The 72,089-nt window shown below is 38.5% G+C and overlaps 3 protein-coding genes across 3 annotated transcripts; all 3 read left to right on the top strand.

Moving 5' to 3' along the window:
- The first annotated feature begins 683 nt into the window (after positions 1-683).
- LOC141338934 (uncharacterized) lies at positions 684-16,602 on the top strand. The gene is made up of 8 exons (XM_073844548.1): positions 684-963; positions 2,911-2,987; positions 3,153-3,255; positions 3,947-4,015; positions 15,046-15,390; positions 15,586-15,882; positions 16,089-16,367; positions 16,460-16,602. The coding sequence occupies exons 1-8, from the start codon at positions 684-686 to the stop codon at positions 16,600-16,602; spliced, it is 1,593 nt and encodes a 530-aa protein (XP_073700649.1).
- Positions 16,603-24,750: 8,148 nt separating this feature from the next.
- On the top strand, positions 24,751-31,359 carry LOC141338935 (uncharacterized). Its single transcript, XM_073844549.1, has 7 exons — positions 24,751-25,036; positions 25,173-25,481; positions 25,552-25,695; positions 28,537-28,851; positions 30,319-30,618; positions 30,837-31,115; positions 31,208-31,359. The coding sequence occupies exons 1-7, from the start codon at positions 24,751-24,753 to the stop codon at positions 31,357-31,359; spliced, it is 1,785 nt and encodes a 594-aa protein (XP_073700650.1).
- A 2,740-nt stretch (positions 31,360-34,099) lies between these two features.
- On the top strand, positions 34,100-36,258 carry LOC141338936 (SLAM family member 9-like). Its single transcript, XM_073844550.1, has 6 exons — positions 34,100-34,108; positions 34,631-34,771; positions 35,125-35,296; positions 35,529-35,819; positions 35,912-36,055; positions 36,254-36,258. The coding sequence occupies exons 1-6, from the start codon at positions 34,100-34,102 to the stop codon at positions 36,256-36,258; spliced, it is 762 nt and encodes a 253-aa protein (XP_073700651.1).
- Positions 36,259-72,089: the final 35,831 nt, after the last annotated feature.

The raw sequence follows: 72,089 nt of genomic DNA on the forward strand, positions 1-72,089 counted from the left end.
ATTTTAATAGAGAACAAATAAACTGAAGACAGTTACAGGAGAGACCATAGCCAATGTCTTTTAGGATCTCATGACCAAATTTGAATGCTGGTGTAGTGGCAGACCACAACATATGCACATATTTACAGAATTGTTTTTTCTAAAACATTACACATCTATAACTACTAAATTTTGTCATTTTGGCACCTCTTACATTTGAATTCTGTTCATAGTTGGGAGTGATTAAACTGATTCACCTCTCATTTAAAGGTCCCATATTGTCAAAACTGAAATTTCCTGTCTTTTTCATGATAACTGAGGTGTATAGGAGCTATTAAGTTTGTCAATCCACAGGAAAATGCACACAGCCTTTTCACAAGCCGCTGTGACTTCCGTAAAAATGTAACATCAGATCAACTCACCGCCTTCAGTCACCACCCCGAGCACCAAACACCTTTGTTTGCCAAACCCCCAGACAACATCGTGTCCATGCTATTGCTGAGCAACAACAACATGAAAACAAGTAGGCATTCTGGAAAACAGTCAAGGTAATGGAAAATAAAGTTATTTCACCTCATTTACCAGTTTCTATGTTATTTAATGACATCATTATTACTGAGAAGTCTCGGATGGCCTCACTTTTAAACCATCACTTTACTAATGCAACCCATACAGTTTCAATGTCCAACTCTAATCCAGTCTCAATGGACACTTCAGTTACAACCTCAGCAGATGCCCAACTCTCTCCATCAAGCAACAATGGCTTCTCTTTTATGCCTCTTTCCACCTCTGAAGTCCAGGATGAACTCACCAAGCTGAACACAAACAAATCTGCTGGCCTTGATGGTCTTGATCCCATGTTCTTAAAAGCAGCATCCCGCATTATTGCCGCCCCCATCACAAGACTATTTAACATGTCCCTACAGCTCTCTGAGTTCCCTATTGATCGGAAATCAGCCATAATTTTTCCCCTCTTCAAAGGAGGTTCTGAATCTGATCCAAATTGTTATTGCCCAATTTCCATCCTACCATGCCTTGCCAAAGTTCTGGAGAAGCTTGTCCAAAAACAGTTAAATGATTTCCTGGATTAAAAAATCATATATTATTTGACATGCAATCTGGTTTTCGGACAGGTCCTTGATGAGGTAATTACAGCATTAGACAACAAACAGGTCTGTATTGCCACCTTTATAGACCTCGCCAAGGCCTTTGACTCTGTCGATCATAGGATCCTCTTACATAAGCTTTCCAGTATTGGTCTGTCCTCCTCTAGCTGTGCTTGGTTTGCCAATTATCTCACCAACCGTGCCCAGCCGTTGCTACTTAGACTTTGGCTGATTGTGGGGTGCACAGGTGTCTTTATGACAGCTAACGACCTCAAACAGGTGCTACTAATTTAGAATCATGAGCAGAGTGTAGCTGGACGATTTAAAAGCAAAATAACAGGTCTTTTGAGGGTCAGAAATCTGGCTGATAAGCAAGTGATCAAATACTTATTTGACACAGTAATTCACAAATAAATTGTAAAAAAAAAATATATATATCATACAATGTGATTTCATTTGAATTAACGAACTTGAGCGCGCAAAAGACCGCAGGTCATGTGACAAGAACCAACCAATCAGATTCATCCTTTCCCTTACTAACCTTGAAAGCACTGCCAAGTTGGAGAAACAGCTTGTCATAGCTGTACACAACCCATTCTCACTCCCGAGGCGTCAAAAACTGCAGAACGGTCAAGTGCCTTCCGCGTCATATATGAGACGCCAAAGGTCGCCCTAGGCGTCAGTTTGTCGACGCGTAAAGAACTCCACTGCTTTCAATTGCTTGACTTATGAACAATGGAGTTATCATTGGAGGACCACCAGGGGCGGTACTTTTTCCCCAATGCCAACAACTCCACACGGATTAAAGACAAGCGATAAAAAATTGGATTAAAAAAATGGATTTAGATCGCTTCAAGAACCATAAAGGTAAGGTTTCCGTCTCGTATAATCATCGATTTATGAATGAAATTTTGATATTTGTCTGTCGTGGGAAAGGGATCATGTAAAAAGTCCACACTGTTAGCCTGACCATATTTTTTTTTACCATAGTAACTGACCCTCGACCATGTAATGTGTAGTCAATCCCTTACGAAAATTACCATGTTTTATTGTAGTAAAAGTATTGATAACCACAGTTTTACTACAAATGCCATGGTTAAACTATGGTTAGCAAAATTAATTTGTTGTTACCATGGTTTTACTACAGTAACCATGTTTTTTTTATTTTGTTTTATTTTGTAGTATTACCATGGTTACCCACATGTAAAAAATAAAAAAAACACACATAATACTGTAATACAGTATAATACATGGTTCAAAATCTATAGTATTTACTACAAATTACTATAATACTTTTTAATGTGAGTAATTTTTGTAAGGGATGCTCAGTAACCACAATATATACCATGCTTCTCCAATTTTAAATGTAGTTTTATTGTGGTATTTCTAGTTAATGCACATAACCACAACATTTAATATGGGTTTACCTCAGTAAGTGTAGTTTTACTGTGGTATTTGTAGTAAAAGCACTTTAACAACAACAATTACTATGTTTTACCACAGTAACTGTGTTTTATTGTATACTATTTGTAAAGCACAGAAACCACAATGCTTTCTACACCTTTAATACCTTTTTGTGAAGTGATTGTAATTCCATTTTTTTTCTGTCTTGCAGTTACATCAGATCACATACTCCACAACAACCAAAACAATAATCCAAAAGCTCTCTTACGAAGCCATCTCTTGTAAAAGTCCTGTTTCTCTCTCTCTCTCTCTCTCTCTCCCACGATTCATTTACACATAGTTTTGCTCTCTCTCTCTCTTTTTGGTTCATCATAACCTATTTTTAAAACTCAAAATTAAATTGTGACCTTGAACTTGAAAGTTGAAGCTCCCAATGCTGATCGTGAAGAAGCTGCCAAGGAGGCTGAACAAGTCCTTCAAAGGTTCAACCCTTCACAGGTAATGTTGAACACATTTAGTTATAACCAGTTTGCTTTAATGAATGCATCCTTATTTTATGTGTTGTTAATATTTTTCCTTAGAGTCCTTCCTCTCAAATCTCCTTTTGTCACAGATCATTTTTAACACACGGTCTCAGCATGTATATATTTCTCTTTGTTTCAGCTGAAAAGGAAGTCCAAAGGAAAGCCTGTCATGGGATTTGAATTCGACCATCTTGTGCATTTATGGAGAAGACCAAAAGCTGCTAAGGCAAAGACTTCCAATGGTACGTCTGTGTTGGTCTGAGCACCTTGACCGAACTTAACTGCAGTTACATTTTGAACAGCATGTGATATTTTTTAAACTTTGGTTTACATACACAGCGGCCCCATCAGGAAGAACCCTCAGAAAAGTCTCTTGTCAAAGTAGTAATAATTCATACAATTTACCAAGTCAGCAAATTCATATGATATTGTACAAGCATATTCATACATAATTCTATGACTTTTACTCCTATTGCTGATATTGGCCATTGCCTCAACTCTCTTTGTAAGTAGTCAGAGTGTTTGTATCATAAAGTCCATTGTATTCTTTATTAACCTTTACAAATTGGCGCAGCATCTTCCCGTTCCACCAGTATGTGATATCTGTCTACATCTCACAGTCTGGCTTTCTTTCCATGATCATTTTCTATTGAATACATCAAAGAAGCAAGAGTCTGGAAATGCTAGTTCAACTTGTCACGTGACAAATCAGATCTGCAATTAATTTGGCCAAATCAGATCACTTAAAGCTGTTCGCACCAAGAGCAAGAACTATAATGAGAATTATTTTAGCTGTTTATTTTTCACACCAACAGACAGTAACATTCTGTTTACCGTTATACATGCTGCAGTTATGTTGTTGTCCACCATTTGTTGTTGTTAATGTTTTTATTGTTCATCATGTGATAAATTCTCTTTCTTCCTGTCTTGCAGGATGTTACACAGATTACTTAGTCCTTCTCCATCAGCTCTCCACAACCCTTCCACATCGTTCTCTCTCCGGTGACACATCTGCTGTCAGTCGTTTACTGCCAACTTTCACTCTCAGCATTTCTCTTTTTGCTATTTAACCATTTTAATTGGTCTCACATTTAGTCACAATAGAAGCAAACACTGATTACAGGAGATATATTTTCAAAGGTAATAATTGTAAAATATTGAAATATAGTTCTTAATAATTTTTTGCCAATTTGTTTGTTTAAGGGAAGAAAATATATGTTTAACTGGAGCCTCGAAACTCCCAGTTTGTAAAATATAATTTAGCATTATATAGCATTTTCTGTAAAAATATATTTTGTTTTATTTTTGAATATTATACAATTTTTTCTATTTTTTTCTAATGTTTTTTTTTCTATTGCATATTTGTTAGTTTAATATTTGTTTCTGTGTACCTATTAATTGCTTTATCAATTAGTCATTGTTTTAAGTTGTTGTTTCACTATAATTGATTGCCTCTATGCACATGCATTTTTTTTTATAATCAACTGCTTTTTGTTTTATTTTTTTTATAGTGTTTTCATATGTTTGTCTTGGAAAAGTTTGATATATCAATAAACATTGGGAAAACAAAATTTGTGATTCATAATGTTAATTATTTACCTTTATTAAAATGTTAGAGAGGCAAGCATGTTTGAATGTTTTCATCAGAGGTGTATTTTTATTTTTATTTTATGTAATTTTTTTAACTTTTATCAGTTATTCTTAACAGTATGGAAATTTTGGGTTTAAATTGTTTACATTAATATTAGTGTAATCAATCTATACAACGGAAAATATTATGCCCTTGTTGAAAGAAAAAAATCACTGCAATCAACAAATTTGTTGCTGCATCAGGTTAACCCCACTATTCAGTCTGTTGTTGCAGTTTTATATTAAGTGGGGACAAATAAACGGATTATCTGTCCATTCACCAAAAGAACGGATGTGTGACGCCTCTGTTCAACTGGGCTGCCATTGGCTTTGAAGTTCTCTTGGCACTCACAGAACTCGCTGTGATTGGACTATCATTTAACCCAAATTAAAAAACGCTCAATGTTGCAAAGTACGTTTTGCTATTATTATTATTACTTCAGTAATACTTTCAGTTAACAATGCAGTGTTGCTATGTCGTGAGAAATGTCCTCTTTACCGAGATCCTAACCCTAAGCATAACTTAATTAAACTACAAAAAACAGCGCCATGTTTTTTGCGTTCAATCAATAGAATGGCAGATGCTTATGGGTAATGTAGTTTAAATGTTTAATAATGAAATTGGGGAAAATACAATCTTTTTTTATAAATGGATATTTAAACATGTTCATTGTGCAAACATCTATAACATATTTGAGAGGTAGGCTGAAATTTTGTATTTTACTAAGATCACTTATTTAAACATCTTTATAACATATTTCCATATATGCTTTAAAACTGTTTAACATTATTTAGTAAACATGGCATAAGTAGTTGTCCTGCCAGTTTTCTCTTTGACACTATAATTAGCCATTTGAAATGTTAATTTTCTTTACTTTTTCAGGGGACTCCAGTGGACCCCTAGGGATAGAATGGCAGTAAAATATACACAGATGATCTATTCTTATCATGGAATACAAACTGTGCTATCACATTTTTTGCCATATTGATTTTCTTTTTAACAACTTGTCATCATGTAAGTTGCAAGTCATAGTTATCTTTATAAGAGTAAGAATATACCCCATAAAAAAATCTACACAATTTATGTCATTAGATCAAGGATAAGAAAACAGTGTTGACAGTGAACAAAGACACTAATTTAAACAACCAATGTGTCATTCAGTAAGACAAGGTACAGACAGTTTGTGGTTTATGGTGCAAAAGCCATAACATTTATGCAGTTCAAAGATTTTTAATATAAAAGATCTAATTTGTAATTGGTAAAAATCTGTGTCATATATGTCTCGTCTTTGTTCTCCTCAAGTGTTGGACATCAGCAATGTGCATGCTCATCTTGCTTATAATACAGTACAGGATTCATGTTGATCTTTCCCTGGTATCATCCTCAGTTGTACATGAAGTGCCTGTAGCAATATAGTCCATGCAGTCTGTTCTAATTCATCTTTCAGCCTTTGTTCGTGTCTTAATTAAAACACTACAAAATTACCAAATTTACCAAACACCTTAATACAGAATATTCACCATACTTTATCCAACACCATGTACAATACTTTATCGGAGGATACAACATAGAGACAACTAAAGTATCATATTAAGACAAATGATATTCAAAAGAAATCCAAATGTGTTACATTAAAACCATATTATTTTAATCAGATGAAGTCACCCAAATGCATGTATGGTGAAATGTCCTGAGCATCATAAAATCACATTTAGTTTCTTGCTCATCATCAGACAAACAACTGACGAACAAAAGACGTGACCAATTCGAACCAAGTTACTTTATTGTCACAATACCATGAATGTAAGTGTACAGTGTACAGGAAATCCTTTTGTGCAAAGTCTGCAGCATTACAGTATGGATGACAAGAATTGAATATATATGCAACACACACACACACATAAAAAGGACTCAACACAGGTAGAGAATAATATATGGTAAATATTTTACTATACTGAGAGAACAAAATGAGAACAATAATAAGGAATTAAATAATAATACAATAATAAGGAATTAATAAAAGTGAATTAAAATAATAATTTAAAATATAATCACAACAATAGTACAAGGAATGTAATTTTAAAAACGATTTTAAAATGGTTTTAAAATGATTTAAACATTTAAGAATAAAAATGATTATACATAACATACAGTGTAATCAGTTCTGACATAGCACAGTGCTCATTCAGTAAATGCACAGCTAAGCAGATGTGTTCTGAGTCTAGATTTAAATATATAGACTTACACCCTAATACAATAGTGAGTGAGTAGATGAGTCCAGTCATCGTAACTGATAGACTGCAGTACATATGAAGTTGTTGTGATGTGTTACTAGTGCAAGTTCAGTTCAGTCTGATTGCCTTTGGAAATAACTTGTCTTGCAGTTTGCTGGTGAAGGTTCTGCGATAACATCTGCCTGATGTTAATGGTGAGAGCAGTCCATGGCCTGGGTGGCTGGTGTCTCTGATGTTCCTCCTCACACACCACCTGGTGTAGATGTCCTAAAGGGACAAAACAATTTAGAATGTGGTAAATCAATAAACAATATATGTTTTTTTTAAATTCATAATTGTTGCACTGGACTTACCATTAATTCCTTTTGGAGGTATGGGCCAAAAGAATCCCTCCACAACTATCTTGCAGTTGAGTTGTGAAGTTTACGTTTATGGACCATAACATCTGAAATTTCACAGTACAGTTCGCAAATGCAGTTTTCACAGCAGATAACTGGTAGGCTCAGCCTGCAATGCTGCACTTGGTGACCATTAAATTAATATCTTCATCAACTGACTTCATCCTCCTTCAAACAAAAAGACAATATAATAAATTAACAATAATTCTAGAGAAAGAGTGTTGGTAAAAAGGTGCAGGTGTTAGTACTCACCATATTTGGTCATTTCCTGCCCAGATTCCAAAGATGAAGGCACAGTTGATTGGCTCATTCTAGGAGCTATAAAAAAGATGGATATGTGAAAAATTATAACTGCTGTCTTTTGAGAGATCAACATCAAATGCTGTACCACATATAACTGCATTGCTTGAATACAGACATACCAATGGCATAGTGCAACTTTTCAGCTCTCTGTCTTTTCTGTTTGAGCACAAGAAGACCATGTTCATTCCTCACTTAAGGCCACTTCACACCAAGAAGGAGTCCACACCACAGCTATTTAACATTAAATAAAACAGAGAAACAATATTGTTGGAATCTCTTTCAGAAAAAAAAAATGATGAACAAAATCCAGATGATGAACAATAAAAACATTGACATCCAATAAAGTTTAAAGAGCATTTAAATGGCAGATAACAAAACCACAACATGCGCTTATAATAAACAGAATGTTACTGTCTGTTGGTGTGAAAAATAAACAGCTAAAATAATTCTCATTATAGTTCTTGCTCTTGGTGCGAACAGCTTTAAGTGATCTGATTTGGCCAAATTAATTGCAGATCTGATTTGTCACGTGACAAGTTGAACTAGCATTTCCACACTCTTGCTTCTTTGATGTATTCAATAGAAAATGATCATGGAAAGAAAGCCAGACTGTGAGATGTAGACAGATATCACATACTGGTGGAACGGGAAGATGCTGCGCCAATTTGTAAAGGTTAATAAAGAATACAATGGACTTTATGATACAAACACTCTGACTACTTACAAAGAGAGTTGAGGCAATGGCCAATATCAGCAATAGGAGTAAAAGTCATAGAATTATGTATGAATATGCTTGTACAATATCATATGAATTTGCTGACTTGGTAAATTGTATGAATTATTACTACTTTGACAAGAGACTTTTCTGAGGGTTCTTCCTGATGGGGCCGCTGTGTATGTAAACCAAAGTTTAAAAAATATCACATGCTGTTCAAAATGTAACTGCAGTTAAGTTCGGTCAAGGTGCTCAGACCAACACAGACGTACCATTGGAAGTCTTTGCCTTAGCAGCTTTTGGTCTTCTCCATAAATGCACAAGATGGTCGAATTCAAATCCCATGACAGGCTTTCCTTTGGACTTCCTTTTCAGCTGAAACAAAGAGAAATATATACATGCTGAGACCGTGTGTTAAAAATGATCTGTGACAAAAGGAGATTTGAGAGGAAGGACTCTAAGGAAAAATATTAACAACACATAAAATAAGGATGCATTCATTAAAGCAAACTGGTTATAACTAAATGTGTTCAACATTACCTGTGAAGGGTTGAACCTTTGAAGGACTTGTTCAGCCTCCTTGGCAGCTTCTTCACGATCAGCATTGGGAGCTTCAAGTTTCAAGTTCAAGGTCACAATTTAATTTTGAGTTTTAAAAATAGGTTATGATGAACCAAAAAGAGAGAGAGAGAGCAAAACTATGTGTAAATGAATCGTGGGAGAGAGAGAGAGAGAGAGAGAGAGAGAGAAACAGGACTTTTACAAGAGATGGCTTCGTAAGAGAGCTTTTGGATTATTGTTTTGGTTGTTGTGGAGTATGTGATCTGATGTAACTGCAAGACAGAAAAAAAATGGAATTACAATCACTTCACAAAAAGGTATTAAAGGTGTAGAAAGCATTGTGGTTTCTGTGCTTTACAAATAGTATACAATAAAACACAGTTACTGTGGTAAAACATAGTAATTGTTGTTGTTAAAGTGCTTTTACTACAAATACCACAGTAAAACTACACTTGCTGAGGTAAACCCATATTAAATGTTGTGGTTATGTGCATTAACTAGAAATACCACAATAAAACTACATTTAAAATTGGAGAAGCATGGTATATATTGTGGTTACTGAGCATCCCTTACAAAAATTACTCACATTAAAAAGTATTATAGTAATTTGTAGTAAATACTATAGATTTTGAACCATGTATTATACTGTATTACAGTATTATGTGTGTTTTTTTTATTTTTTACATGTGGGTAACCATGGTAATACTACAAAATAAAACAAAATAAAAAAAAACATGGTTACTGTAGTAAAACCATGGTAACAACAAATTAATTTTGCTAACCATAGTTTAACCATGGCATTTGTAGTAAAACTGTGGTTATCAATACTTTTACTACAATAAAACATGGTAATTTTCGTAAGGGATTGACTACACATTACATGGTCGAGGGTCAGTTACTATGGTAAAAAAAATATGGTCAGGCTAACAGTGTGGACTTTTTACATGATCCCTTTCCCACGACAGACAAATATCAAAATTTCATTCATAAATCGATGATTATACGAGACGGAAACCCTACCTTTATGGTTCTTGAAGCGATCTAAATCCATTTTTTTTTAATCCAATTTTTTATCGCTTGTCTTTAATCCGTGTGGAGTTGTTGGCATTGGGGAAAAATTACCGCCCCTGGTGGTCCTCCAATGATAACTCCATTGTTCATAAGTCAAGCAATTGAAAGCAGTGGAGTTCTTTACGCGTCGACAAACTGACGCCTAGGGCGACCTTTGGCGTCTCATATATGACGCGGAAGGCACTTGACCGTTCTGCAGTTTTTGACGCCTCGGGAGTGAGAATGGGTTGCTGTACAGGAACAACCATTTTTAAATGAATTCAATAGCAGAGCTACTGCAAGCGGGTTTCAATGCTGGAAATCCAGTTATCCTTTGCTGAAAGTCAGCGTCTTTATGGAGAGTGTAGGTCATGGTGCAACGGCAGATGCCCCAGGAGCGCAAGCTACAGAGCAGTTTGGAAAGAAAGAGACAGCTGCGCGACTCACGTTTTCCACGCGTTTTAAGTGCCAAAAGCTGCGCTAATCATTCCAGTGTGATCAAACGCTTCAGTAACCAGCTTATATTGATCAGAACTCTACAAAGTTTATTTAGAAGTAAAGACTTGCCGAGTCAGGGTTCAAGTCCAAGTCAAGTCTCGAGTCAAAGTCTAAGTCGAGTCGCAAGTCTTCTTTGATTATGTCAAGTCAAGTCACAAGTCATCAAATTTGGAGTCCGCAACTCTGGTTGTGAATAAACAAAACGATGACAATTAAATGAAGATTAATACATACAGCCACAGCACAGCTGTAGGAATCATCCATACGCTCAGAGGTGGAGAGAGACTGATGCTGAGATCAATTAATGAATTCCAGAGGTGGAAAGAGTAATAAAACATGCTCAAGTAAAAGTACTGTTACTCCAATGAAATTTTACTTAAGTACAAGTAAAAGTACTGATCAAAAATCTACTCAGGTAAAAGTAAAAAGTAACTAATTTAAAACTCTGAGTTTTTTTTTTTTAACAGCAAAATATAAGGTATAAATCTCAATCTGGTTGTTTTTAATTGAGGAAACAACTTTACAAATTTAAGTGCAATAAAAACAAATTAATAAAATACAAAAAATAAAACAACCATATAAAACATTTAGGGAATTGGTCATTTTAGCGCAAATGATCCCATAAAACCTTAAACATCACAACCGCTGAATGTGGCGTAAACTGTGGATTCACTAGAGCAGTGTTTCCCAAACTTTTTTTCTGGGGACCCACATTTTAAAGTCGATAAATCCTTGTGACCCAATAAACATTAGACCCATATAGTTCATATATCACGAAGAGAATTTATGCATTAACAAAATATGTATGACCATTTTTAAGGTCATGCTTCCACTTAACTATTTAAAAGAGATACAGATATTTGACAAAGCACATTTTTTTTATTTAAGTAAACTGCAGATTTGCAGAAAATGTTGTTTACCACAAACACAATATTTATCCGTTATTTTGATTTCAAATCAAAAAGTGCTTTTTCAGCATTGTGATCCTCTTTTATCACAGTACACTAATACAATAACAGACATATTCACGTTTAAACTCAATAAAAACAACGTATTATTCAATGCACTTGACTTCTAGATTTGTATATTAAGTTCAGGCCTGATAGTGGAAAAAATTCCTGAGCCTGAACTTTTTTTTCCCTTGCCCCCCGAGGTGAGTGGGGTGGAGGTACTATGTATGCGACGCACTTTTAACACATAACTTGTTGGTTCAGTTCAGTCAGATAAAGGTTTTTTTTTTTTTTTTTTTACAAAAAAAGCTTATAGATTGGCATTTCAGCCTTTATCCCATTAAAATGAATAAATCAAGTATATAATGCATAACATTTATTTAAAACAATGTCCTAATTGTTTAGATTTTTAGAAAGCACATTAACTTCTTTCACATTTACAACTCTGTGTTTGCATAAAAAACATTGGTCGAGATTTGCAATAATCTGACCAAAAACAGCTAAAAATTTGGACGTGCAAATTAATTCTATGTCACGAGGGGGCGCTTTAGGAGCGCTGAAATATTACGGTTTCCCTAAGAATGGCTGAAAGCAAAGCAGCATTAACGCTGTTTTATCAGTCATGAAATGAAAATGCCAACGACACGTTTCTGAGGACAGTCGCTTCCCTTCAGATACATTCATATAAAGACAACAGTGCCGCGTTTTGATTTTGAAAGTGCAGTGAGCATATTTATTCAATGAAATCATTGCCTCTTAAAGTTTAATCCAGCTCTATCGCGATTCTCGTCTTTCCGTCCCCAAGTGTAAGACCTCTTAAAATAATTAATCCTCTTCTTTTACTATTTAAAATATTTACCACTTTTTATGGCCTTAAATTTGATACAACTAAATTGAGTTTTAAGGACCCCATGAGCCCTCTACTTCAGGACAGCCCGTCGGGCAGCCGGTCAAATAATGTTGGTAGCCCGACTGGAAAACCCAATAGCTCCGGGACGTCGGGCTAGCGATTTTGCGAGCCCTGTAAATATGCCTTTATCGAAATCCTTAATGTCTTCCCCTGGCTTCATAAACATATCCATGAATTACGGTTTGAGTTGCCAGTAGGAGACAATTGTACAGTATGGGAGCTAAAAACACCTTCGCGCATGGAGCATTGCCTTAACCTGTATCAATCTATTTGACAAAGACACAAGGCCCGCCCCTTCCCTACTTCTGATTGGCTCATCGGCTAGAATGTGACTTGTTTGAGTCGTTGAGCGTCAAGCTGCTCTCTGACCTGCACATCTCAGAGAAATGACAGATCAATATCCGCGAACCTGATTTTTTTTTTTCCCCCGCAGCCACAGTACGCCGGAAATCCGGCGTGGTGCCGGAACGCTATCACCCCTGTAAGTTGCTCAAGCAAGTTGCAACACATTTAAACACAGCATAGGGAGGCTATAGCTTCCTTTTTTTAATTAAAAATTGGGCTATCAAAAAATATTTTAATTAAAACTTACCACAGACAGAAACAGTCGGCTCTCATGCTTTTCTTTCGCATTAAATCTTTATTAAAAACAATCCTTTTAAAGAACTTTTCTACCTGGACAAGTGCACGTATTATGTTCCCTTTTTCTTTAAAACTGCATTTTTGCTTATTTTAAACCTAGCCAAAAAGCCACGTGTTGACTGTGAAAAAGTGGATTTCATTTATATGCATTTATGGGACATTTTCGTGTCAATCCATGTTCATTTATACAGCGAACAATGCGCTGTCACTTTAATTCAGCGCTTGCAGCACAGCAAAAAAATAGACTCTGCCGAAATGATCGCTACTCTACTGCAAACGCACTGCTTCTGGGACGTAGCCTACTGCTGGACAGCAACCGCGTGCAGTGTGAACGCTCCAATAACATGGGTGCGAAAAAAAATACGCAACGCATACGCAATGCAGACGGAGTATGTGTGAAACAGGCGATGCAGAGCGCGGCTAAAGAACAACAACAAAAAAAGAAAGCAGAAGAAGAAGAAAACGACGAGCTCCCTCGTTCGGCTAATAGGTGAACTACACATATAAATTTTAATCAAGAGTATATAGCGCACTGAAAAAGAGTGCTCGACTTGGCGACCCATACAAAATCTCCCGCGACCCACTTGTGGGTCGGGACCCCGCCTTTGGGAATGACTGCACTAGAGCATCCTTTTGTTAAACACTGAAACAGAAGTGTAATACTAAATCAAAATGGGTCAGGGACATTCAAGTATTTAGGAAAAAACTGTGCCATTGTCAGATAACAGACCTTTCAAATAACAAACGTCTAAGAAACAACATTGTAGTTTATTATTATTATTATTATTATTATTATTATTAATTTAATTACCCTGCCATTCTGTCTTAACAGTTCATACTTAATCTATTAACTTTCTTTTTTTCTGTTTGTTTATTAAATTTTTTTTATTTTTTACTCAGTAACAGGTAAGATTTAAAATGTAGTTAAGTATAATACTTAAATCAAAACATACAAAAATGGCTAAATTTAAAAGCTACTTTAAAAAGTCGAAGTACACAAATAAACTACTTCTGCTAGATGTTTGTGGTTGCTGTGGGTGTCTGTAATTTTTGAGTGAAGCATTTTTTTTTTTCATTTTCCCTCCTGCTACGAGCAGCTCGCTATTTGTTATCAACCTAATCATTTGAAAATGTAAAATCAGCGAAAGCTTGTTGATTTTCGGTGACGATAAAGAAGACTGACGTGTGAGCGTTAGGATTCAACAAGATAAATATCAGTTCAGTCTAAATAAAGTCAGAGTGCCTTCAGACATTTCAAGCATCACTATCGTGGGCTTTTCAACAAGAAAATGTTCCTCAAATTAGTTTGGTTCTGCTTGTGTTTGTGGCGTCTGGTTGGTGAGTTTGAATTGTGTTTTTATTGCTTTAGTCGTTTCTGTTCTGGTAACATGTAATTACTGGTTAAATTAGTCAGAGAGGATAAACACTGCTGGAAACGATCTTATATAGAAATAAGAATACACATGAAGCTCAAGAATGCTATTTTTAGTTAGTAGTAAAGTCTTTCTATACAAAACTAATTGTCCTTTCATTCATCATCTGTCTTTGTCAACTGCATGATATTATTAACTTCACATTTAAATTATTACGAGTATTTTAGTGAAACTTTATCAAACCAACAAACCAAAAACTCCCTGTTCTTTAGGTGTGTTTTGCTCTAGATCAGTGCGAGCACTGGAGGGACGTTCAGTCACTCTAAACTCTGGTTTTACTGAAATGAAGGATGATGATCTGATTCAGTGGATGTTTGAGAAATATTTAATAGCGGAAATCAATGTACTGACCGACAGCATCACTGTATATGATGATGCTTATAAGGGGAGATTCAGAGACAGACTGAAGCTGGACAATCAAACTGGATCTCTGACCATCACAGACATCAGACCTGAACATGCTGGACATTATAAACTACAGACCAAGTATATGAGGAATGATTTCCATGTCTCTGTTCATGGTGAATTAAACATTGGTTTTGGTTTCACTTGTTTAATATTTCAATCAATAAAAAGATGCAGTTATTAATCTACACAATTTTGATTTCGTTGTTCGACAACATTATTTCAAATTTAAATATCAAATTATTTTCTTTAGTAGTAATCTGTGACAAGCCCCTCTTTCTGTGTGTTCTCTCTGTGTTGCAGGGGAAAAGTATGTGTTACTGAAAACAGGAAATTCAGTCACTCTAAACTCTGGTCTTACTGACATTTTGAATAATGATCTGATTCAGTGGATTCAGTGGCAGTTTTGGAATGATAAACTGATTCAGAGTATTGGATATAAAAACGTTTTAGTAGCTGAAATCAATGTAACGGCCAACAGCATAACCATATATGATGATGTTCTTGATGGGAGATTCAGAGACAGACTGAAGCTGGACAATCAAACTGGATCTCTGACCATCACCAACACCACAACTCAACATACTGGGGTTTATGAACTACATCTTAGCCGACCAGTAAGCATAACTTTTCGTCCAACTTGCTATGGTGAGTTAAATATTTGTTTCAACTGCTTTATTTGTTAATCGCCAGATATTAATGCAGCATTTTGGTTCTTTTGTGCTTTATTATTATTCATTTGAAATTTGAATTTCAAACAATTTACTGTCATAAAACAACAAACAAGTCTTAATCAGTCACAAACCCTCTTTCTGTTTATTTTCTGTGTGTTTGGTGATACAGAAGAAATATCAGTGATGGAGGGAGAGTCAGTCATTGTAAAATCTGGTCTGATTAAAATGATGGATTCTGATGTGATTTGGTGGTGGTTTAGAACTACAAGGATTTTAGTAGGTAAAATCTGGGTAAACAAAAGCATGACTGTAAATGATGATGTTCTTGATGGGAGATTCAGAGACAGACTGAAGCTGGACAATCAGACTGGATCTCTGACCATCACAAACACCACAACTGAACATGCTGGACGTTATCAACTACAGCTCAACAAACTGATGAAGCATTTCAATCTGACTGTCTACAGTGAGTTAAATATTGGCTTCACTTCTTTTATTCATAACAACGTCAAAGTAGATGAATCATTTTACAAATTAGCTAAAATAAGTAATTAGCTTATTTGCTTTCAATATTATTATTTTGTGTTTCTACTATCCAGGTTCATGTTTCTTCTTCATCCTGGTGAATATCTTCATTCATCCTCATTTCTCTTTGTTCTCTTATGTTTTCAGCTCATCTGCCTGTTCCTGTCATCAGCAGAGACTGTTCATCTTTATCATCATATTGTTCATTGGTGTGTTCAGTGGTGAATGTGAGTGATGTGACTCTCTCCTGGTACAAAGGAAACAGTGTATTGTCCCGCACCAGTGTTTCTGATCTCAGCATCAGTCTCTCTCTACCTCTGGAGGTGGAATATCAGGATAAAAACACCTACAGCTGTGTGCTCAACAATCCCATCAGCAACCAGACTCAACATCTGGACATCAGCAAACTCTGTCAACCATGTTCAGGTACGACAGCACTGCTGATATTAGTTGATGTCGGCGCTGATATTACTATTTATCGACTGAGCTGATCTCAGTTTGATGTTTTTATTCCTCAGACTCTGTCCACTGTTGTGGTTCTACTGAAGCTGTGATCCGATTGGTCCTCTCTGCACTGGTGGGCGTGGCTACTGTATTTTTTCTGGTTTATGACATCAGATCCAGAAGAGCTGAACAGGATCAAGAACATATTCACACATAAATCTAAATTACTTTTTTTTTTTTTTTTTTGCGAATTTGTCTTGCAGCTATTTTATATTTAATATTTAATAATCTTATTTTTTTCACAGGCTTTATATTCTGCTGGCATTGGTGCAGCTCATTTTCAAATGCGCAAAGTATCAAATGTGAGTTTCTCATGATAAATACTGAAGATTACTAAAAATGCTCAAGTTAGATTCAGTATAACAGGTTTAGTGCTTTAATGTACCGGTCGTACTGGTCTTTTTTATTATTGTATGGATTCAGTTTGAAGGCCGTGTTTAGATGTCTCTCAGAAAACACACCCACTTTTCTGTCCATCTGTATTTGCTTGTCTTTTTCAGTAAATTTTTCAAGTCTCTCCATGTTTTATTACAGTTATGTCGAGCGCCTCCTCGTGGAATACAGTAGTTATTTTTAATGTAACTTAACATGTTTTAAATGTTATTAAGCTCACTATACCGACTTATTACGATCAAATTATTTGTGTGGCTCTGCAAGATTTTTTGAAGCAAACATATACAGTTAAAACATGACTTCTATTATTGTACGGAATAATGTACATTAATGTAATAAGTTCGTTTATGGACACTTTTCAAACGCGGTTCTAGGAAGCAGAAGTCTAGCAAGTACTGTTTTTTCCCCCCATTTGTTCAAACGTTCAATGTTCAATCTATGATAGCGTTTCCAAAAGAGTAAATGTAGAGAGGCTGATTATAGCAGTCAGAAGAGAGAAAGATGTCAAATTCCCAGTCACTCCCTCAGAAAACACCCTCAGCAGTGTTTAACTAGCTTTTCATTTGCAATGTAATGCCAAGGCAATATAACGCATATACATATGCTTTTTTAAAATAGGAAACAAGATGCAGGACGTTAATAACAGTAGAAGCGCGTCATCGCAGTCTGTGAATGTTTCTTCTCTCGACGGTTCATCCAGCAGGAGGCGCGGCTCGTTAAATTAACTCCAATCACTCATATCGATAAAAAAAGCACACAAATTGCACAACGAATGAGGATTTAGAACAACGTGTTGAATTAGACTAAAGAAAACAAAACTACACAATTTTAACGAAGACTAATTTAGCAAAGAAATGACACAGAACAAACAAGCACGCAATCCATTAAAGGCAAGGAATGCGCGGAGACTTCTTGGCACGGATCCAACCGCACTAAGGTCACTAGAAGCACAGAAGCACAATACAAACTCACGGCGATTTTCACCCTGCAATCTACACACAAAAAAAAAAAAAAAGAGCGGAGTTACAAGTGACAAAAAAAAAAAAAAAAAAAAAAGGTCTTTTGTTTTTTATTGCTTCTTTTGTCCTTGGATAAAGCGTCTGCTAAATTTCTAAATATAATAAGCGTGCAATAGACAGGCTCCTGTAGTCAGTTTTATAAGGCAGAAACCAAATACATTTATTTCTGAACATGGGACGCGCGTTTCCAAGCAGCTCTGAGCCACTGACGAGAAATAGCCTATTGCTTAGCTTCGTCTTCTTTTTGTTAAGAGTTAGATGTTTGATAAAAGCGAATTTTCCATTGTACTACTTTATGAATGATGTTTTAATAATAATGAACCACAAACTGTGTTTTAAAAGTGGAAATCCTGTTTATTTGTGAAACAAATTTTATTAACAAAAACTTAATAAAAACAATGTGATATTAATTCATATTAATAATAATAATGATCGAGCCACAAAAGGGAAAATACAAATACTTTATTTTACACCAAATCAGTTAATTAGTTTTTCCCTTCAAGTTTAATGTTTTATGTCCTATATTAAATCAATTTTAGCAGTTTTGATCCACGAAAAGTAACGACAATGCGATATATTTGCGACTGACTCTATTGCCGTTTCTGTTTTTTTTTTAGGCTATAGCTGTGTGATGCTCGTTTTTAATTTGTGTACAGATGCGTAACAGGGGACAAATGAAGTCATGGCAACAAATGTTAATATCAAAGTTTGTTTTCAAAAGATAAACATTTGAAATAACTTATTCAGTCATAAGCTCCGGGCCTGTTCCTTATCCGACTGATCAGCCACCTCAAGACTCGGTCTATTTTTATTTTGTTTGGGCTTCGCGAAAAAATCAGTAATGCATCTGTGCCATGTTTGCTGGTGTATTTTTAATCTTCAATGACGGATGCAGTGACGTCACGCGACAATTGTTGTTTATTGTCATTCTGTTTTATTTTTCTCAACGAATTTTAAAGAATAGCCTATTAGAATTAATAAAATTTGTGTATTTTTTGTTACAAATTTTACATTTATGTATTTTTAACACCGTACTCCCAGCACCCCCATTTTTTATTTTGCTCCGAGCCAGGGGGTGCTGCAGCACCCGCAGCACCCATACTTCCCGCGGTAATTATGCCAACTCTAAAATCAACAATAACAGCGATACAATTTACAATATAGATGCTGTCTTGCAATATGACAACGTAGCCATCACGCTGGATTATATTCGTTTTCTAAAACACTGACAGAAACGCAGGAAGCTGGAATGTGCTGCCGTCTCCGCTGGTTTCCACACTTAAAAAGGAGCGTAGGCCTCTACTAGCCGTATATTGTCTTTTCACCCTTGACTTGCAGTTCACAACAACACAAGCTTGTTTCTGCAAAGACGTTTGATGTTTTCCACAAAAAAAAAAAAAAAAAAAAAAAACGTCTGACGCATTTACGTTTTACGTGGCGACGTGAGAACGTAAAAAAGCTTCGCCAAACCCGATCTGACCGGTCAGACTGAAACGGATTTCCAGGAATCCGATTTGAATAGGATTCCAACCCACATACGAATGAAGCTTGAAACGGATTTGACCAAATCGGATTTGGGCTGACAGTCTGAACGAGGCTTTAGAGTGCTTCAACGACCAAAACACAAGAGTGACTAGCCACTAGTGATGTGACATTTGACACCGAAGCTTCGAAGCTTGTATCAAAAAAGCGAAACATCTCACAGTGAAGCACTGTACCGGAGCTTGATTCGTTTTGTCCATAACCACGTGACCTGTGATGTCCGAAGCTTCGTTTTCGCGCACAACCACGTGACTGCTTCATATTCTGATTCAAATAACGTGAACCCCTTGTGCAAGTATCAAGTGTCATACACTTTTTGTCAAGAATAAATCATAATACGAATAAATGTGTACATGTGTAGTTTTGTGCATATCCATGTTGTAGTTATCCTTGCTTCACAAGCACTTCTAATTAATACTAATATTAGTCAAAATTATTCTTAATTTACTTTGGACATATATGCCTACATGAACCATGCTTATACTTGTATCATTTTATTAAAATGTTTATTTACAGATCAATTCGAGTAAAATTACTGTTTTTCTGACACAGCACAAATTGATGCGTTTGATGAAACTGTTAAAAATCGCTTTAAGATCTGTGACGCGAAAGCAACTTTTTCCACCTTTGTCCACAAGATGTCATTAGTGTGCAACATGTTGAAAAGCTTCGAGCAACGAACCTTTTTATGATACAGTTGATGGGAAAGCCTCGGTGCTTCGAAAAGCTTCATTTTCCCATCACTACTAGCCACGCTCCTAACAAAACAAGTGAAATGCAGAAAAGGCGAATCTCTAGAGCTAAAAGTAAAATCGATTAAGCAAATACAATGCATGATTTCAACCCACCTGAACTGTCTCAAGGTCGTGCTTAACCAAAGCACAGGAAATCACACTGCTGACTCTGGAGTACGACGTTTCACACTTGTATAAGTTAAAGGCACTAATTGATGACGTCAAAGAAAAACACACACTCTCCAACCATTCACTTCTGAAAACTGTCATCCTGATTTATCATACCACACTAATATAATTTAATCTTAATGGAGCAGTTATAATATGAAAAGCTTTAGGGTCCGTGTAAATCTAAACAAAAAATGGAAACATATATATTTATTTTTTGTCAACGCTGCACACACAGTCAGAGGTCAAATGTGATTGACATCTCACAACACTAAATAAAACACCAGTGGATGATTTCTAATCCAGTATTTCACTCTTTCATTCGTTTTCATTCAGGCCCAGAATTCGTTTGAAAATGTAAGATCAGCCAAAGTTTGTTGATTTTCGTGAAGGAAGGTCTTCACATATTCACATATCACTTATCAAAAACCTAAGTGATGTAATTTCTTATTTAACAATTGTGTATCCTCCCCCCCCCCCCCAATATTTTATATATTTATCTGCTGGTATAGATGTAAAATTTAATATTTGATTCAGGGGTTTAATGGCTTTTAAAAATGTGCATGTCTTTCTTTGTTATTACAGATCAAGTTTGAAAGGCTTTATTGTTTATATTTCTCTCAGTTACGACACACATATCTCACTTTACTACTGTTGTCCATGTGCCATCTATAGTTGCTTGCCTTATAATATCCTTTCTCAATCTGAGGGTCTCTCCTCATTTTATTTTTATTTAAATTATTATGTCGAGGGCTTCCCGGAGGAATACAAAGGTTAAGCAGAGCGACGCATATACAGCTTTACATTGTTAAAACTATTTTTTAAACGTTATTTGTAAATGTTTACACTATTATAAACTTTTTCTTCTTCGTTTTTTTTTTTTTTTTTTTTTTTTTTTTTGCCTGGATCAATATGCATATACAGCTAAAACAGTCATTTATTACATAATTAAAGTACTGCATAATGTAGCCTACATTAATGTAATGAACGCTTTTCACACGGGGTTCTATAACATAATGTATAATATAACATAATATATAATTTTATTGATGTACTTTTTATATATGTTATAAATGTGAATACAAAACACTTAAATGTAGGATGTTAACAACAGTCTGCAAATGTTTTTCCTCTCGACAGTTCATCCAGCAGGAGGCGCTCTACGCTTCAAAGGTTATGTTGTCTTATTGGAGAAGTTTGTGCACTAAAATGTATTTGAGTGTATTTTTTTCTGGTTATATACCTAGTGAACAGTTAAAATGTGAGGATTTTGTGTAAGTGCATCATAACTTGAATTTCAGGAAGTCTTCTCAGTTTCTTCAGAAGAAACAACCAAGGTTTCAAATAGTGTTTCTGCAATTAAAAAGCCATATTATGAGCTCAAACAATTCTCATCATTTTTTTCCTGTTCTCATTAACATTTACAGCTTTGTATGTATATGTAGTGTGAGTAGCTGTGTTTGTGGTCCAGAATCCAGATTGTAAGTCATGCTGTTCTCATGCAAATCTGAGATGGTGAACTAGTTGACCAGTGTGGTTTTTCTTGTTAAAGTTGTTGACCACGCAAGCAGTGTTGTGGAAACAAGAGCATGCGTCTTTCTTTTGTGTTTCAACATTTAATGTTGCTGCAATGTTCTTGTGTTGCATCAATATTTCTTGATCTTCACAAAATATTAATGACAACTGCACATTACAGAGATCAGTTTTGCATGCACATGGTGCACGATGGTGTACACATAGGAATATGAGAATAGTAATGTAAAGAGTGACAAAACATAACATCTTTCAATATTCCTCTTCCTCAAAGAGTGAAATCTGAAGCTCCATCAATACTGAATGGAGTCAGTTTGAACTGAGAACAAGAGACTGAAGGTTGTTAGTTTAAATCTTAACATTAAGATGTTTGATGTTCATCTCACATATTCAACATTCAACAGCAGGTGATCTGTTCCTGCTCCATAAAGCCATTAGAGAAACTCTTAAATCAGAATGAGAAGAAGAAAAAAACAAAACAATTATGACATGAGCGGAAGACAAATACAGGAAAAAGCACTTTTTACTAGTCACTGATCGTGTTACGTGTCAGTTCATTTCTGTTGAAAATGACACAATTGATTTATAGGATGTTGAGGCAGACTGGAGCTCAAAGCAGTCAAGTTAACGTTGTGAAATAATAAAAAAAAAGGAAGAAAGAAAAAAAGAAAAAAACTGGATGGTGACTAGGCATGGGCCGGTATAAGATTCTGACGGTATGATAACCTTGGATAAAAATATCACGGTTTCACGGTATCACGGTATTGTAATTACTGCTCTACAATGTTATATTTAAATGTCTGGGTAAAAAAAAAAAAAAACATTTTTTTTTTTTTTTTAACTGAACACAGTATATTTTATTTTAGGAAACATATAGAACATTTTGTAACATGGAACATCAGGCAAAATAATTAAAATCAATAATTGAAACTTCTTAATTAAATTTAATTTCAGTCACTTCACTTCAAAAACAAATCCTTCTAAATGGAAAAAATGCAATCACTAATCAAAGCAAAAATATGACCAAGTTCCAAAAATAAAAAAATACTCAAAGACACAGGAGAGCCAGCGAGTGTTTTCTTTTTTCTTTTCTTTTTTAATGCTGTGATTTTGAAAAGATGTTAAAGGTACACTGTGTAATATTTAAGATGATCTCTAGACAGAGGTGCAATAACTGTTTTCAGGGGTGCATAAAGACCTTAATGAACCATTATGTTTTTATTAACTTAGAATTATCAGCTTGCGAAAAAAAAAAACACTGACACAATGATGAACAAGTAACAGTAATATTCACAATAATATAGCTTTATTGAATGATTAAGTAAGTGTAATTCCTTAAATTACGTTTAAAAAGAAATCTCACTATTCGTTGCTGTCAAAAACGGCGTGATTTTAATCCTGTATTGGCTTCCGTAGTTCTGTAAAGGGAGGGGTTAGCGGTGGACTGTTGCAATTCACAACTTCGCCACTAGATGCCGCAACAATCTACACACTGCACCTTTAACGTAGCAGAAGACTTAAAAGCAAAGACGTGATTTCACTTTAACTTAATTGTTGTACTAATGTTCAATCACAGAAACGTAACGTTAGTACATATAGTCTGCTATTCCCCACTCTGTGTTGTGGGGGTTCACCTCCTTCGGCCATCCTGAGCTTTTATTACCCGAGTCTCACTGACTATGGACCACGTTCACAATCACAGACACGCGCCAGCCAGCAGTAACCGCTGGGGGAGGGGCTGCATTGTTTTCGCTGCAGGTACGCACACACACAACCTAGTAGCGAGTCCTGCACTTTCACTTTGACGACAGAAAATGCACATATCATAGGAACGGTATAACTTTTTTTGTTTGCGGTTTTGAAACCGTGACTTTTTCAAACCGCGGTAAACCTTGAAACCGGTTATCATCCCATGCCTAATGGTGACACCCATCAAAACTTTTCTGAACCAGTTTCGAAGAGTTTGTCTTTTCATGTTTGTGGACTGAAATCAATAATGTTTCTCAGATTTTGCTTCAGTCTGTGTTTGTGGCGTCTGGTTGGTGAGTTTGAAATGTGTGTTTTTTTTTGTTTTTTTTTTTGTTTATGGTAGGGTGTAATAAATTACTGGTTAAATTAGTCAGATTAACATTCACTGTTTTTCTCATATTGAACTAACTCAACACTTACTCTCAGATAAAGTTTGAATTCAGGTCTGTATTCAGTTATTATTAACTGATTGATTATGAAGCTAAAATACCAAACAGCAGTTTTGTGAGGCATTAAATTAAAAGCACTTTATACTAAAAGTATCTTTTTTTATTTTGTTAGTGTTCTATTTCATTCAGCATATTTAGTGTTTGTGTGTTGAAGAATTTGCTCACTTTGCATTCAAATAATTAAAAGTATTTTAATGGCGCTTCATCAAACCAACATTAAGCTTAACTCAGTGAAAAAAACTGTTCTCCAGGTGTGTTTGGTGATAATGAAGTGAAGCACTTGTTTGTGCAGGAGGGAGATTCAGTCACTCTAAATAGTACTTTTACTGAATTAAAGGATGATGTTGAGATTCAGTGGACATTTCAACACACTTCAATAGCTGAAATCAATAAACGGGCTGACAGCATGGCTGTATATGATGATGTTCTTGATGGGAGATTCAGAGACAGACTGAAGCTGGACAATCAAACTGGATCTCTGACCATCTCAGACATCACAACTGAACATGCTGGGGTTTATGAACTACAGATCAACTTTACCAGGATTTTATTCTTTCTTACTGTCATTCGTGAGTTAAAACATAATTTTAAATAATTTATTCATTTTATTTATTTTTGTTTCTTTTGTTTTTGCTTTATTTAGCGGTATTAACCTGTGAGAAACTCTGTTTCTGCCTGTTCTCTTTGTTTGTTTGATGATGCAGAAGGAAAATTAGTGATGGAGGGAGATTCAGTCACTTTAAACTCTGGTCTTACTGAAATAAGGAATGAGGATCTGATTCAGTGGATGTTAGGAAATGAAAACACTTTAATAGCTGAAATCAATAAACAGGTCAACAGATTCACTGTATATGATGATGTTCTTGATGGGAGATTCAGAGACAGGCTGAAGCTGGACAATCAAACTGGATCTCTGACCATCACAAACACCACAACTGAACATGAAGGAGTTTATGAACTACAGATCAACTTTACCAGGATTGTATTAGCTCTTACTGTCTATCGTGAGTTAAAACATATTTAAATTAATTTATTCACCATTTTATCTATTTTTGTTTCTTTTGTTTTTGTTTTATTTAGCGGTATAACCTGTGAGAAACTCCGTTTCTGTCTGTTCTCTTTGTTTGTTTGATGATACAGAAGAAAAATCAGCGATGGAGGGAGATTCAGTCACTTTAAACTCTGGTCTTACTGAAATAAGGAATGATGAGCAGATTCAGTGGATATTTGGAAATGAATTAACTTTAATAGCTATAATCAATAAACAGGTAAAAAAATTCACTGTATTTGATGATGTTCTTGATGGGAGATTCAGAAGCAGACTGAAGCTTGACAATCAAACTGGATCTCTGACCATCACAAACATAAGAATAGAAGATGCTGGATTTTATAAACTAGTGATAATTGGATCAAAACCATCACTAAAAACTTTCCATGTTTCTGTCTATGGTGAGTAGAGATCATGTGTTCTGTCGTTTTTTGACTGAGCTGATCTCAGTTTGATGTTTTTATTCCTCAGACTCTGTCCACTGTTGTGGTCCTACTGGAGCTGTGATCCGATTGGTCCTCTCTGCTCTGGTGGGCGTGGCTACTGTCATTCTTCTGGTTTATGACATCAGATCCAGAAGAGCTGAACAAGATAAAGCACATATTCACACATCAGGTGCATGATTGATGAAGTAATTAATTACAGTTTTTTTTATTTTTTTTTGCATAAATATTTTTTTTTTTCAGATTTATTAATTTGTGCCTTTATGTCTTTTTCAGGAAATATTGAAATATAAAGCAGAAAGCTTTACACTTTACACTTTCTTTTTACAGTTTTTACAATTAATTTTGAAGACCTTACTTAAAGGAGAACTCCGGTGTGATTTTGACCTGAAGTGTATTGAATCATGATACCGAGTGTAAACGTACCTTGCATATCTCATCTCGTCTTGTCCACTGCTGTCCGAAATCTGGGGTCAGTTAGCCGATGCTCACAACAGCTTGTCAATGAGATCAATGGGGCATCGAAGCAGTCATGTAAATAAATCACTGTTTTACGCCATTTACGAGGCACAAAGTAGCGCCACACTTCATCGGTAGACTTCCAAGAGCCCCGACATTTAAAAGGCGACATTGAAAACTCATAAAAAGCACCGGTAGTTTATTTACGAGAAGATTTATACAGACAGTAACGGCAAGAAGTTTAGCGGCCGTCGCCATCTTGAATGTAGTCACGTTAAGTCGAGTGACGAGCAGGAAGGAACGTATCAGGTTTTCAACTTATCAGGTTGTAGTTTCCTTCGTGCTCGACATTCGACTTATCGTGACTACATTCAAGATGGCGGCGATCGCTAAACTCCTTGAAGTTACTGTCTGTATAAATCTTCTCGTAAATAAACTACCGGTGCTTTTTATGAGTTTTCAATGTCGCGTTTTAAATGTCGGGGCCCTTGGAAGTCTACCGATGAAGTGTGGAGCTACTTTGTGCCTCGTAAATGGCGTAAAACAGTGATTTATTTACATGACTGCTTCGATGCCCCATTGATCTCATTGACAAGCTGTTGTGAGCATCGGCTAACTGACCCCAGATTTCGGACAGCAGTGGACAAGACGAGATGAGATATGCAAGGTACGTTTACACTGGGTATCATGATTCAATACACTTTAGGTCAATATCACACCGGAGTTCTCCTTTAACTGCTACTGTCCATCTGCCATTTGTATTTGCTTGTATGTATCAATAAAGTTTCTTACTTTGAGGTCTTTCATATCATTACTTGGGTGCTTTGATAATACAATTATATCTTTGCGTGATTAATAGCCAGATCTTGTATTATAAACGCAAGTATTTCTCATCAAAATTTTCAAACACCAAACCTGTCCCTAACGAACAATTACATTTACAAGTAACATTCGATTAATGGATTTTGTTGTAAAAACACATGCAAACATTATGGTTACACTCAAAAACATACCCTGCATTATTTTTCCCATTTGTTTTGCACAGAATTTGTACAGAAAACTGGTTTGATCTGTCAATGGATAAACAGCTTCTGCTGGATACTTGTGGTTGCTGTATAATATGATAAACTCCTCATGTGTGCTTTCACTGTGTGATGTAGTTTATGCAATGCAAGTTAGAATGACCACAAAAGTCAAGATGTAAGGATAAACTCTATATGACATTTAATATCTTTTTATACTTGCATCATTTAACTAAGTTAAGCAATATCACACGAGCAAGAAAGCTCTTTTCCTCAACATCAGCATGATTGCAGATGTGATATTGTTTTTACAGTTCAACACTGAGTTACATTTTAGACGTAATATTGTTCGTTTTTGCTCTGTTGTACAGTGAATATAATATAAATCCACAAAAGAACACAAAGCAGTGTTTTGTTACTGAATGAATCTGTTGTCTACCGTTTTGAACAAATCAGTTGAATGAATGATTCAGTGACTTGCTTATTATGTTTCAATATTTTCCAAGTTGTATTCAAAACATCAATCTCATAATATAATTTATGCATTTCCACTTAACACGCATTTATGCCACATCTGAGCTGCATTAAACAATCTGTGTAAAAACATCTAAATAGCTTATCTGATACAGCTTATGTGCCTCTTCTGCAGTGCAAAGATTGGATTTGTTAATAGCTCTAGAGTGTTTTGTTATTCTATAATAATTTTTTAGTTAAGCATTAGAATTTGACCTAAAAGATATAAAATCCCTTATATAGATATAAATGCCCCAAAGCATGTGCAAACCATTTTAACCTTAATGGAGAAGGTAGAATATGAAAAGCTTGGGGAGTCTAGCAAAATTACGGTTTACACATTCAAAACAGCTCACAATACAAAATAAAACACGAGTGGATACTGATTTCCAATCCAATATTTGACTCTTTTCATAGTTTTCATTCAGGCCCAGAATTCATTTGAAAATATAAGATCAGCAAAAGCTTGTTGATTTTTGTGTTGTTAAAGGAGACAAACGTGTGAACGGAAACTAACTGACGTTGGGGGAGGATTCGACCAGATAAATATCACAGTTCAGGCGTAAGTGTTTTCAGACATTTTAAATTCATTGTGGACTGTCCAGTCAACCGATGAAGAAAATGTTTGTCAGATTAGTTTTCTTCTGTTTGTGGCATCTGGTTGGTGAGTTTTATGACATTAGTTTTCATGGCTTCAGTTGCTTCTGTTCTGGTAGCATGCTACTGTTAAATTAGTCAAATGATTAATGTTAATGTTTATATATAGAGATCAAACTTTAATTCAAGTGATTTTAGGTTATTCCTGGTTGTTTATAAGCTTAAACAACCAACAGCATTAGTGTTAGTTGTATTAAAACTCATTCTAGTTAGTCATGTTTAATATAAAACTCTATAATTCTATTTTGATTTATCATCTTTTATCTTTGTGCTATATTATTTAAAGTGTCAATAGTATTTTAGTGACGCTTCATCAAATCAATATCATATGAGTTTAATCTGTAAAAAAAAATGTTCTTCAGGTGTGTTTGGTGATGATGTGGTGTCAGTGAACGAGGGAGATTCGTTCAGTCTAAACTCTGGTCTTACTGAAATAATGGATGATGATGTGATTCAGTGGAGGTTTGGAAATGAAAACACTTTAATAGCTGAAGTCAATAAACAGATCGACAGCATGACTGTATATGATGATGTTCTTAATGGGAGATTCAGAGACAGACTGAAGCTGGACAATCAAACTGGATCTCTGACCATCACGAATATAACAACCGAACATGCTGGAAATTATGAACTACAGACCAACAGTTTGAGAAAGTGTTACAGACTCACTGTCCATAGTAGTGAGTTATATATATAAGCTTCTGTTGATTTATGATGATATTCATTTCAAATGTAAACTTTGAATCTATGCAAACTATTTACTTTGGTAAATTATATCCTTGTTTCTGATTTTTTCTCTTTGTGTTAGGTGTTACAGTACTGAAGATATTGTTAGTGAAGGAGGGAGATTCAATCACTCTAAACTCTGGTGCCACAGAAATAATGGATGAGGATGTGATTCAGTGGACGTTTAGAAGAGAAAAAATTTTATTAGCTGAAATCAATAAACAGGTCAACAACATGACTGTATATGATGATGTTCTTGATGGGAGATTCAGAAACAGACTGAAGCTGGACAATCAAACTGGATCTCTGACCATCACAAACACCAGAATTACAGACTTTGGAGTTTATCAGCTACAATGCAATAGTTTGTGGAATGCATTCTTTCTCAGTTTCCATTGTGAGTTAATATCAGTTTCATCTGTTTTATTTTTTTATTTTAAAGGGGTCATCGGGTGCAAAAATAACTTTTCCAACGTGTTTGAACATTAATGTGTTGGTAGTTTGTGTACTCAACCACCCTACAATGATAAAAATCCACTCAGTGGTATTTTTTTAATATTTAAAATTAATATCCCCTTTTTAAAATCAGTTCATTCTTGCTTCTTGTCGTGACGAAATACATTTGATTGACATGAGCGTCTTACCTTAGCCCCGCCCTCACCGAGCTGAAACTGTCTGAATACGATCCTCACTGTGTCGACTCAGGTGCAGAGGAAGACTCTAATTGAGCCATTGAGGTGTTCTGTTGTTGGATGTAATAATAAACATAGCAGTAGTCATTTACTACCGACATCTGAGCCGCTGAAGACCCCGAGGTTTAACGTTACTTTCGTTTTTAAATGGAAAGAGCCGATCCCGATCTACGTAAGCATCTATCATCATACGAATCGTTCCTGATGCAGCTTCACCCACAGCAGAAGTAAGTATAAGGGTTTTTATGCATCTTTGCAAATGGCCTTTCTTAATAATGTGCTTGTTGGCAAGTTTCACCAATAAACACAGCTAAATGCAGCGAAATGCGGCTAAAGTAAACATAATCCCAGAGAGGGGCGGGGCGAGCAGAGCGCGTTGGCATTTAAAGGGGCCATGTCATAAAATGAGCTGAAATTTTACAGAGCTGATTTTGACAAGGTAAAAGGGTGTTTTTTTAACACTACTATTGAGAATTTTTAATCAAAGTATATTAGAGACTTTTCATTAAAGCCCTAAAGAATCATATGAACTTGTGGAAAATGGGCATCCGATGACCCCTTTAAAGACACAGCATGTTGCTTATTTTGTGTCTGCCCTGTTGGATTATATCATTCATTTCAAACGGAAATATCCATTTACTTTAATAAACCATCATAAAGTTGCTCAACAGTATTAATCTGTGACAAACCCTGTTTGTTTTCTGTGTGTGTGTTTTGGTGATCCAGGTGAAATATCAGTGATGGAGGGAGATTCAGTCACTCTAAACAATCATCTCACTGAAATACTGAGTGGTGCTTTGATTGAGTGGTGGTTTGAAAATGAAAACACTTTATTAGCTCTGATCAAGAAAGAGACCAACACCATGTTTGTACGTGATGATGTTCTTGACGGGAGATTCAGGGACAGACTGAAGCTGGACAATCAAACTGGATCTCTGACCATCACAAACACCAGACCTGAACATGCTGGACGTTATAAAGTCAATTTTAACACAATGATTGAGAGTTTTAGTCTCACTGTCAATGGTAAGTGTGTTATTGATTTCATTTATTTTATTTACTGGAGCATTAGGTAAATCTAAAAATTATTTAGAATTACAAAACAGCTTTTTTTCAGGTTTATATTTAACTTTGTTATTGAATGGTGTAGTTTTGATCAGTCTTGGTTTCTTTCAATATTTCTTCCCTGTCTGCCTGAATATGTTTATTCATCCTCAATTATTTGTATTCTCTCATGATTTCAGCTCGTCTGCTTGTTCCTGTCATCAGCAGTAACTCTTTAAACAGTTCTACATCATCATTGTGTTCATTGGTGTGTTCAGTGGTGAATGTGAGTCATGTGACTCTCTCCTGGTACAAAGGAAACAGTGTATTGTCCAGCACCAGTGCATCTGATCTCAGCATCAGTCTCTCTCTACCTCTGGAGATTGAGCGTCTGGATGATTCCTACAGCTGTGTTGTGGCTTATTCATTCACCAACCAGACCACACATCTCAACACTGAGCTCTGTCACACATGTTCAGGTACGGCAGCACTGCTGATATTAATTGATGTCGACACTGATATTACCGTTTACTGACTGAGCTGATCTCAGTTTGATGTTTTTATTCCTCAGACTCTGTCCACTGTTGTGGTTCTACTGAAGCTGTGATCCGATTGGTCCTCTCTGCTCTGGTGGGCGTGGCTACTGTCATTCTTCTGGTTTATGACATCAGATCCAGAAGAGCTGAACAAGATCAAGCACACATTCAAACATCACAAACCTAAAGATGTAATTTCTCACACAACTATGTTGCATTTATCATTTAATAATCTGCTTTTATTTTTTACAGGCTTCATTTTCAAATGCTCATAAATGCTTAAAAATATCAAATGCAAGTGTTTGTCATGATACATACTGAAGATGCTTACATTAGATGCTTACATTCATAATATAACGTAATCTTTCATGTTTGTGGTTTAATGGTTTTCAAAAATGTACCTTTCGTTCAGTGTTATATATAGATTCAGTTCAAAGGCTTTGTCTGTCAGATCAGACACACAGATCTTACTTATCGCTCCCTTTGTCATCTGTATTTGCTTGCATTTATCAATAAAGTTTTCTCACTCTTAAGTTCAAAAGTCTCTCCCTGTTTTATTACATTTATTATGTCGAGCACCTCCTGGTGTAGTTCAAAGATACAGCAGTGCTTATGTTTGGGTTGTATAAGTTTTGTATTTTGTTAATGTATAAGTGTTACATTATTAAAACATTGTGTATAAATGTTTGCAGAATTATAACGTTTATTATTCTAATAAAACAGTATTTTACTTATTAAATTGGCATGTTTGTAACTCTACAAGGTTTTCTGAAGGAAACCACAGCAAAAACATGCACACCTCTCGGGCAGGTAAGTTCAGCTCCTTTCTCTTTGAATGGGGAAACATCAAATTCTCCAAAACTGTTCACCAAGCTGGCTATTACATTTCATATTTTAAATCCACAAAGAAATCCGACAAGAACTGCCTCATAAATATGGTTCCTTGTGCTCCAATAGCGTTAAAAACAACGCTATTTTTTAGGCTTGATGAGCCAGTGCGCATGCGCAGTACTGAGCGCCGATTGTTTCTATTGCAAGCGGGACTTCTAACGGCAGCTGCAGTGACGCTGACTTTACTAATCAACGATTGGCTATTTCATTAAGAAGGCGGGGCTTCGCGGCCATAATGACGTTACATTATCAAGGGGGTAGGGGAGGGGGTCCAGATATAACATTTTAAACTCACCAGTGAAATTTCTAACGAGGCAAACGTGGATACAGGCAATAAATTAAATCATTTCTGAAAACAAAAGAAAGGTAAAGAAAAGGGGCACTTACATATAATGTAGTTTCTCAATATATATCCTCTCAGGGTCACACAGGGTGGTGAAATAATCCTTTGACATGGTTAAAAATAATGAATGTTTCTTGTCACCGATTAAGTTTCCCTCTAGTGGGCAGTTCTCAGAGGAAACAGCAGATTTTTGAACAGCAGAGAAAAAAATCCACAATAGCATTTCCATGACTGATTTCCATGATTTTTAGTGTGTTTCCCCCTAGTTTATGTTGTCTGTTACAGGTCAAATATGAAAGTTATGCAAGCTCACCATCATTTTAGAAAACATCTACAAGTCAATTCACTTTAAAGTGCTTTATATAAGATTGTTTCAAAGCAGCCTTACCAGCCTGATCTCAGAGCAATTCATACATATTTTACGAGGTGGCTAATGCCCTTCACCTAACCCCACCCCTAAACCTACCTGTCACTGGGGTCTAGGCAAGTCATACAAAATCATACAAGTGAGGTCGAACGAATCAGCCACCTCGTAAAATATGTACGAATTGCCATGAGTTAGCGTTGACCTTGCAATGATCAACAGGGAAATAATAATTCAATGACACAAACAGAAATTCTGCTGTAAAACATCTCTAATAGCCACTTGTTAGCGAAAACAGAGATCTTGTTATAAACTCAAGTATTTCTCATCAAATTATCCAAACGCCAAGTCTTAGTTAAACAAATGCAAATTCCTCTAAATGAACAATTCCATTTGCATGTTACTAAGAGTTTTCAATATATGAATTTTGTTGTAAAACACATGCAAACATTACTATTTTAAATTTGATCTGTCAGTGGATAAACAGTGGTTGCTGTGTGTGTCAGGGCCAGAATTCTGTGCATTGACAGTGCACGCTTTCACTTATGCAATGCAAGTTAGATTGACCACAAATGTCAAGATATGAGGATAAACTCTTTATGGCCTTTAATATCTTTTTATCCTTGCATAATATGACTGAGCAATATCACACGAGCAAGAAAGCTCTTTTCCTCAACATCAGCATGATTGCAAACGTGATATTGATTTTATGCAACAGTTTAACAAACAAGTTAACATTGAGTTACATTTTAGACATAATGTTTGTTTTTGAATCGAATATAAATCCACAGAAGAACACAAGGTGTGTTTTTGAACAAATTGTGTGTGTCAATAATTCAAAGACCCATTATTATTTACAGTCACTTGCTTTGCTCCTGAATCAGTCTGCCGTTTTGAACAAATCGGTTGAATAAATCGTTCAGTGACTCACTTATTAAGACAATGACTTGTCACCACAAACTGGTGGTTTTAGTTTCATATTTAAAGTATCATTCTTTTTATGTTTCAATATTCTAAAAGTTGTATTCAAAACATATTATAATATCATTAATGCATTTCTACTCCACACGCATTTATGGCACATCTGAGCTGCATTAAACAATCAATGTAAAACATCTAAACAGTGCTTCAGATGCAGCATCTGTGCCACTTCTGAAGTGCAAAGATGGAATTTATTAATACTGATTTCATTTGGTTGGTAACAGCCATATAGTGTTTTGTTATCCTTTTTTTTATTTTATTTTTTTTATTAAGTGTTAGAATTTGACATTCTAAATTCCTTATTAGGATAAAAATGGCCAAAAGAATGTACAAACCAATTTAACCATAATGGAGAAGGTAGAATGTGAAAATCTTCAGGAGTCTATACAAAAATCTAAACTTTTTTTTTAACATTGCACACCCCTAGACAGAGGTCAAATATGTTAAATATATTGACAGTTCACAACACTAAATAAAACACCAGTAGATACTTATTTCTAGTCGAATATTTCACTCTTTTCGTATTTTTCATCCAGAAAATGTAAGATCAGCAAAAGCTTGTTGATTTTTGTGACGTTAAAGGAGACAAACGTGTGAACGGAAACTAACTGAAGTTGGGGGAGGATTAAACCAGATAAATATCACAGTTCAGGCGTGAATGTTTTCAGACATTTTAAGCATCATTGTCGTGGACTTTTCCTTGACCTGTTGAAGAAAATGGTTCTCAAATTAGTTTGGTTCTGTTTGTTTTTGTGGCGTCTGGTTGGTGAGTTTGAAATTGTCTTTTTATGGCTTCGGTTGCTTCCGTTCTGGTTGCATGTAGTAAATTACTGGTTAAATTACTCAGTAGATTAACGTTCACTGTTTTTTTTTATATAGAAATACATGTTTGGTGATGAAGTAAATTCAGTGTCAGTCATGGAGGGAAATTCAGTCACTCTAAACTCTGGTCTTACTGAAATAATGGATAATGAAGTGATTCAGTGGAGGTTTTGGATTGAAAACACTTTAATAGCTGAAGTCAATAAACAGATATTATAAAGTATTATGTGGATTATGTTATATCTTAGTGTCCAGAGTGAGTTAAATGTCAGTTTCATCTGTTTTAATTTTTAGTTTAAAGAGACAGCATGTTGCTTCTTTTGTGTGTATTTTGAATTTTGAATTTAAATATCCATTTACTTTTGTAAACCATCATAACGTTAACAGTATTAATCTGTGACAAACCCTGCTTGTGTTTTGGTGATCCAGATCAAATCTCAGTAATGGAGGGAGATTCAGTCACCAATGATCTTACTGAAACACTGAGTGACGATGTGATTCTGTGGTGGTTTGAAAATGAAAATGGTTTAATAGCTGAAATCAATAAACAGGCCCACAGATTCACTGTATATGATGATGTTCTTGATGGGAGATTCAGAGACAGATTGAAGCTGGACAATCAAACTGGATCTCTGACCATCACAAACACCACAATGAAACATGCTGGATGTTATAAACTACACTGTAACGAACTGATTGAGATGTTAAGTCTCACTGTCTATGGTAAGTCTATTATTGGTTTCATTTATTTATTGCAGCATACATATAAAGAAGTATATAATTATTTAGAATTACATTTTTTTATATTTAAGGAAAGCTTTATATTTAACTTTCTATTAAAATGTTTTTAAATGTTGTACTTTTGATCAGTCTTGGTTCCTCTCAATGATTTTTTCTTTTTCAGCTTGAATATCTTCATTCATCCTCATTTATATTTGTTCTCTAATTATTCCAGCTCGTCTGTCTGTTCCTGTCATCAGCAGTAACTCTTCAAACTGTTCTTCCTCATCATTGTCAAATTGTTCATTGTTGTGTTCAGTGGTGAATGTGAGTCATGTGACTCTCTCCTGGTACAAAAGAAACAGTTTATTGTCCAGCATCAGTGTGTCTGATCTCAGCATCAGTCTCTCTCTACCTCTGGAGGTGGAATATCAGGATAAAAACACCTACAGCTGTGTGCTCAACAATCCCATCAGCAACCAGACTCAACATCTGGACATTAGCAAACTCTGTCACACATGTTCAGGTTCGGCAGCACTGCTGATATTAGTTGATGTCTGCGCTGATATTACTATTTATTGACTGAGCTGATCTCATGTTGATGTTTTTATTCCTCAGACTCTGTCCACTGTTGTGGTCCTACTGAAGCTGTGATCCGATTGGTCCTCTCTGCTCTGGTGGGCGTGGCTACTGTCATTCTTCTGGTTTATGACATCAGATCCAGAAGAGCTGAACAAGATCAAGCACATATTCACACATCAGGTACCTCACTGATTATATCATTTTTCATAAAACAGTTTAGTTTATTATTTATTAATCTTCATTTATTTGTAATGGTTTTGTGTATTCACATGCTGGTATATATATACATATATATATATATATATATATTTTAGGTGGTTCATTTCCACTCCAGAAGATGATTTGAGAATAAACAGCCATGTATTCTTTCATTAACAGCTTAAAGTAAATGTGAATGCTTTTCATAATAAATACTGTTGATTACCGAATATTGCATTACTTACGCTAGATTTGATTTTTTTTTTTTTTTTACAATCTAATCTTTCTTATTTGATTGGAGACTTTTAAAATTACATCAAATCACATTTAGAGGTAATGTAGTGTTGATAATATTATTGTATAGACGTCTCTAATACTGAAGCTCTTCTAATGGTTGAACATGAATACAATTAAACATAAGCACTCTGTCCAAGCAGTTTTTTAATGTCAGATTATTCAGAAATCAAGTTTTTTATTTTATCGGATAAGACACACAGATCTCTTTTTACTACTGCTGTCAATTTGCCATATGTATCTGCCTGCATTTATCAATAAAGTCTTTTCAGTCTGAGGTTAAAAATTCTCTCCATGCTTTATTACATTTATTATGTTGAGTGCCTCCTGTTGAAATACTAAGTATATGTTTAATCGTTTCAGCACTGCACTGGATATAAATATTTACATTACTAAAACATCATTTATAAATGTGTACATTATTATTAAGCTCATTAGTTTTATTTTTAGTTTTCTGTCCACAATAATAAACCAACAACTTCTGTAGTGTCTATTGAAATGCTGATTTTGGAGACGAATTAATAATAACATAATAAACTTTTGTTATATTATTTTATAATAATATAGTTATAATGTACTTTTTGAACATAGTGAAATGGGTAAACACAACATATCTGCCTCCATTTCCTCCAAAAGGCAACGATAAAGTCTTTAAATGTGTGTCTTTAGTCTGATTAGTGTCTGTGTTTCATCTGCGGATCAGCAACACACCATCTAATGGCTCAGCCTGAATCTGCATGCTATCAGGAGCGATTTTCTCAGTATCCTCTGTCACTGACTCCACTAGTTCTGTCTGATTGCTTTTGTTCTTCAGCTGGGTGTCATTAGCATTCACACCAAAGACTTTCTTCACAAACGAGGTGAACAGAATTTCTCTTTTTTGGACACAATAGAGTCTGGAAATTGAGGTCAACTGAGTTGACCATGTTTTATTTTTATTTTTTATCTTTTCTTGTCCTACCTGAAATTTGTCCCCCACCTGAAGCTGTGATTGTCTTACCCTGCAGTGGTTGACATGTGGTCTCTATCATGTGTCTCTTGGTTTGGATAATAATAGCAATAAAAGCAACTCAGCAGGGTTTTTTTCAGTAGTATTGTGGTCAAGATATCTACAGGAGGTTAACGCCTACTAGAGCTCAAAGTGACAATAGGCTCGTTTGAGATGAGCAAAATCTGTGAATGATTGTTATTTTTATCACACTGTACAACAATCATACTGTTTTTTTATTATTATTGTAGTAAGGGCTAAGTTTAGGGTTGGGGTAGGTGTAGACATTAAAAAACACAATCTAATAGGCAGAAAAACTAATTTCGTTGTTAGTTTCCGGTCGGAGCTGTATCCCTTTTAGACACAACCGTGAAGAACCGATCACCGGTGATCATCGCAAGATGCATGCCAGTTAGAAAAGTGTCTTTTTTTATCACGTCTTTCTTGGGTAGACAAGGTTCTCCTTTCCGATGCAGTGAGTCAAAGATCCTTTTGGTTGCATGAGAGCCCTCCAGACGTCCAATTTCATTGCTTATTCAGCATTTCTCGGCATCCCTCCTCCACTCCAACTCCTCACTCCTAATTTGTTTGTATCTCATATTAGGGATGGGGGAGTTCTCTGGGTTCGGTCTGTATTCTGGGCCGGAGTCTTCCCCCAGGACAGCATGCCAAAATCGGACCTGTCAATAAGCTCTTCACTGATAAAGTCAGAATTGCGAGATATAAAGTCAGAATTGCGAGTTATAAAGTCAGAATTGCGAGATATAAAGTTAGAATTGCGAGATATAAAGTCAGAATTGCGAGATATAAAGTCGCAATTGCGAGATATAAAGTGAGAATTGCGAGATATAAAGTCAGAATTGCGAGTTATAAAGTCAGAATTGCGAGTTATAAAGTCGCAATTGCGAGTTATAAAGTCAGAATTGCGAGATATAAAGTCGCAATTGCGAGTTATAAAGTCAGAATTGTGAGGTATAAAGTCGCAATTGCGAGTTATAAAGTCAGAATTGCGAGTTATAAAGTCAGAATTGCGAGTTATAAAGTCAGAATTGCGAGATATAAAGTTAGAATTGCGAGATATAAAGTCAGAATTGCGAGATATAAAGTCGCAATTGCGAGATATAAAGTGAGAATTGCGAGATATAAAGTCAGAATTGCGAGTTATAAAGTCGCAATTGCGAGTTATAAAGTCAGAATTGTGAGGTATAAAGTCGCAATTGCGAGTTATAAAGTCAGAATTGCGAGTTATAAAGTCAGAATTGCGAGTTATAAAGTCAGAATTGCGAGATATAAAGTCAGAACTGCAAGTTATAAAGTCAGAACTGCGAGTTATAAAGTCAGAATTGCGATTTATAATCTCGCAATTGCGAGTTATAAAGTCAGAATTGCGAGATATAAAGTCAGAATTGCGAGATATAAAGTCAGAATTGCGAGTTATAAAGTCAGAATTGCGAGTTATTGTCATAGATCCTTGCAGGTATGACGAGACGGGAGGCAAACTCAAATAAGAAATACTTTTAATGATGATCTTCAAGATGAAACAAAGGGAAAAACCACACATGTAACACATTAAATGACCGACAAAGGACTCAACTCAAAGACAGACTTATAAAGGCAAACTAATCAAGAAACACAGGTGATACAGATAATGATTAACCAAGGACTAAACCAAATGATCACAAACAGACGGGGGGAAGACAGAGGGAGAAACCAAATGACAAACAGTGCAAAACAAAGGCAAAAGACGTGAAGCCTCAGGTGACATGTGACAGTACACCCCCCTCCCGGTAGGCGCGTCTCGCGCCGTAACAATACTACCGGGGAGGGAGGGCGGGCGCCCTGGAGGCTGAAACAGGACTGGAACGTGGTGGTCAGGGAAAGCCTCCAGGGCGGATCCGAGAGCCATGGTGGATCGGGGAGTTCAGGCGGCCATGGCCAGGCAGACGGTTCTGGAGGCCATGGCGGGTCAGGGAGTTCGGGAAGCCATGGCCGGGGAGACAGTTCTGGAGGCCATGGCGGGTCAGGGAGTTCGGGAAGCCATGGCCGGGGAGACAGTTCTGGAGGCCATGGCGGGTCAGGGAGTTCAAGGAGCCATGGCGGGTCAGGGGGCCATGGCTGGACAGACAGTTCAAAGAGCCATGGCGGGTCAGGGGGCCATGGCTGGACAGACAGTTCATAATGCCATGGCGGGTCGGGAAGCCATGGCCGTGCAGACAGTTCAAGGAGCCATGGCGGGTCAGGGGGCCATGGCTGGACAGACAGTTCATAATAACATGGCGGGTTGGGAAGCCATGGCTGTGCAGACAGTTCAAGGAGCCATGGCTGGACAGCCCCCGTGGCCTTGGCCTCAGTCCTCGGCCCGGCCACGTTGGCTAGGGGTATGTAGCCCCCCCCCAAAATTTCTCTTTGGCTCTTGAGGAGCGGACACTGGACGGCGCTCTGGAGGAGCGGGCTCTGGACGGCGCTCTTGAGGAGCGGACACTGGACGGCGCTCTGGAGGAGCGGGCTCTGGACGGTGCTCTTGAGGAGCGGGCTCTGGACGGCTTGACGACCCCAGCGGAGATTCAGGAGGGCTGGGCGTCTCCAGCGGAGGCACTGAAGGAGCTAGCTCTGGGCGAGCGGTCACTGGAGGTCGCTCTGGCGGCGCGGTCACTGGAGGACTGGGCGGAGCCAGCGAAGATTCAGGAAGGCTGGGTGGAACCAACTGGGTTTCAGGAATGCTGGACGGGACCAGCGGGGGTTCAGGAAGGCTGGGCAGAACCAGCGGAGATCCAGGAGAGAGGATTGGGGCAGTGAACTCCATAGGAATCGCCATGTCCATCATGTTAATGATCTCCATCTTGTCCGGAGACTCGGGTTTGGCAGTCATTTTGGCTGGGAACTCAGGAATTAAGGCCATCTCGGCCAGGAAATCAGGAACAGAGGCCATTTCGGTCAGGAACTCAGGAATAGCGGCCATCGTGACCAGGAAATCAGGAACATCGGCCATCTTGGCCGGGAAATTAGGAATTGTGGCCATCTTGACTGGCAAATCAGGAACTGTGGCCATTTCGGTCAGGAACTCAGGAACAGCGGTCATCTTGACCGGAAAATCAGGAACATCGGCCATCTTGGCTGGGAAATTAGGAATTGTGGCCATCTTGACAGGGAAATCAGGAACTTCGGCCATCTCGGCCGGGAAATCAGGAATTGCGGTCACCTCGACCGGGAGATCAGGAACGGTGGCCATCTTGCATACAGTCGGTGGCGTTGCAGCCGTCTTGTGTGCAAACTCGGGCATTGCAGCCATCTTGCGTTCAGACTTGGGCATTGCAGCCATCTTGTGTGCAGATTTGAGCGGTGCAGCCATTTTGCATGCAGACTCGGGCATAGCAGCCATCTTGCGTGCAGATTTGGGCGATACAGCCTTTGCGGCCACCGGCGGTACTGGGCTGAGTGAGACTATGGAGCTTAGGAGTAGGACAGGGCGTTCGGGGCGCGGCAGGTGGTCTGAGCAGTTGGCGAGGCACATGGAGACCGCCGGCTTTGGATGAGCTGGCGCGACGCGACGTGCATCTGAGGGGACTGGACAAGGATCAGGACCAATTTCGGTGAGCTCGAAGTTAGAGCCGTTCAAAAGAAGAATGACGTTGACATATTCAATAAACGGAAGATCCTGAACGGATATATCGCTACGGATAATATCCTTGTCCAGCCCCAACAGAAACGCGACGCTGATTGAAGCATCGGGCCAGCTCATCAGATGGTATAGCTCGGCAAAATCAGCCACATACCTCTCCAACTCCCGACCACCCTGACGCAAACTCCACAGCCGCTCATCAGCCGTCATGTTAAGGTCGGTCATTCTGTCATAGATCCTTGCAGGTATGATGAGACGGGAGGCAAACTCAAATAAGAAATACTTTTAATGATGATCTTCAAGATGAAACATAGGGAAAAACCACACACGTAACACATTAAATGACCGACAAAGGACTCAACTCAAAGACAGACTTATAAAGGCAAACTAATCAAGAAACACAGGTGATACAGATAATGATTAACCAAGGACTAAACCAAATGATCACAAACAGACGGGGGGAAGACAGAGGGAGAAACCAAATGACAAACAGTGCAAAACAAAGGCAAAAGACGTGAAGCCTCAGGTGACATGTGACAGTTATAATTCGGACTTTTTTTCTTGCAATTGCGAGTTTATATCTCGCAATTCTGACTTTATAACTCGCAATTCTGACTTTATATCTCGCAATTCTGACTTTATAACTCACAATTCTGACTTTATATCTCGCAATTCTGACTTTATATCTCGCAATTCTGAGAAAAAAAGTCAGAATTGTGAGTTTGTATCTCTTTTTTATAAAACAATTTATTTTTGTTTTGTTAGTGCCTGTGGCATCGAGTAGGTGAGTTTGAATGTATTTTTATGGCTTCAGTTCTTTTTGTTCTGGTATCATGTAATAAATTGCTCATTAAATTAGTCCATAAAAAACATTCACTGTTATTCTTGAGTAGAAATAATTGAACTGTGATTTTATTGTAAAAACAATTTGTAAAAGCTTCTTCACTAAATATATGTATTGGGACTGTTCATCAGAGCACACTTAAGTAACCACTTTTCTTTTTTCACTTTGCTGAAGTCTAGTGTTTTTGTACCACTTTTAGATGAGTTCATCATTTTCTTCATCAAGTTAATCTATGTACCTTTTGTTTACTCAGGTGAGATTCATTCTATAATGTAATTTAATGGTTAAATTCTCTGTCAACTTATAGGCACTGACATGGAATTAAAAAGAAAAGAAGCCTTTCAGTGTTATACAGATTCAGTTCAAAGGCTCTCTCTGTCAAAAAAGATAACAGATCTCACTTTTTCTCTCTATTTGTTATCTGTATTTGCTTGCCTTTATCAAAATTTTCGGTAACACTTTCTATGAAGCAGGTGACAGGTGAAACAAATCAAAGCTAATGGGGGCAGGAACAAACCAATACACACAGAAATACAGGGGGAGACAAAGGGAGAAACCAACAGAAGTCCATGTGAGGGAGGGTCAGGGAGCTCGGGAGGCCATGGAGGTTCAGGGAGCTCGGGAGGCCATGGAGGTTCAGGGAGCTCGGGAGGCCATGGAGGTTCAGGGAGCTCGGGAGACCATGGAGGTTCAGGGAGCTCGGGAGGCCATGGAGGATCAGGGAGCTCGGGAGACCATGGAGGTTCAGGGAGCTCGGGAGACCATGGAGGTTCAGGGAGCTCGGGAGGCCATGGAGGTTCAGGGAGCTCGGGAGGCCATGGAGGTTCAGGGAGCTCGGGAGGCCATGGAGGATCAGGGAGCTCGGGAGACCATGGAGGTTCAGGGAGCTCGGGAGGCCATGGAGGTTCAGGGAGCTCGGGAGACCATGGAGGTTCAGGGAGCTCGGGAGGCCATGGAGGATCAGGGAGCTCGGGAGGCCATGGAGGTTCAGGGAGCTCGGGAGACCATGGAGGTTCAGGGAGCTCGGGAGACCATGGAGGTTCAGGGAGCTCGGGAGACCATGGAGGTTCAGGGAGCTCGGGAGGCCATGGAGGTTCAGGGAGCTCGGGAGGCCATGGAGGTTCAGGGAGCTCGGGAGGCCATGGAGGATCAGGGAGCTCGGGAGACCATGGAGGTTCAGGGAGCTCGGGAGGCCATGGAGGTTCAGGGAGCTCGGGAGGCCATGGAGGTTCAGGGAGCTCGGGAGACCATGGAGGATCAGGGAGCTCGGGAGGCCATGGAGGATCAGGGAGCTCGGGAGGCCATGGCGGATCAGGGAGCTCGGGAGGCCATGGAGGTTCAGGGAGCTCGGGAGGCCATGGAGGTTCAGGGAGCTCGGGAGACCATGGAGGATCAGGGAGCTCGGGAGGCCATGGAGGATCAGGGAGCTCGGGAGGCCATGGAGGATCAGGGAGCTCGGGAGGCCATGGCGGATCAGGGAGCTTAGGGTTCAGGTATATTGTAGCCCAAGAATTTGCATATTCATATCTAAGATTATGCATTATTAACTGTATTATGAATATGTCTTATGAATTATTATATTTATATCATTATTAATCTTTTAGAGAATATGTATTTAATGTCCAAACAGTTTTACCCTGACTGACCTTTTGTGACATGATATGAGACTGTATGCTATTGCTATGTAGCTATGTTATTTTCGTACATTTTATCATATCTGTTATCAACTCAGACACAGACCGATGTTCTTAGAACAAGAAGTACATCTTAGTAAATGTGCCTTTTTAAAGTTTGGGTTAATAGGCAAACATGCAAATTAATAACGCCTTTGATCACGAGCTGAGACATGAGTAATGTGTTCTTAATCAAAATTAGACATGTAAGCGACCTATTGACTTCCTGTACTGTCTGGCTTTAGGGTATAAGAAGTGCTAACCCTGCACCCCTTGTTGTCGGAGACTTCACACTTCTTACTTCTTCCTCTCCGCTCTTTATCTTTTACTCTGATACTTGGTGCAACTAGACAGTCTAATATTTCTATTAGACTTACTTGTCTCAGATTTGACTAGCTTTGAATTTGACTTACATCTTTAATTCGACTTTGATTTTAATTCTAATTTGATTACGTATACTATATTTAATTAGACTTTATTTGATCAGATTGACAAATGATTTAATTATTGACAACTTGGAATTGGGAATTAGTATGTTTATTTCTTTTATCAATATTACATTAATGTAATTAAATGTCATTAATAATTTGATTCTTGTTATTGCTGCTATTCATACTCAAAATATAAAAATACATGCCAATATGTATGGAAGCTTGTTTCCGCCACTGAATTAAAAAAAAATATATATATTCTTTTTATCTCACAATTTTGAATTTTTTTTTCTCATAATTGTAAGATATAAAGTCAGAATTGTGAGATATAAACTCGCAATCGTGAGACATAAAGTCAGAATTGCAAGATAAACTCGCAATTGTGAGATATAAAGTCAGAATTGTGAGATATAAACTCGCAATCGCGAGACAAAGTCAGAATTGCAAGATAAACTTGCAATTGTGAGATATAAAGTCAGAATTGTGAGATATAAAGTCAGAATTGCAAGATAAACTCGCAATTGTGAGATATAAAGTCAGAATTGTGGGATATAAAGTCTGAACTGCGAGACATAAACTCGCAATTGCAAGAGTCAGAATTTTGCAATTGATATATCTGTCAATTCTGACTTTTGTTTCTCTTCATTTGCGACACTTTCTGGCAAAGCACCATAGAAAACGATATCTTTTCTCATTAAAATGACATATTATGTCATAAAAATTATATGATTTTTCCGTTATAGAAGATATATGATCTGATGATAAGAGTCAGACCATGACAAATTAAAAACTTCCTCCAAGTTGTCTCACATACTCTAATAGCAGCTATAAGGTGTTGCAGTGTTGGAACAAAGCGTTTAGAGCATCACATCAGCATCATAATCCGTAGTTGTTAAATCATACGAAGATATCAGAGAACACTTTAAACCACAGAACTGCTCCATGAAGCCATTCGAGAAATTTTGAAATCAGTCTAGAGGAGAAACACTTTGGAAAGCTGAAAACTGCTACAGGAGAGAGAGCAGAGGCAAAGTCTTGAAACTCTTGAAAATGGCATAATTGACATACAGGAAGTTGACGCCTATGGAAGCTCAAAGTGACAATGTTTAGAGTGTAAATTAATAAGCTAAAAAAGGTGCTAAATGGTCACATGCATTAACACTTAAAGATAAGCGGTTATTTTAGATGCTGGTGGGGTTTCACATCATTTTACTGCAGAGCAGCTTCACATACACACAGTTCTGAAGAGTTTGTCTTTTCATAAGGTTTTTGGACTGAAACTGTTGAAGATGTTTTGGAAGATGTTTTTGTTCAGTTTGTGTTTCTGGCGTCTGGATGGTGAGTTTTAAATGTCTTTCTTCTGTTCTGGGGGGATAGAAAAATACAAACTTAGCAGGTGACAAAGTTATTTATATTCACTGTTTATATGAGGAAATCATGTAATCCTGGAAACAATTGCTATATAGTTGCACAACAACATTTAAGAAATTCATTGCAGATGCAGAAAAGAACCACACTTTGGTGTTACAGTCTCCAATCTGTGCAGACATTTCTCCGCTCATAGCATCAAATGCGCTGAAATAGAGAAAACAAAGTTCAGTTTAATCTTTGTGTTCATGATGTCCTACAGTTTCTTAACAGAGTAATGCTTCAAGTTCGTACTCATCATCTATTGTTTGGTCTGTTTTTCGAACAGATCGCAGCTAATTCTTCCAAGGTCATTGAACTCTTCCTCAGATCAATTTTTTTAGTGGTGTCAGCTGCCCAATTTACAAGCTTGCTAAATTCGCAAATAAATTGCATATTTCAAATCAGTGACAAAATCTGAAAGTACTCCCACATGAATTCACATAATGCATTCCTTTTTTTTTATTTGTCTTGTATTTGCAGTGTGTTTCTGTATTTGGTTGTATTGTCAAAAAAATTCAGCCTGTGTCTGTTTTTGTGTATGGATATGTTGTGAATTTTTGCAGCGTGTTTCTGTATTTCTGTATTTAAACCTGGTTTAGTTTGTCAGTCTTTGCGAAGTCTTGTTAGTTGTTACACTGCATTTCTTAGCATTCTCCCTGGATTCATGTCTCTTGGTTTTCTGATCTCTTTTCCCCTTTGCCTGGTTTGTCCCAATAAATCTGCATTTGGATCTCCAACCTGTTAAGTCTTCGAGCAGTTGAATCCATCAACAGTCAATTATAAAATCAAACATCATTATTTTCATGCATCAGTTAAAAATATAAGATAAGTAAAAGCTTGTTGATTTCGTGATGTTAAAGAAGACAGACGTGAGAAAGGAAACAGAGGTTGGGGGAGGATTCAACTAGATAAATATCACCGTTCAGTCGTGAGAATTTTCTCACATTTTAAGGGTCACTATCAGTGAACCAATGAAGAAAACGTTCCTAAAATTAGTTTTGCTCTGTTTGTGTTTGTGGCAATTGGTTGGTGAGTTTGAAATGTACATTTTTGTTTATTTTTTTAGTAATTTTGTCATGTGATTTTGTCATTTTATTAGTTGCTTTTATGTTTATTTTTTTAAATACTGCTTCATTGTTTTTTTTTATATATATTTTATAATTATTGCTTTTTCTTTTATTTCCCTGGGGCTGCTTCATAAAACAAGTTTATAATAAAAGTTTATATTAAAACAGGCTTATTTCAGTTAGTCTGACTTATTGTCACTTAATTTGGTTTTATAGAGCAAATTTACTATATCTCAAGCTCAGTCACTGGCAACTTATGCTGGGAAACGTCTCGGTTATGTATGTAAACTTTGTTCCTTAAAAGAGAGAACGGAGACATTATACTGATGTCAGTAACTATCACAGCCTGAAGTGATTGTATGCCAGAGAGGTCTACTGCATCCCATCCAGAAGCCAGACATGCAGGTTCTACAGATTGGGTCGCAGGTGCCAGATTGTGTCCTCCCCTGAGAAAGACGGTCTTTCCTCAGGGGAATCCTCCAGGGAGGGGCTGTCGTGAGAAGCATGAGGTCAGCAAACCAAGTTTGGGTGGGCCAATACAGCGCAACCAACAGAACCTGCTCCTCGTCCTCCCTGATCTTGCATAACGTCTGTGTAAAGAGACTCACTGGGGGAAAGGCTTACTTCCCTAAACCCCAGGGACAGCTGTGTGTCCATACTGAGGGGAGCCTCGGTCAGGGAATAGAACAGCTAGCAGTGAGAGGACCCCTGGGAAACAAACAGGTCTACCTGGGCTTCCCCAAATTGAATTGAATGACTAGAAGCGACCTCTGATGCTTCTGACCACCTTGTCGGTTGATGTACGCAATGGTCACAGTGTTGTCCTACGGACCAGCACGTGCTTGTCTCATAAGCACCCTTTGAGACGGTTCAGCTGAGGTTGGCCAGTCCAAACTGACACTGCCTGCCCATCGTACATAGTCCCCCCAGCCAGTGTTGGAGGCATCTGTGTGTACTACAGCATGCCTGGAGGCCTGTTCCAACCTGTTCACAGTGTGAAAGTTTGGCGACAGGCCAGTGTCACTTTGATCCGGTGAGTGGCGAACTGCCACAACCTCCTCGGGACTCGGCCATGGAGCCAGTGTTGGAGCGGTCTTATATGGAGAAGCCAGTATTAGCCAGTCATCAAGTTGAGGATCCGAATGCCCTGCTCTCTCAGGGGAACAAGGGCCTCCTCCAAAACTTTTGTGAAGACACAAGGCGACATGGAGAGCCCAAAGAGTAAGACTTTGTACTGATATGCTTGTCCTTCAAACGCAAACCAAAGAAATGGTCTGTGGCATGGAAGGATCAAAACATGAAAGTAAGTGTGCGACACTTACCTGCATTCTGACTGGCGAGAGTAGAGGGTAAGCATGGTCCAGGGTTGGCCTGTCCAACACCCCCCGTCCCCTCTGGGGACCCAAAAATAGAGGGAATCCCTCTGTTGTCGAGATTTTGGGTACCACTGATCTTAAGGGCAGTGGCAGAAAAAGATTCTCCTCCCAGCCCTCCGAGCTGGTTGAGATGTTGCCACTGGCGGCCGGGTGGAGGAAGCACCTGAATGCCAGAGCAGGACATGTCTGATGAATGCAGTCTGCTTCTGTGCGGCAGAGAACTGCTGGACAAAGCTCTCCACCGCATTGCCGAAGAGGCCATTTTGGGACACGGGGGCATTTAGGAACCTGTGTTTGTCAGTTTCCCCATGTCAGCCAGACTCAGCCAGAGGTGGTGCTCCTGGACCACCATGGTGAACATCACACAACACAGAGACTGCACGGTCACCTTCGTTGCTTGTAATGCGAGGTCCGTGTTGATGCAAAGTTCTCTGAGAACTCCTGGGTCATGACCACCCCAGTGCAGGTCCTTCAGTGCCTTAAAAGCTGACTATGCACTGCACCTGCTGCCTAATTATACTCATGCTGCGATCAGCAGCAGCTGGATGCAATCATGGCATACCAAGATGCATTGGCTTGTTTAGTTTGCACTCGAAGTAGATTGGTCTCTCTAAGTGAGATCCCAATTCTTCGGTCACTGACGTGACTGACTGATTGGGAGTTGAAAACTGCAAAGGTCAAACATTATGAAATAACTGATGCTATAATAATAATAATGCTAAAAAAGCTGCTGTTGGTCACATACCTCACACAATAAATAGTTAGTTATTGTGACTGACAGTAGAGTTTCTCATGACTTTAATATAGATTTACTACAACTCATCTGAATTAAAAGTGTTTTCTGTGTATGATGTTGTGTGGAACTTAAATCAGTTTGTCATTTGGGATATTATTAATTTAAAATGTAAATTCCAAGCTATTTTCTTTGATAAACCATCAAGTTATGCAAGTCTTAATCTTTTTCTGTGTGTTCTTCAGGTGTGTTCAGTGAGTCAGTATCAGTGATGGAGGGAAATTCAGTCACTCTACACACTGGTCTTCAAAAAAGGATGGAGTATGATGTGATTCAGTGGATGTTTGGATATAAAACCATAGCTAAAATTTGTGCAACAGATGGAAGAATTACTGTAAATTTTGTTCCTAATGGGAGGTTCAGAGACAGACTGAAACTGGACAATCAAACTGGATCTTTGACCATCACAAACACCAGACCTGAACACACTGGAGTTTATGAACTACAGACATACTTTTTAAGAAAGAGTTTCATTCTCACTGTAAAACGTGAGTTAACTGTTAATTTTTTCCTCTTTCAAAATTTAATCACCACAAAGATTAAATTCTTGATTCACACACCATTTTGCCTCTGTCCATATGACTTTTGATGTTTAATTTTAATGTAAATTTCAAACAGTTTACTGTAGTGCACCATTTTAAAGTCATTTAAAAGTCTTAATTTGTGACCTGTTTCAGATTGTTCTTCATGCATGATTGGTGATGTAGATGAAATATCAGTGATGAAGGGATATCAGTTTAATTTACATCCTGCTCAAACTGATAAGATGGTTAATAATGTGATTCAGTGGAGATTTGTCCCTGAAAATTTCTTACTAGCTGAAATCAATAAACAGACCAACAAAATCGCTGTATATGATGATGTTCTTGATGGGAGATTCAGAAAGAGACTGAAGCTGGACAATAAAACTGGATCTTTGACCATCACGAACATGAGCACTGAACACACTGGAGTTTTTGAACTACAGACCAACAATGCAAGGAAGATTTATGTTTTCACTGTTAATGGTGTGTTAAATTTCAGTTTTACCTGTTATGTTTACTTCAACTAAATATTCAAGTAAATATAAATCAATTCATTATCATTTATTTATATTGTTACATTTTAAATACAGTTTTTTTAAACTCTGTACTGTATATCTATATATACTTTTGATCAGTCTTAGTTCCTTTCAGTGTTTCTGCCTCGTCTGATTGAATATCTTCATTTATCCTCTTTTATATTAATACTCTCATGTTTGCAGCTCAGCTGCCTGTTTCTGTCATCAGCACAGACTGTAGGTCATCATCATCATCAGGATCTCTTCTCAATCCCATCAGCAACCAGACTGAACATCTGGATATCAGCAAACTCTATCACACATGTTCAGGTAAGACAGCACTGCTGATATTAGTTGATGTTGGCACTGATATTACTATTTATTGACTGAGCTGATCTCAGTTTGATGTTTTTATTCCTCAGACTCTGTCCACTGTTGTGGTTCTATTGAAGCTGTGATCCGATTGGTCCTCTCTGCTTTGGTGGGCGTGGCTATGGTCATTCTCCTGGTTTATGAAATCAGATCCAGAAGAGCTGAACAAGAGGTGTGTTCAACTCGTCTAACAGGCGGTATAGAGGGTCATCTAGGGCCCAGTGACTGTGAGCTTGTCAATTGAATTTCTAGGTGTGTTTGACTTACAGCGGCACAGACAGATCAGTATATGGATTTAATTTACGGCAAGAGCTATAACCACTCTGCATGCTTTCAAATTGCTCTCACAGTACTTTGATGTCATACAGCCGAACACACCTACCACATCAGACATCGTATCTGATGCACCAGCTTTACAGTGCGACATAGACTATATGTGACCCTGGACCACAAAACCAGTCATAAGGTAAAATTTTACAAAACTGAGATGTATACATCATATGAAAGCTCAATAAATAAGCTTTCTATTGATGTATAGTTTGTTAGGATAGGACAATATTTGGCCGAGATACATCTATTTGAAAATCTGGAACCTGAGGATGCAAAAAAATCAAAATACTGAGAAAATCACCTTTAAAGTTGTCCAAATTAAGCTCTTAACAATGCATATTACTAATCAAAAATTACATTTTGATATATTTACAATAGGAATTTTACAAAAAAATCTTAATGAAACATGATCTTTACTTAATTTCCTAATCATTTTTGGCATAAAAGAAAAAACAATAATTTTGACCCATACACTGTATTTTTGGCTATTGCTACAAATATACCCCAGCAACTTAAGACTGGTTTTGTGGTCCAGGGTCACATATGTCGAACGTAGGAAACAATGGTCTGTGTGAGAAATAAATTTATCACTGAAGCATGCGTGCGTTGTCTAACAAAGAGAATATTTAATCACTTGGTTTTGCTCCAAATTCAAACATCACTTGAGTGATTGAAACAACTTCATATGAAAGACTAAGGCAAAAACATTATTTTATGCAGTATTCTATACAATGATAAAGGCTTTGCTGATTAGCATTTTATTATAAATATAGTTTATTCACATGAACGTACCCAACATGAAGAACTAGAAGAACAGAGATAAATCATTTAGCTGCAGTCGTGTGTTTATTGCCACGTTTCATCAGTTAAAACATCTCTATATGCATTTTATTTAGATATAGTGATAGTAAATGTCCATATTAGGGATTTCCTGGAAAATCATGATTTATGACTTTTATGAGTTTTGCATTACATGTGTGCACTTACTAATGCTGGGGGGAAAGAAAAATAATACTTGTGTCTAAGATTTCTCCATTGTAAAGTTAGTTACTGAAGAAAGACTTTTAATCATAATTTGTTTTATAATAAATCCTTATACTCACTCTGTGTTCTTTATAATTTTTGGCAAAAAAAAAATATTAGTATTATGGGCACTTCCTATGTCAATCTGCCTTTTTAGGATGAATCGCTTGTTGTATTCCCCAATTGTCCAAAGTCACTTTGGATAAAAGCGTCTGCTAAATGAATAAATGTAAATAATGCTCAGTTCAGAATTTTTGTTGTGGTTTAGATTTTGGAAATGACTGAATATTGCCATTGCATTTTATTCATGTATGCATATTTGTATGCTTATTCTGTTTATACTCGTTTATAAACTTATTTTAGTTAGTTTTCATGAATAATTCATTTATATTTCATTTGATCTATTTGTGTTTCATGTTTATCTGTTTATTCAAGCTCACATGCACTCTTATTTTTGTAAGCTAATTAAATAATTTTACCATGTACAGGTATGTTGAATGTGTTACACTTAATAAACATTTAAATACTAAAATTGTCATGTTTTTATTGTGTCCATGAATGGACCTTGTGATAGTCTTTCCTTTAGTTTTATCTGTACAAACATCAGTACTTCTGGTTTGATCTGTCAATTAGATAAAAAGTTCACATGTGTGTGGTCACTGTGTGTGTCAGTAGTTTGAAGTAGTGTGAAGCTTCTTCTTTTTCTCTCTGCTAACAAAAATGTCTTAGTTTTCCAAACAAAACATCAACAGTCAAATAACGCTTGAAACACACTGCATGAAATTGCTGTTCGTCTCAAACTACACAAATGTTTGAATCACCATTTAGTTGATGTCTTTAGTATTTCACACGACAACAGGTTGTGTCAAAGGTTGAACAGGATTGATGCTCACAATACAAAATAAAACAACAGTAGATACTTATATCAAATCCAATATTTAATTCTACTATTAGTTTTTTTACAAACAGGGCCAGAATTCATTTGAAAGTGTAAGAACAGCAAAAGCTTTTTGATTTTCGTGATGTTAAAGGAGACAGACATGTGAACGGAAACTGAGGTTTGGGGAGGATTAAACTAGATAAATATCACAGTTCAGGCGTGAGAATTTTCTCACATTTTAAGCGTCACTATCATGAGAAAACTCACTCTGGGGGGGGGGCAACTAGAATATTTTAAACGCACCAGTGAAAATGTTAAAGAAGCAGCTGTTCTCTGCTCTTTTTCCTTACTGTTGAAGCAACTTTCGAAACACTGTCATCTGGTTCAATGTCCTCATTTTTTGCAGCACTTGTATCATTTACATTTTAAATCCACTGTTCAGTAGCAAAGAAAATATTCCCTGATTTTTGATTACTTGGGTTTAAACCAGATACACTGTTCAACCATCCTGCTATCCATTATTTAATTAAATATGCGCTAATTTGCGTACATTTCTCTCTACTCTCTTAACCCACCTGCTTCCTGGCAGGACTAAACGATCACACATCACAATCCGACATGTATCAGGACTGACGAAAAGTCTCTGTGAACAGAATGATGCATTCCTTTTTCGTACAGAGTACACCCCCCCCCCCCTTAACTCACTATAAGAACAAAGTTAAGTAACCCCACGATAACACTTAATAGCCAACAAAACTTAGTCTACACATGAAAGGTGGCGACAAAGTCCTTCAAGTAACTCGGCCGAGATCTGTTACGCACTGGCTGTGGGGACAAAGATTTTGTAACCTATCCTAATTTTGTTTTCCACAATTATGTCTGGCCCTGGGCTGGGCAGATTTGAGCTCTGGTGGCACGAGAACGAGATCCACAATTAGCACAGGGTAGTTTCTGACGTGGACGTCTACACTGTTGTTGTGAGAGTTGCATCACTGAGTGGGGAACATTCACAGACACCTCTGCGCCCTTGTCAGATGACTGTTTGACCGGCAGGGTTGAGTCCATAATAGTTGAATAGCTGTGTGCAGATTTTGTTTGACTTGTGAGTGTGGCTGCACATTCAGCAGCACTTTCCACTTGAAAAGCTATAGCTTTTGCCTTAGATAGAGTCAGGTCATCTGGCTGTAACAGCAGCGTTTCTCTCATTTTGTTGGATTCTCTATCTTATTGTCACTTCGTGATGTTTTATTAACAAGTTTCGGGAGGAGCTCGCACAGATAATTAACTGATTCATCATTAGCAATCACTCTCCCTATCCAATCAGCACAGGAAAAAATCCCTATAAATAACACAACAATCGTACCTTCACCATCTCTTGTCTCGTCAACGCCCCTCCTCCACCCCGTCTCCTCACCTTCAGCCCATAGGGGGAGCGCTTACAGGGTCGGGCCAGTGCTGAGCTCGGACCCCTCCCCCTGGGCGGGAATGACTACCGAGCTCGAGGCCCTCTCCTGGACAGCACGCCAAATATGCACAACCTTTCGCTCAGTTTATTATTTGTAAGAGGGAACTCGTGAATGCTGTTTAAAATTGATAGATATAGCTTAACTCCCACCAAATTTCTGATATTATCCATCAAACTAATCTGACTGATCTGATCATTATTCTATAACCGTTATTGCAGCGCATTAGCATTCCATTAGCCGGTTAAATTGCCGCTCGCATTCCATTCATGTTTTTATCTAGTGTTTACTATCGTTCGCATTGCATTAGCAGGTTAGCTTGCCATTCACGTTCCTTTCACGTTTTTATCTTGTGTTTACTATCATTAGCATTGCGTTAGCCGGTAAGCTTGCCATTCGCGTTCCATTCACGTTTTTTCTTGTGTTTACTATCGTTAGTACTCTGTTAGCCGGTTCCGTTGTTTCGCCCCCTGATCTGTTCTTCAGGAATTCATCAAACAACAGTGGTAAGTTGGAATCATTCTACAATCACGTTGAGTAATGGCTTCTTCTCCTGCTATTGTCGTTTGCACCACTTACCACATGTATAGCTTATCTATCTCTGTCAGCAGTGAGCCTTATACATGTGATAAACGCAGGAATATAGTCAGGCTGACAGAGAAGATTTCAGGACTAGAGTCACGCATCCAAACTTTAATAGAGGATAGTAAGAATGTGAGGGCCTTAGATACGGTTTTAGATGTGACTAGTTAAGAAAGCCCTGTACGTTGTTCGGTTCCGGTAACAATGCCCATGCAGCAGGGCAACTGGGTGACTGTGAGACGACATGGTCGCGGGTCAAAACACTGCTCTTCCATTACAATCAGAACATCAAACAGGTTCTCCCTGAAAGTGAAAGTGCTCTAGTAATTGGCGATTCTATTGTACAGAACGTGAAAATAGAGACACCAGCCACCATAGTCCAATGTTTGCCGGGAGCCAGAGTGCCTGACATCTTGGCAAATTTAAAAGTGCTGGCTAAAGCTAAATGTAAATTCAGTAAGATTGTTATTCACGTCCGCACTAATGATGTTCGACTTCGCCAGTTGGAGATCACTAAAAATAATGTTAAAGAGGTGTGTGAACTTGCAAGTATGATGTCACACACTGTAATATGCTCTGGTCCCCTCCCTGCTTACCGCTTTGACGAGATACACAGTAGACTGTTGTCACTCAATGGCTGGATGTCAAAGTGGTGCCCGCAGAATAACATAAGTTTCATGGACAACTGGACATTGGGTTTTTGGGGCAGACCTGACCTGTTGAAAAGAGACGGTCTTCATCCCTCCGGATATGGAGCTTCTCTCCTATCTAGAAATATGGCACATAGTCTTAGAGTTTGCACTTGACTATCTAGGGCCCAGGTCAGGAAGCAGACAGATTGGCTAAACGGACTGTCTGCTAGCCACCTCACTGTCATGATCGGGGCTGTGGGTTTTCCCTCAGCCACCTGAGGTCGCTGTGTTTGCACTGCACTCCTCTGATTGTTCACGGCTGTCTTGTCATTTGCACTGATTCACTCACAGCTGCTCACTATCTGGACTCTGTATAAGAACACTCATTCTTCATTCCGTTTTCATGGCTGCATTGTCTTCCGTCTCGTATGTTATTTTGTGTTCCTGATATTCTTGATCTTGTTCCTGGTTTTGTTAGTTTGTGTTTCAGTTTATGTTCAGTTTGTGCCGTGTTGGCTTTTTGGTATGTTTATTTTGTTATTTTGTTATCATTAAAATTACTTACCTGCACTTGGACCCAGACCTCCTTACTCACTCGTGACACTCACATCACAGAAATCAGTTAATTCTCAGCACATAGAGACCCTTTCACCTAGATATCACACTATAGAGACTGTGTCTGTTCCCCGAAATTTATATAATACAGAGAAACAAATGATAAAGCTTGGCTTATTGACTACCAGGTCCCTTTCTGCGAAAGCCCTTTTTGTAAATGATATGATCACTGATCATAACCTAGATGTGCTCTGTTTGACAGAAACCTGGCTAAAACCAGACAATTACATTATTTTAAATGAGTCCACCCCCCAAGATTACTGTTATAAACATGAGCCGTGTCTAAAAGGTAAAGGGGGAGGTGTTTCTACTATTTATAGCAATATTCTCAATGTTTCTCAGAGAACGGGCTTCAAATATAACTCGTTTGAAGTAATGGTGCTTTATATATCATTATCCAGAGAAACAAGTGTTAATGATAAATCCCCCATGACGTTTGTACTGGCTACTGTATACAGGCCACCAGGGCACCATTCAGACTTTATTAAAGAATTTGCTGATTTTCAGTCCGTGTTAGTGTTAGCCGCAGATAAAGTCTTAATAATGGGTGATTTTAACATCCATGTTGATAATGAAAAAGATGTATTAGGAACAGCATTTATAGACATTCTGAACTCTATTGGGGTTAAACAACATGTGTCAGGACCTACTCATTATCGAAATCATACTCTAGATTTAATACTGTCACATGGAATTGATGTTAATGGCATTGAAATTCTGCAGCAAAGCAATGATATCTCAGATCATTATCTAGTCTTGTGTATACTCCAGATAGCTAAAACTGTAAATTCAACTCCTTGCTACAAGCATGGTAGAACCATCACTTCTACTACAAAAGACTGCTTTGTAAGTAATCTTCCTGACTTATCTGAATTCCTCAGCATATCCAATAGCTTAGAAAAACTTGATGATGTAATAGAAAAAATGGACTCTCTCTTTTCTAGCACTTTAGATACAGTTGCTCCAGTGCGCTTAAAAAAGATTAAGAAAAACATTGTGCAACATTAAGTGCAACATTGTGGTATAACAATTACCCTCACCATCTCTCTTAGAAGAAAACAAACATAACCCTAGGTATTTGTTCAATACAGTGGTTAAATTAATGAAAAATAAAGCAGCAACAGGTGCAGACATTTCCCAACAGCACGGCAGTAATGACTTTATGAACTACTTTACTTCCAAGATAGACATTATTAGAGATAAAATTGTAACCATACAGCCGCCCGCTACAGTATCGCATCAGATAATACGCTATAGATCTCCTGAGGAACAATTCCACTCATTCTCTATTATAGGAGACAAAGAATTGTATAAACTTGTTAAATCATCTAAACCTACAACATGCATGTTAGACCCTATTCCATCTAAGCTACTAAAAGAGGTACTTCCAGAAGTCAAAGATCTTCTTATGAATATTATTAATTCGTCATTATAATTAGGATATGTCCCCAAAACCTTTAAACTGGCTGTTGTTAAGCCACTCATTAAAAAACCACAACTTGACCCTAATGAATTAATTAATTACAGACCAATTTTGAATCTCCCTTTTCAGAAAAGGTAGCATCCTTACAATTATGCTCCTTCTTAGAGAAAAATGGTATCTGTGAGGATTTCCAGTCAGGTTTTAGACTGTATCATAGTACTGAGACTGCTCTTGTTAGAGTTACAAATGACCTGCTCTTATCAACCGATCTTGGTTGCATCTCTCTATTAGTACTACTGGATCTTAGTGCTGCATTTGATCCTATTGACCACAACATTCTTTTAAATAGACTTAAAAATTATGTAGGCATTAATGGTAGTGCACTGGCATGGATCAAATCTTACTTATCTGACCGCCATCAGTTTGTGGAAATAAATGAAGAGGTATCATTTAAATCACAAGTGCAGTATGGAGTACCTCAAGGCTCAGTACTAGGGCCATTACTTTTTACACTTTACATGTTACCCTTGGGAGATATTGTTGGGGAAAATTCATAAGGGGTGATTTTTATGCTTATGTGAGACCTTTTAGAATACTAGAGATTGTGAAAAACAACTGATGGTAAAGTGATGACCAGGCTTGTCTGTGAGAGGGCCTCTGCCGGTGTAGGGAGTTGGGGACTCTATGGCGCCTTAGGGTGACCTTTAGGGTCGCAGGAGGCCTAAAATATAGGCCTAGGAGGCCTGGGAGGGATGATCTATAGAGATGTTTTTCTGTCTTTCTGTCCTTATGGGAGGACACCAGCTGTTCTTAGTTTGTAACCTTGAGTGTGAAAAGAGATATAAAGTGGAGGAAAACTCTCCCGCCTTTGTCACACTCGGGCAGGGCACTGTATCTGTTTGACTGTGAACCTTTCTTGCAAGAAATAAACCTTTAAAAGCTTTAATCGATTTGTCTTTATTGACGGAGAGTCTCTAAACAGGAATTTCCTCGACAAACTTGGCGTCAGAAGTATGGGATTTCATGGCTGTGTCTTCTGACCTGACAGCGGAACGGTGACCGTACATCCTGAACAATAGACACGTTCAGCCCTAACCCCGACTAGGAATTAAGGGAGACAGGGGCCGATCCGCGGAGGCCAGGGGAGCACCACTGGAATCAAACGAACCAAATCAAGCCTCCAAAACTGAGACTCTCGGTAAGACAAATTGATTTTCTTTTTTTGGGGAAAAAAAGTAAATTGAAAGTAAATAGGTAAATTTGGTAAAAGGGAATGAACCATACTGACAATTGACAAGGGTTACACTGACGGCAGCTGAGGGATCTCAAAAGAGAAACTAAGGTTGTGGCAGGAGGTGTAACAGGTCTGTGCGAGACGTACACCGAAGGCAGCCAAGACATCTCAAATCGGGAGATTGAGGTTGTAGCGGTAGGTGGACTGATCGCAACCCTGCAGCAAGACGCTTTGAGGGTAGACCAGAAGCGGCGAAGCTTCAACCCGTCCAGTCTTGGGTGAAAGATTGGTCCTGTCGGAGACGTCTGACAGGGAACAGGGCGCGCGCCCGCCTAGGGACACGGTCAAAAGTCAGTATGGGGAAAGCCCAGAGCAAATTTGGGAAATATGACACCCCAGTATTTAGTAAAATGAAGAAGTCGGCTGGTGAAAGATGTATGAAGGACATAGGAAAGTTGATTAAATATCATGAGTTCCCTAGGGAGGGAACATTGAGTGTTGTGAAGCTGAAAGCAGTGAAAGAGTCAGTAAGGGAGGGCAGTGAGGTGCCAAAGAAATGTTGTAAGAGGCATGTGTGTAAGGAATGTGAGGAGACGGTGAATTGTTGGCTTAGGGAGGCAGAGAGAAGAGAAAGAAGAGCCTTACAAAAAGCAATGAGAGGGAGTGAAACGAAGATCGGGAAAAAACAGACAATAGTAGAGGATAATGAGGAAAAGATTGATAGAATGTTGAAGAAATTAAAAGTGAGTGAAGAGGAAATTAGGGAATTAAAAGAAGGAAGAACATTTGCATTAATCACAAATACTAATATGTCTGATGTTTCTGTCTTTAAACATGTTCCACCGCCGTACAATGTCCATCACTACCCGGTGGCCGAGCTGCGCGCTTTGAAAGTTGATCCCGACCTCGACTGCTCCCCTCCGAAACACCCTACAGCACCGCAAGAAGAAGCAGCAGCATGTGGAGCTGAGCCAGACGCACTGCCTGAGAAGACTCTAGGGGGTGACAAGCTGAGCACCGAACTGTTAAGGTTTTGTGAAGAATTCAGCCCGACGATGCTAGAGCTAAGGAGACTTTTGCTGTCAAAGCTGGGGCCGACGAACTGGTACAAGATCAGGGGCAGAGTGCCAGAGAACGATTACAGAAGGAAGAGCAGCGACTGCGATGATCCCGCAAATTATGCATACCGGAGAGATGTGGACAGGGTCGTTGACACGATCAAAGACATGGTTCCGATGAGAATCGACATGCCCAGAGTCAGCCGATGCCAGCAGGAGAAAGATGAAAGGGTCGATGAGTACTACTGCCGCCTGCACGAGGCATTCAACCAATTCTCAGGTCTGACGGAACCGGCGGACAGAGGTCAAGAGCCGGGGAGATGGGAGAGTCATTTGAGAAATGCCTTCCTGGACGGACTGAGACCGGACATTGCAGAAAAGGTAAAAATTTCCTGCATTGAGTTCAGAGAAGCAAGATTGGCCACAGTTTTGATTCACGCACGGCATGCTGATAAGCTGCGGAGAGAGAAGCGTGAGAAGAAACAGGCCAGAATGGACACAGATCTACAGCTGAGTTTGGCGAAGATAGCCACAGGTGCGCGAAGAAAGAACCGCAAAGGCTGGGCCAGAGGAAAAAAGGAGAGAGGCCCAGCGAAACCTCAGCGCAAGTGGAGCTGCTGGATATGTGAGACCGACGACCATGACTTCAGAGGCTGCTCCAAATGCCGTGCATGCAAACAGGATGGACATTGGGCTGAGAATTGCCCCAAAGCGAAGGAGCAAGAGGAAAAATGGATCGGACTGATGCCAGGAGGGGAACGGGGAGCAGGAGGGGGAGGAGGAGACGAGCGAGCGGCCACAAGTAAAGGGAAGTGAATATAAATCAATTACACACACATATGCATACGCATACAAATACACTGATGTACTGACTGCTCTTTGCAATGAAGAAAAGCTTGCTTTCCTGTGTCTGTGTCTGAAAGGAATGATGATGCTGTTGAAAAACAGTATGCTATGTATAAGTCTGGGGCGTTTAAAGTAATGCCAAAAATATTCACTGATAGTTCAGGGAAAACAAATTGAATTTTTAGCTGATTCAGGGGCTACAAGATCAACCGTGCGGCTATGTGACTTACCATGTGTACCAGAGCTAACAGATCAATTTTCTGGGTCTCTCTGTGCGTCAGGACGTACAATGTCTGAGAGATTTACAGAACCATTAATTTGCGAAACAGAAACAGGAAGGGTGCTAAAACATGCATTCTTGCTTTCAAAAACTTGTCCCGTACCCATTTTAGGACGAGATCTGATGTGCAAACTGAATTTGAGGCTCATTGCTGAATCTCACGGGTGGTGTCAGATGTGTAAAAAGAGATGAGCAATGGAGCTGTTTGCACGAAGAGTCTCAATGGGCTTACGAATGGCACATCATAAATCTTGATTGGGCTACAATGATGTGCAGAAAAAGCTAGGGAATGTGTAACATGCTCTGAGGCAGAAATAATGGCACCTGATGATTTGCATTGTACGTCACATGTCGTAGTGGAAAGGGATGAAAACTACGAAAAAGATTGGTTTGAGCAGACTTGTGCAGAGACTCTGAGTTTTAACAAAATGTGTTGGCGAAAGGATGTGTGTGCGTTGGCAGCATGCCTTTCAGAGGCGCAGTCTAAACAATGTACAGAGCAGACAGTTCCACATTTGTCGTTAGCGAAGGCTGAAGGACAGGCTTGGGCAGAGGTTGGTTCGTTTATAAAACAATGTGTCGATAGTTTAGACTGGAGAATAATAGACTCAGGATTGAAACACAGTGAGACTTTGAAAGCATTTATGATGACAGTTGAATGCAAAATTGAGGTTGAAAGAATTATAAGACCAATTCTAAATGACAAAACTGACTGGGAGAATCAGTGCATGGTAAATGTTTACACCTCAGATATGCACCCTGCTTTGGCAGAGGTGCCTTCTAAATTCTGGGCAAAACACAAATATGAACCGGTTGTGATCACTCCAAAATCTGATTACAGACCATGTCAACACCAGTACCTCCTGAAACAGAGGCGATACTGGGAATAAAACCAGGGTTTGAGGCACTATTGAAAAAAGGTGTAATAATGCTATGTAATGATTTTTCCTGTGAAAAAAGTGGCGCTTTGTCCACGATTTAAAAGTAAATGCAGTAAACGCAGCTGTCAGAAAAAGAGCTCCATTAGTGCCAAATCTATATGCATTTTTGTTGCAAAATTTCACAAGATGTGACATTCTACTCAGTGGTAGACTTGCCTGGAGCCTCTGACCCTGACAGCTGGAACTGCTGTATTTCGATATGTAGCACACTGTCAAAAGCTACAGTTTTAAACTAAAAGTTTACATTTTTTTAAGACATGTCATACACCCAACAGCAAATCCCTGTCTGAGAATAAAAAATTAAAAAAAACCCAAATGTTGTCATTTTTGGGAGTGTGTTCATGTTGCAGAACATTCATCCCTAACTATGTGAGTATTGAACAGCCCCTGTGAGCCCTAACTCTAGGGAAGGGGTTGAGATCATGCAACAAGATTGAGGGGCCAGGGGAGGCGGCCGAGGCATTCCTGAACATAAAGTTTCAGCTGTCTCTGGCGCCAACTTTGGACCTACAGGTACCAACTAATTCTTTTTGTTGAGATGGTGGATGAGAAAATGGGTTTATGACCTCTGTTTTATTGCAGTATCATGGAGACAGGCTGTGACCTGTGGCCTATTTTTTTCAAACAAGCTAAAACTAGTAGTAACAGGCCTGCCTAGCTGTCTGAGGGCAGTGGCATCTGCTGAGAAGGCCTTAATGACATCTAGAGATTTCATAGAGTATTATGACCTGGCATTGATTGTCTGGCACACAGTGTCCATGATTCTGCATGAACAGAAAATACTGCATTTATTGACAGCTCGTTGGTTGCGATACCACACTATCTTGGACGAGCATAACTAAAATAGCGTTAGACGTTGCACAACCTTGAATCCTGCCACCCTCCTTCACACAGAGGAGGATGGATAGGAACAACTGTTGTTTGACTGTGTTTGATCAAGTGAGTACGCTACGTCCAGATCTTTCTGAGGTACCACTTGAAAACACGAAATGTCCTCTTTGTGGATGGTTCGGCGTTCAGAGATCCACAAACAGGTCAGAACAAAGTTGGCTATTCGGTGACGATGAGTTTGAAATTGTGACATTTGGCTCGTTGCCATAAAACTATTCAGCACAAGCAGCAGAGCTTGTGACTGTAACAGAGGCGTGAAAACGAATAAGTGCGTTACGTGGTATTCAAACTAGCGTTACGATTTTTTAGTCTTTTTAAGATTTTGGAGCACTGTGGAAACAGAGCATTTTTAAAATTTAGATGGGCGCCCAATAATTCATGCTCCCCATTTAGGCAGCTTCATTAGAAGCAATTTTGCTGCCTGACAAGATACCCATTTGTAAATGTGCAGCACACACAAATAACAAAGATTTTGTATCCACAGGAAACGTCAGAGCGGACGCGACAGCGAAGGTCGCTGTGGCCAAATAGCCAAAGAAACAGAATGTACTTTGTTATCTGAAAATAACGATAATACTTTCTTCTTGTTTACAGAACATGCAGACTTTTGCTTTAGGGACAGAGAGAAACCTGTGGAGGAAGTCTGGCTGGACGTTGTTTGGGAAAGCTGTGATGGCAAGCCTTGTTTACCCAGACACTTCTTTCCTCACTATGCAAAAAATGATGCATGGGTTGGACCAAGCATCAGAAGGGGGAATGGTAGCACAGATGAAAGAATTGTGCACAGATGAAAGAATTGTGGTCACAAAGGGGTTAACAAAATTTTGTGGAAATTTTTTGTAAAAGATGTGTAATTTGGAACAAACATAATGTGGCAAAAGGGATAAAAATGTCCCGAGCATCTCGACCACCACCAGCAGACTCATTTGGTGATGGTTTTCATTAAATTGACCCCATGTGGGGGGGGGAAAGTACTGCTTGGTGATGATCGACATGTGGTCCAAATAGGTGGAAGTTTTTCCAGTCCCGAAACAGGCAGCAGCAGCAGTAGAAAAGGCTGTGTTGACTGAAATAGTCCTGAGATGGGAAAATCCATGGGGAAAATAGCTCAGACAATGCCACACATTTTGTTAATGAGGGAATAAAACAAAATGGTCAAATTTGTGAGGAAACTGGACTGACATGGGTTAAGGTGCTTCCCATTGTTCTTGGATACAAGATATGGGAATAGAAGGGGGGCAAACAACAGCTGCCATCAACAGGATCATGTGAGCATGAGATGTTAGGTTGTTGCAAAGAAATGTCTTCTCTGTTGTCTAAATGTCTGTGTACAGGTGAAAGCTGCTTAAGGAAAGGGAGCTGAAAGAGCCACGTGGATTCATGCTAGCCACTGTAAAAGGTCCCATCTACATCCTGGGAGGAGGAGCGGATGGAGTAAAGAGATTCGAGGCAGATGTCAACAAATGCCAGAGTCCGGTTCAAACAACAAGTGCTTGTATCAGTGAAAGAGAAAGGGTGACTGGAAAGCAGTATGGAAGCAGCCTGCATACAAGTTAAAGCTTATTGTTTGATTTCAAGACTAACATAATTACTGACATGAGAAGGGCCGTAAAAGAGCTCACGAGTATACAACTCATGATTTGAATGGTTAGCACATCTGAGGGGAAAATGGGGATACTAACTGTTGTGTCTATAATGTATTTTTCAGCTTGTTTCCAGCTCAGTACAGAGACTGGTGACATCTAGCGTCTCACCGAAAATGGTGAAGATACATGTGGGTGATGAAAATGTAGTGGTAGGTTTTTGATTTGGAGACAACTATTAGTGACAATGACAGTAGTAGTGGAACTTATAGTGAAATGAATTAAGACGAGACAAAGAATAAAGAATACGAGATGAAATGACGAGGGTTTAAAGCAGGACATTGTCCGTGTTACGAGACAATGCAACAAGACGAAGGGATTGCCGTATTCATGTCTGAAACTATAATGTATGATTGGCCAACAAAAGGGGAAAGATCCCGAACAAAAAGCATTGATATGTTTTAAGCTTCTTTAAACTTAAGAGAATGATCATTTGTACGAAAATCAGAAATGAAGAGTATAAATGTGATGTAAGGGCTTAAGTTTGCTATTTTTGTATTATGAATTGTACTGCATGTGTTAGGAAAATGTAATCTTAGAAATATATAACCAGTAGTGATGAAGTTTTGAGTTTCATATGAGTAACATCTCTGTTTGGTATCTGAGGAGTGACTGAGGGTCTGACCCATGTCAGGAATGCAATAACAGTGTTTATTCGTTTAGCCCGGCTTCCAGAGGGCAAATGTGAAGGTGTGAAAATGTGTTTTTTAATTACTAGTAGATGATTAAGAGTGATTAGCATAGTAATGAATTTTCTAATGACTAAGATTAGTAATCAATAAATGATAAAAAGGGGGAATTGTTGGGGAAAATTCATAAGGGGTGATTTTTATGCTTATGTGAGACCTTTTAGAATACTAGAGATTGTGAAAAACAACTGATGGTAAAGTGATGACCAGGCTTGTCTGTGAGAGGGCCTCTGCCGGTGTAGGGAGTTGGGGACTCTATGGCGCCTTAGGGTGACCTTTAGGGTCGCAGGAGGCCTAAAATATAGGCCTAGGAGGCCTGGGAGGGATGATCTATAGAGATGTTTTTCTGTCTTTCTGTCCTTATGGGAGGACACCAGCTGTTCTTAGTTTGTAACCTTGAGTGTGAAAAGAGATATAAAGTGGAGGAAAACTCTCCCGCCTTTGTCACACTCGGGCAGGGCACTGTATCTGTTTGACTGTGAACCTTTCTTGCAAGAAATAAACCTTTAAAAGCTTTAATCGATTTGTCTTTATTGACGGAGAGTCTCTAAACAGGAATTTCCTCGACAATATCATCAGGAAATATGGTGTTAGCTTTCACTGTTACGCTGATGATATGCAGCTCTATATTTCTTCGCGGCCCGATGAAACATATCAATTTGAAAAACTAACAGAATGCATAGCTGATATTAAAAACTGGATGGCGAGTAACTTCTTACTGTTAAATTCCGGGGGGAAAAAAAACAGAGGTGTTAATTATTGAACCTAAAACCTCCACAAGTAATAATCTAAAACACAGTCTAATACTAGATGGCTGCTCTGTCAATTTGTCGTCATCAGTTAGGAACCTAGGTGTGCTATTCGATAGCAATCTCTCCTTCGAAAGCCACATTTCTAGCATTTGCAAAACTGCATTTTTCCATCTCAAAAACATATCGAAATTACGACCTATGCTGTCAATGTTAAATTCCGAAACGTTAATTCATGTGTTCATGACCTCAAGGGTAGATTATTGTAATGCTCTATTGGGTGGTTGTTCTGCACACTTAATAAACAAACTCCAGCTGGTCCAAAATACTAGAACCAGAAAGTATGACCGTATTAGCCCGGTTCTGTCAACACTGCATTGGCTCCCTATAAAACATCGTATAGATTTTAAAATCTTGCTAATTACTTATAAAGCCCTCAATGGTTTAGCTCCTCAGTACTTGAGCGAGCTCTTATCGCATTATAGTCCCTCATGTCCGCTGCGTTCTCAAAATTTTATCAATTTGATAATACCTAGAATGTCAAGATCAACTGCCGGCGACAGATCATTTTCTTATCTAGCGCCTAAACTTTGGAACAATCTACCTAACACTGTTCGGGAGGCAGACACAATCTGTCAGTTTAAATCTAGATTAAAGACACATCTCTTTAACCTGCCCTACACATAAAACATTAACACATTCCTATAATTCAAATTAAAAGGATTGTTAGGCTGCATTAATTAGGTCAACAAAAAACACTTCCCATAACACCTAATGTACTCGTTGCATCGTAAGAAGAATGGCATCTACGCTAATATTAGTCTGTTTCATTCTAATTCTGAGGTCACCGTAGCCACCAGACCCAGCCTGTATCCAGATCAGATGGTCACCGCAGTTCCCCGGATCCTGTCCGTACCCAGCTCAGATCATGGATCACACCTAGAGATGACTTCTATAGCCCTGAATGTCAACCAGATGCGCTCCAGAGATGGATCTCAATGAAGACCTCGCCACCTAGACGGCCATCGGTGCTACACCACAGGAACCTGATGAGTTCTCTGCAATCTGACGGCGCAGTCACAGGAGGGCACTCTGGCGGCGCAGTCACTGGAGGGCGCTCTGGCGGCGCAGTCACTGGAGGGCGCTCTGGCGGCGCAGTCACTGGAGGGCTGGGCGGAACCAGCGGAGACTCTGGAAGGCTGGGCGGAACCAGCGGAGACTCTGGAAGGCTGAGCAGAACCAGCGGAGACTCTGGAAGGCTGGGCGGAACCAGCGGAGACTTCGACTTGGCGGTCGCCATCTTGGGTGCAGACTCAGGTTTGGTGGCCATCTTGGCCGGGATTTCAGGTTGGATGGTCATTTTGGCCGAGGGTTCTGGAACGGCGTTCATCTTGGCCGTGAACTCAGTAACGGCGGCCATCTTGGCCGTGAACTCAGGTTTGGCGGCCATCTTGACCGGGAACTCAGGTTTGGCGGCCATCTTGGCCGAGGGTTCAGGAACGACAGCCATCTTGACCGGGAACTCAGGTTTGGCGGCCATCTTGGCCGAGGGTTCAGGAACGACAGCCATCTTGACCGGGAACTCAGCAAGTACGGCCATCTTGGCCGGGAACTCTGGAACGGCGGCCATCTTGGCCGGGGATTCAGGCTTGGTGGCCATCTTGGCCGAGGACTCAGGAACGGTGGCCATCCTGCGGGCAGACTCCTGTGTGGCAGCCATTTTGCGTGCAGACTCATGTGTGGCAGCCATCTTGCGCGCAGACTCATGTGTGGCAGCCATCTTGCGCGCAGACTCATGTGTGGCAGCCATCTTGCGTGCAGATTCCGGCATGGTAGCCATCTTGTGAGCTGGCGTGGCAGCCATCTTGTGAGCTGGCATGGTAGCCATCTTGTGAGCTGGCGTGGCAGCCATCTTGCTTGCAGAATCTGGCGTGGCGGCCATCTTGTGAACTGGCGTGGCGGCCATTTTGCGAGCTGACGCTGGCCTGGTGGCTGAGGGGCTGGAGCGTGGAGTGGCTGCCGGCTGAACTGGCTGAGGATGACATGGGGAAGCGTGGAAGGTTTGGAGGGGTCGAGCTCATTGGAGAAGCAGGTAGAGGATACTGGCCTGTGGTGAGCTGGAGTGTTTGCTTGCTTTCGGATGGGAGGAGAATTGGAATTCTCCACTTGGAACTTGGAATTACAGATATTGAGGACGAAATTTATAAAATCCGCTAGGGGTTGGTGGCAATCGTCCAGAGTGATCAAACAAAACAGGTGATCATCGGTAAGTCCCATCTGAAAGCAAGCATTGATCATAGAATCACTCCAACTCACCAGATGTGAAACGCTCAAAAAATCCTCTACAAACTCCTCCAATGGCCGTCCTCCCTGCTGAAGATTAAACAGGTATTCCTCAGCTCAGTTCATCTTTGTTGTGGTCCGTCAATCAGTCACAATCCAGGCGGGGTTGAGGAGTGGAGAATGATGAGGAGAACTGGAGTAGATGAATGAATAAAGATTTATTAAAACAAAAACACTGAAACTAATACAAATAAACAAAAACCGGGAGTAGAAGATGAGCACATGAAAACAAGCAAACAGAGGTAACAGAATCATTGACGGACAAATGGGGAGTGCACACACAGACTCTTAAATACACAAAAGACAAGGCGTGGTCACAAACGAGATAACAGGATGACGAGGGGGAAATACAAATATGGGCAAGATTAGACTAAATGAGACAGAACTAAAGGGGGAGACAAGGACTAAACCATTTGAACTAGAAACAAGAGGGGAAAAACACTTGGAAAACATGACAGAACAGGACAATACACAGACATGACTCTGACAACTACGAGGTAAAATTATATTCTCTGTGCATAAAAAGAAAATAGAAAAACAAGAAGAAATCAGATTAGAAAAGAAAATAAAAGAACTGGAAATTTTACATGCAAAAAACCCAATAGAAGAAATATATAATGAACTAAGAAAACAAAAATTCCGGCTAAACGAAATCATTAATAAAAGAACTCAATTTCTAATTCAAAGACTCCGTCAAGAAACCTTCCATCATAGCAACAAATCCAGTAAATATTTGGCCAATCAAATCAAAAGAAATAGAGGAAAAATAACAATTGCAACTATTAAGGACTCAGCAGGGAAGCCTACCAACTCTCCACAAGAAAGAAATACAATATTCCGAAACTTCTATGCTAAACTTTATTCATCTGATAATAACACAAGAAAAGAGGATATTAATTCATTTTTTAATAATATTGAACTCCCAAAACTTAACACAGAACAAATCAGTGCACTGGACAAACCAATCATAGAAAAAGAACTTCATATCGCCCTAAATCAAATGCCGAACAATAAAGCACCAGTACCCGACGGCTTCCCAGCTGAGTTTTATAAACACTTCTGGTCCATTTTATCCCCATTATTCATCAGAGCAATAACCGAAATTAAAGAAAACTCAAGATTACCAGTACACATGAACTGAGCAACTATTTCACTCATCCCCAAACCTAATAAAGATCCAACCCTTCCGTCAAATTACCGTCCTATATCCCTTATCAACGTAGACATCAAAATACTCAGCAAAGCTCTGGCACATAGAATTGAAAAAATTATCCCATTTATAATCCACCCAGATCAGACAGGTTTCATCAGCAGGCATCCAATAACACACGCAGACTATATGATTCAATCCATTATTCATCACTACAGCAGAAAGACACCCTCATAGTCACTTTAGATGCAGAAAAAGCTTTCGACAGAGTTAACTGGAACTTTTTATTCACTACACTACAAAAATTTGGCTTTGGGGAGTCGTTTATTAATTGGATTAAGATTTTATACGCAACACCTTCAGCCACAGTCAACACCAATGGACTAACATCACAAAGCTTCACACTGCACAGGGGGACTAGGCAGGAATGTCCACTCTCTCCATCTTTATTTACCATCTTCATTGAACCCTTAGCAGCAGCCATCCGCCAGAATCCACTCATCAAAGGAATTCACACACCCCAAACCCAACATAAGATTAGTTTATATGCTGATGATATCTTACTCTTTTTGCAAAACCCTCAGTCATCTCTACAAGAAATAACTAAAACCATTGATTCATACTCTAAAATCTAAGATTATGCAATAAATTGGAATAAATCTTCAATTCTTCCACTACATCAAACTAAATGGGATGTGGTAGCCCAGGTATCACCCATTCCTCTATGCACAGGTCACATCACTTACTTAGGCATTAAGGTTTCCTCCAGGCTGTCAGAGCTGACTGGACTCAATTTCACTCCTTTATTAAAAACTGTAGAAGATGACCTTCATCGCTGGCATAATTTACCAATCTCCATCCAGGGAAGAATAGCAATAATCAAAATGACAGTACTCCCCAAAATAAACTACTTATTTTCAATGATCCCAACTCAGCCTACTCTCAACTGGTTCAAATCTCTAGATGCCATCATTAACCGATTCTACTGGAAAAATAAACCACCAAGGATAAAATTAAGCACTTTACAAAAACCCAAATCTTTAGAACCCAAATCCATTTTTACAATTACTCACTAGCAAACCAACTCCAATACATATATAAATGGACTCACCCCACTCAGTCAGACATCATTTGGCTAGACATAGAACAATCACTCTGCGGAAACATACACATATCAGACATTCCATTTCTTAATCAGTCCATTAAAATCACTCATGCTTCAAAGCCTTGACAATAGCTTCAGTTCTGATGGCCTGGTGGAAATATCATCAATAAACTCCAATCTGGCTCCATCTAACTTCACCCCACTTTGGAATAACCCTGACTTCACAAGTAACAAAAAAAACACTCAATTTTCATAAATGGGCAGAAAAGGGTATTACACATATTAATCACATTTTTCATTCAAACAAATTGGTTTCATTTTCTTACCTAGTCCAGGAGTATGGTATTGGGAGCAATCAATTCTTAAAGTATTTGCAACTCAAATCAGCTGTTTTATCTAAAATCAATACCAGAACCATCAGTCTTCACCTTCCCTCCGCAGTAGCAGATTTAGTTAATATATCATCCCCAAAAAATTACTTTCTAAATTATACAAATTGATAACCAATTCAAATAAAACCTTAAGCTTACCGATAACCAAATGGGAAGAAGATCTTTCTATCGCTCCTGATACCGACTTCTGGACTCAAATTTGTAATAATATCTATTTCAAGACTAAAAACGCCAACCTTTAGCTCATACAGTAAAAGACCCTTCATAGAACACACTACACTGGAGAAAGGCTGTCTAAAATGGGTTTCACATCAGAAACTTGCTTGCACTGCTCACAAAATAGTCCGGACACATATATCCACGCACTGCCCACCCATTAAACACTGGGGAAAGGCTGTCTAAAATGGGTTTCACATCAGAAACTTGCTTGCACTGCTCACAAAATAGTCCGGACACATATATCCACGCACTGCCCACCCATTAAACACTTTTGGGAAGATGTCACTTAATCCCTATCCCACCTTTTGGGCTGTCGCATCCCATTATCCCCTTCACTCTGTCTACTGGGCAATCTATCAACACTCAATCAGGAAATAACAAACAAAAGGATACTCCTAATAGCTCTAGCCATTGCCAAGAAAACTGTCTTCTTGAACTGGAAATCCCGAAACACTATTCATATAACACACTGGGAAAATTTGCTTTCAGAATACATCTCCCTAGAATATCTTTCACCTCCGTATAACTATACATCAGAACCACAACATTCAACATCAGACCTCACTCAACTCTTACAAATCTGACACACTTATCTTAATTATGTATTCACAAATATTATATATATTTATACAAGGTATTAGTAATATAAGTGTTTTCATTATTATTATTATTATTATTATTATTATTATTACTAGTGCTGTTGTTGTTTTCATTATTTTTAGCACTATTTATATCAGAGAAACATTATGCAGTAATAAATTGATGGGATGTTGTTTTGTATGGACGGTAACGGTTTAATGAAGATTATATCATTGAATATACATAATCAAAAGTGTATAAATATAAATAAATTAAAACTGCACCCAACAAATACCACACATGTTTTTAATGCACCGCATGTTGATTTTAATGCACCACACCCTTCTTTTAATGCACCACTTCAGCTTAAGCTTACATACATATGATGTCTATAATGTTGCCTTGAACGGAGAGAAGGAGGAGGGCGAGAAAAAAAAAAAAAAAACTTCCACACTGAAACAGAAGCTAGGATAGGTGTGGTATGTGTTGGGTATGGTTCATTATTAAATTTCCCCTTTATATAAATATGTTTATATAACTACTATTGTGAATATATCTGTTACGAATCTGGTCGGTGTTCTGCGGACCGCTCACCACCAGATGCCACTCTCCCTTTTCTCATACATGGATTCGTGCTTCACAACCCGAACTACAAATCCCAGTATCCATTGCACTAATTGCGTCAGCACCTGTGACCAATCAGACTCTCTATAAATGCCACAGACTTCCCTTCCTAGAGTACGGACTGTTATTAGTATCATTGTTATTTCCTAGCTTCCTAGTTTCCCTGTGTTTCAATCCCTCGCCTGGTTTTCTCGTTTCTGCTGTCTCGCCGCCTGCCTTTCTGGACTCTCACTCGTTGTAAGGATTACTCTTCTGTTTCACGTCAAGGATTATGTTTGCCGCTGATCGACTCACGCCAGCTTCAAGGACTACTCTTGTGCCTCGCTCCTACATACCTGTTTGTGACTATTATGACCCTGCTCGTTGGACTATGTTTCAGCCTTGTACCCTGAATAAAAGCTTGCAGATGGATCCGCTCG

Source organism: Garra rufa, chromosome 7 (genome assembly GCF_049309525.1).
Source record: "Garra rufa chromosome 7, GarRuf1.0, whole genome shotgun sequence".
Lineage (NCBI taxonomy): Eukaryota > Metazoa > Chordata > Actinopteri > Cypriniformes > Cyprinidae > Garra > Garra rufa.

Excerpts from the sequence above, each read along its gene's own strand:
- LOC141338936 (XM_073844550.1), top strand. Across the intron at positions 34,772-35,124 it reads AAAACACTTTAATAGCTGAA|GCCCACAGATTCACTGTATA; the intron begins GTCAATAAACAG and ends ATCAATAAACAG. Across the intron at positions 35,297-35,528 it reads GTTAAGTCTCACTGTCTATG|CTCGTCTGTCTGTTCCTGTC; the intron begins GTAAGTCTATTA and ends TAATTATTCCAG.
- LOC141338935 (XM_073844549.1), top strand. The coding sequence starts at position 24,751 with ATGGAGGGAGATTCAGTCACTTTAAACTCTGGTCTTACTGAAATAAGG. Across the intron at positions 25,482-25,551 it reads TTTCCATGTTTCTGTCTATG|ACTCTGTCCACTGTTGTGGT; the intron begins GTGAGTAGAGAT and ends TTTATTCCTCAG. Across the intron at positions 30,619-30,836 it reads TTTTAGTCTCACTGTCAATG|CTCGTCTGCTTGTTCCTGTC; the intron begins GTAAGTGTGTTA and ends TCATGATTTCAG.
- LOC141338934 (XM_073844548.1), top strand. The coding sequence starts at position 684 with ATGGACACTTCAGTTACAACCTCAGCAGATGCCCAACTCTCTCCATCA. Across the intron at positions 964-2,910 it reads TTTTCCCCTCTTCAAAGGAG|TTGAAGCTCCCAATGCTGAT; the intron begins GTTCTGAATCTG and ends TGAACTTGAAAG. Across the intron at positions 3,256-3,946 it reads TAAGGCAAAGACTTCCAATG|GATGTTACACAGATTACTTA; the intron begins GTACGTCTGTGT and ends CCTGTCTTGCAG.